At 38.6% G+C, this 72089-nt stretch overlaps 1 protein-coding gene across 7 annotated transcripts; it reads left to right on the plus strand.

Annotated features, from left to right (window-relative positions):
• Positions 1-2261: 2261 nt before the first annotated feature.
• LOC127418144 (ribosomal protein S6 kinase alpha-6) lies at positions 2262-52006 on the plus strand. Of its 7 annotated transcripts, none has more exons than XM_051658553.1 (23): positions 2262-2498; positions 12533-12596; positions 12752-12808; positions 16377-16493; positions 16846-16927; positions 19677-19757; positions 19984-20063; positions 24010-24116; positions 24508-24545; positions 31315-31457; positions 34976-35046; positions 35264-35352; positions 35475-35539; positions 36568-36670; positions 36804-36928; positions 42145-42267; positions 42349-42438; positions 42524-42682; positions 43150-43311; positions 47600-47676; positions 47779-47896; positions 48090-48230; positions 50197-52006. In XM_051658553.1, exons 3-23 carry the CDS (start codon positions 12752-12754, stop codon positions 50323-50325), a joined length of 2157 nt encoding a protein of 718 aa, XP_051514513.1. In that variant the 5' UTR covers positions 2262-2498; positions 12533-12596; the 3' UTR covers positions 50326-52006. The 7 variants fall into 7 exon arrangements, with proteins under 7 accessions (XP_051514513.1, XP_051514515.1, XP_051514510.1 ...); XM_051658555.1 differs by having other exon boundaries at positions 12533-12567; XM_051658550.1 differs by lacking the exon at positions 12533-12596.
• The last annotated feature ends 20083 nt before the right edge of the window (positions 52007-72089 follow it).

Here is a 72089-nt window from a genome sequence, read left to right on the forward strand (position 1 = left end):
GAAACTAATGTGCTGGTGATATTTTGGTGCGACTGATTTTAAACTGGCTTTATTAAAGTCCCCGGTCACAATGAACGCGGCCTCAGGGTGCGTGGTTTCCTGCTCACTTATACTCCCATACAGTTCCTTGAGTGCCCGGTCTGTGTCGGCTTGTGGGGGGATGTACACAGCAGTGATAATGACTGCTGTGAATTACCTCGGTAGCCAGAATAGTCGACATAGAAGCATGAGAAATTCCAGATCAGGAGAGCAGAAAGACTTGATAGAATGTACATTCCTCTGATCACACCAGGATTTGTTGATCATAAAACATACTCCACCACCTCTACTTTTACCTGAGAGGTCTTTCGCTCTGTCCGCTCGGTGCATGGAGAACCCCGTGGGTTCAATGGCTGAGTCTGGAATCTCCGCAGACATCCAAGTTTCCGTAAGGCAGATAATGCAGCAGTCCCTCGTCTCTCGTTGGAAAGAGATCCGCGCTTTCAGCTCGCAGAGCTTGTTATCCAGAGACAGAACATTTGCCAGTAGAATAGTGGGTAGTGGGTAGTGGGGGTCGATTTGCGTGGCGTCTTACTCTGATGAGAACGCCGGCTCTGTTTCCCCTTTTCCTCCTGCGTTTCCACGGCCGGGCTGCCCAGACAAAGGGCTCCGCTTGCGTGTTTGTAAACAGCGGGTTGGCATTGAGGAATCTGAAGTCCGGTTTACGGTGTGAAATTGCTGAACCAATGTCCAAAAGTGTTTGTCTGTCGTAGACAATAAGGCAGACAACATCCAAGACAAAAAACATAAGAATTGTGAACAAAACAAACAAAACATTACTATGTTGTGTCGGAGCTCGCAACGCAGCAGCCATACTCGGCACCATCTTGAGTCCCATTATCCATAAATAAGGGCGCTCACGAGCAGCTCTTTTATGCTGTCAATGCACCCTTCTGTGAAGTTCACACTGATGTGGTCTACTGCTACTCTATCCTCTTGAGCAATCACAGTGGACTGGAGTTTCATGGCAGAAAAAAAGTGAGCAGAATATCACTTGCTTTTTGTGTGCATGTTATATATATTATCACATTTTGGTGTAATTGTTGAATTTTTATTTTATTTTACCCAGTTTTAACTAGTTTACCAGAGATTTATTCAGTTTTGATTTAATAGTTTTTCTTGAGAATGTTTAACAATTACTAATGTTTAAAAGTAATTTGAAACTAAACCTTTGTTATTGTTATTTAAAAGTGGATTTTAGAATTATTGTGAGTCTCTAAAATATTAAGACAGGAGACAATACCTTCCTGCACACTGTAGCTTGCAAAATTCCTGATATTTAAATAGCAACATTTGGTCTATCATCAATATTTCTGAAGAAGTGTGATTGTGCATATAAATATTATGATTTTTTTGCAATCTACGCCTGTGTGTGAGACTTGCAGTCTGTTTATTTGTTATACAATCTGCCTGCAACCATCCAGGTTGGCGAGCCGTGTATATTTGTTCAGTAAACATTTAAAAAGATGAGGTTTTGTTGTATGTGCGCTTTGTTTTTCATATTGATAAAATTTTGAAAAGATATTTTGCTGATGTGTTGTTTGGAATTCTTTAATCAAAAGTGTGTGTAGAATATGCTCTTTTATCTCAACAATGTCATGACTTCTGCTTATAATTTTTTTTTTTTTTTGTATGTATTATATGAAAAAACAAATAAAAGTGTGTCATCAGCTGATTAAAGTCTGTCCCAAATACACGGTATTTTTATTGATTTTTTTACATTTGCACCCTTACTCGGAGGAGGACCGCAAGAGTTTAGAGTGCCATCATGATTTGGTACAGATGGCTGACTGAGCATATGAGAGTGCATGTCTGCACCCAGACTGTTGACAAATACTGTATATTAAACACTGCACAAACTCTTTTCCCAACCTGCCTTCAAAATACAGCACATGGAATCACTAAAGCCTCAGGGCTGGAGAAGGGGCTTAGAGCATTCTTGTTTGGGTCAGGACAGACGGGATGAGCCATAAGCCTCTTAATTCACTTTTGCAGGAAGATTTCAGGCTGCCTGGATTTTAAAATGCTCACTGGCAACCCAGTACCAGGATTGATTTACAATAATGCGACAAAGTATTCTTTCTAGAGTTAGGTCTATGAACGTATGCGTGAATTTCGCCCTTAAGGTGTCTGTGTTGTAATTATTCTTATGCGGCGGTCAATAATCGTGCCCTCCGATGGGGAAATCCTTCACTGAATTGCGTCACAGTGACGTAAGCGCTGGCGTCTTCAGCTCGCGCGGACAGAGACGGCCATATTTGTGTGAATACGCGAGGGGAACAGCATTAGTGGTTCGTAAGGTCCGGTCAGTCGCGTCACCTGATTCTCACGCGCGTTAAACTGTCACGCATGGCGGAGAAATGCCCCGCGGAGTTCCCTTCTAGTTGAACCCTATGATATCTTTTGCCCCCGCGCAGGAGTCCTCGCTCAAAATGGAGGTGGAGAGCGTCAGCGGTGAGGTATGACGCGTTTATGAGCGCATTGATTGATCAGTATTGATTATTAGTGACGTTCACGATCAGCTTTGCGTGTTTGTGCTGATGTGCGTGTTTGCGTTTGTCGCGCGCGCGGGTGCGCGCGCAGTGTGGAGACTCGCGTTACGACAGCAGCGCTAGCACGAGCTGTTAGCATATTCATAAAGATGTCCCTTAATCGATCATGACATTAATGAATGTGACCCTTCATCACATAACGCCATCCCTGTGGTTGTGAAGAATGTAAAACACGACACATAAGTGTGAGTTGAATTTGTGCTGAGGTTGATGATGACGATGAAGGTTAGCCAGCGCTAGATTCACCATAGGACTGGTAACTGAAACAAACACACAAATATACATATTAACATGAACTATATACCGCCACTGCTCTTTGTAGTGTCATCTGTACTCTGTTGTGATATCTGTAAGTGAAAGTCACGGACTGAAACCTGTTTACTGCTGCAAGACACATTTCAATACAGCATGTTTGTCTGCTTGTCTCAATATCTAAAGGAAAAGCATTGATTCAGTGCAGAATTAAACAGTCTGTGTAAATGCACCTTTTCATGGCATCGGCCTATATTCAGCTTGTGTGCCGCTTTTGCAGTGTAAAGAGATGACACGTTATCTATCCATCCATTATAGATGTTATTAATGTTTTCTGTACTGTTATTTGGGATGTGTGTCTCTCTTATACCTCAACAGATCATGCACTTTAAACAGGGGAAGAGTCAAATATTCAGCATATTGTTTTAAAGTAGGTTACATAACTGTCATGTTGTTTGTTTATTGTGTTTCATAGTCATTATCAGCATAGAGGGATTTAACTGTACAGTTTTGTATAGTGTCCATCAGGGACTAAAAACGAAATGTTTTTCATTTCGGTTCGTTCTGAGCAAAAACATTATTTTTTTCATTCTGGTTCAGAAGTTCTGCAGCCTCCTTTCCAAAAGGTTATCGGTTAGAACAAAATAAAAGAACGGTTAATAACGTTCTTTATAAAATGACAGTACTGTGCTAAGGGATGTGTGAAATTTCAATTGCGGTGTTGCCAGATCTCACAAAATAGACGAGCAAGCTGGTGTGGAAAAACAAGCCCAAAATAAGCCAGTTGCCTCACCAAAATAAGCAATTCATATTTTTCCTGTGTGTACGATTTATCGGCATAGAAATCATAAGCAGTTAATTAACAGTTAAGTATAATTTTATTTACAGATCTGCTACTGAGTCAAAACTTGACAGCATCAAATCTGTATTAATGCATCATATCTAACAATAATTTAGTGAGGACTTGGAAATAACTGAGAAATGTACTTTTTACCTCTGTGTAATGTCTTCCTTGTATTTGTATTAGCTGTGCATGCACACAGCAATTGGCCAGTGTACATTTAACTCCACAGGTGTTAAATTTCACACTTTTCTGGTGTCTATATGAGTCCCACTTGCTTGGTGTTCAAGCAATCCTTTCAAAAGTGTTGAATATGTACACTGCAACAGTGTTAATTATTTTACACCAAGAGAGTAAAAATATACTCTAGTATGAATTATATATTACTCTGTGCAAGTGTGCATTAAACTCTAATTCAATGTTTAATTTTACACTGACGGGGTAAATATATACTCCCTAGCACTCATTACTATACTCTGAAAAAGTGTTTATTTCTCAACGTATATATTGACTTCATTTAACACCCTTATAAAAATGTAATTTCCATGCGGTTCCCTATACATTTCTCAGTATTCCTCAAAATGATTGTGTATTCAATATGTAAATAAACAACACAAGCTTCAAAAAAGAGTTTGATTTATTTTAATGCAAGGGACAAAGGCTGCAAAAATCAGTACAACTTTGTAAGAATCACAGTTTAGTATATAGGGTTTATCACATTAGAGCATTTAAACAGAGCACAAGAGCACTAAATCAAACACTGCCTTGGCTACAAGTCAGAAGATGGAGACATGTACTTGTTCTAACATGAGTGCCCCATAACATGTAACATCAGTAAATGTTCCTTCGTTAAACTCTGTGATCAGTATAGGTCTAAGCCTTTTTCAAAGTAAAATAAAATGCATAAAACGATTCAAAATCTTCCTTTCAGTTTGTCCTATCCACCATTTCATAGTTTTCACTGTGCGAACTACGGACCAAACTACTTATCTAAGTTCCCATATTAAAATGAAGAAGGCTTACCTTGGTATTTCACTTACATTCATTGGATGCCAAGCTGACCAAACTGTCCACCAGTTTTTCAAACGGAGTCCATATTGAAACGCGGAGCATGTCGACTCAATACAAGTTCCTGTATGTAAAATAAACACTGAACTGGTACTGAAACCCGCATCGTGTGTTTTCTTCAATGAAAATGTAATGTATGTTCAAGAAAGGCAGTTCCACTATGAAAAAAACTAATGTGAATCATATGAACTGTGGGTTTTGGTGAGATGTTTATTGTTTAAAACATTTTACACCAAAGCCAACCATTTTTAGTCAAATCTTAATGTCAAGCTTGTGTATGAGCTTAAAAAAAACGAGGCAGCTACTGTTAATTGAAAATTATGAGTCACACCTTGGGCTTATTATGAAAGGAACGTTTAATGTATCTGCTCACAGACACAGATTTCATAGTTGAAGTTAAACAATGGGATGGCTTAATAGTTTAATTACCATATAAAACAAAATAAAAATTGAAATCTTACCTTTTGTGTCATCATTTGCTTTCATCTCAAGTTTCCACCGAAATATCCGCCTAAAAAATGGTGGATATTTCGGTGGAAACTTGAGATGAAAGCAAATGATGACACAAAAGGTAAGATTTCAATTTTTATTTTGTTTTATATGGTAATTGAAATTTTTGAGTTGCTCATCAAATGTGGACTGTGTTGACAACTTAAAGTTCCTGTATGTAAAATAAACACTGAATGGATGTTCAGAAGCACAACACCAAAAAATCACACCGCTAGAAGGCAACATTTAACCCGAGCTGAGGTTAATTGAAGTACATGTTCACTAGGATTTTAACACTAATTCTTTAGGGGCTTTCACCGAAATTTTAACACCACAGAATTTGCTGTGTATATGTAGTAATTATGCTTAGTTGTTAAAAAAGTCTTCATTCATAGAATGCGTTATCCACAATGGGCAATTAGGCAAAGAAATGTGTGATGCAGCAGTTTCCTTCAGGATCAAATCACGTTTCATTTTTTTGGGCAATATGAGGAGGTGTAGTTCCAGAAAAATACTGTGATAAACCCTTTGGTCTTCAGTTTCATGAAAAAAATTATCGGAACAAAATTAACCGGTTAGAACCGGTTACCAGCATTGAAACTGTTATTTTAAAATCCAGAACAATTGAAAATCCCTTTGTTCCAGTTTTCGGTTACGTTCTCTAAAAATTTCATTCATTTTCTTTTTTGTTTCTTGAACCGTTTTTAGTCCTTTGTGTCCACACACAGTATTTAATGAGTAAACACAGTGCTGACATGGGCAGAACAAGCAGTCAAAAGTGATTTTGGTAACCACATAATCCTATTGGATAGAACTAAATTAGAATTCGATTCTTGTTTCACTTGATCAGAATTTTAGTTTTTGGGACTTTCAGAGTCTGATAAATTACAGGTGTTTGAATGGAAAAAAGTAAGCATTTGCTGCAAAGCTCATTTGCATGTGTAAATTAATGGGTCTCATTTATGAAATGCGCAGAATTGTTTTTTTTTGTGTAAATCATTCGTAAAGCCGTTCTAATGTAAATTTTTTGGATTCATGAAAGTTTTTGTATTTTCAAAACATTAGTTGGTTTGAACAAAATTTACACCTGCTCCCAACCACGTGTAACTCGTGCGTAAGGCATCCAAACGTGTTGTGTTCTTTCAGGCAAACTGACATGACTACGTTTTGATATAACTAAAATTAAATAAGTTATGAAAAAAATGACTAATAATTAAATTTGTGAAATTAACCTTAAAAAATAACAAACTTATTTAGAAATGTTTCTTTGCTGCTTGCATTTATTTTTTTCAAAGTAGGCTATAGTTTTTTCTCAACTCTGCTTATCGTTTTCCCAGCAGAAGTGAAATGGGATGAAAGGTTCATGGAAAGACTCTGTCGGAACACTGTCGTTTAGCTTGCAAATCTGTAAAATCTTACAGCGTTTTGGTCAAAGACCTTTTTCAGGCAATCTATAAATTTTTTAAAAGATTTTTCCTGTTGCAAGGGAAATATCACTGTTACCATCATGATTTACCAGAGAAGTTTTGCCAATGACGCTGGCGATGCGTTTAACTGAACCACAGAAGATTAATGGTGGTGGAAATTCTCCTGCCGGTGTGAACTGAAATTTTTTTTACACAAAAGCTTAATTTTAAACCATTTTTATTGACCTCTTGGACTGTTTAATTGACAACCTCATATCAGCAAAAGCATGCAAAGACTGTAAGTTCCTCACTTTCGTTTTAGAACAAACATGTGAGTGTTTGTTAAATCAATATTTTATAATGTGAATGCATTCCATTAAAAAAAAAAAAAAAAAAAACACTTTTATTACTGTTCGCATATATGTTAAAAGCTTTTTATTATCATTTACTAGCGGGTCTGAAGCTTTCCTTATATGGTGTTTCTATGAGCCTGGATTTATTTGTATAAGAGATATCATAACTTAATCGGTTAGCCAGAATTTTTGACAATATTTTTACATCTAGTTGGATCAGGGAGATTGGACGGTAACTTTTACACTCGCTTGGATCTTTGTCCTTTTTAAGAATCAGACTGATCTGGGCTTGTGTCATGGTTGGAGGAAGCTTTCCATTCTTTAATGATTCAGTATAAACTTCTAACAAAAGTGGAGCCAGTTCTGTAGCACAGAATCTAAAAAATTCTGCGGCAAAACCATCTGGCCCCGGAGCCTTGCCAGTAGGTAGGGACTTAATTACCTTGTCAAGCTCCTCCAAGGTTATCTCAGAATCAAGAGAGTTTTTTTGCTCAATCGTCAGTTTAGGAAGTTCTAATGGTTCCACAAAGTTTCTAATATCTTCATCAGTAGACGAAGATGTGGAACTATAAAGATCAATATAGAACTCTTTAAAGGCATTATTAATATCAGTGGCTGAGGTAAAAATTTCACCACCAGCAGATTTCACTGAGGGAATGATAGAAAAAGATTCTCTCTGCTTTATATATCTAGCCAAAAGCTTTCCTGCTTTGTCACCTGACTCAAAGTATGACTGTCTTGCCCTGAATAACCAAAACTCCACTTTCCGCGACAAAATAGTATTAAATCTATATTTCAATTGGGTCAATTCTCTGAGGCCATCAGCTGATATACGGCGCTTCAGCTCTGCCTCTGCACTTTTAATATTTCCTTCCAACTCCACAAGTTCTCATGCTTTGGATTTTTTGATGAATGAGGCATACTGTATGATCCGACCCCTAAGAACCGCCTTAAGTGCCTCCCAAGCCACGCCCACAGAGGATACTGAGGACCAGTTGGTCTCCATATAAACATTGATTTCAGTCTTTAACATTTGTTGGAAATCAGGAGACAAAAGGGACACATTAAGGCGCCAACTATATGATTTCTTTTTCTCTGTATATGGCAACAGCTCTAAACTCTCCAGGGCATGATCTGAGACTAAGATATTTCCAATTGAGCAATCAACAACAGATGAAATGAGGAATTTGGATATAAAAAAATAAAAAATCTACTCTAGAATAAATCTTATGGACTGATGAAAAATATGTATAGTCCCTACCAGATGGGTTCAAAAGTCTCCAAATATCCGTAAGACCAAGATTTTTACACATCCTGTGAAGCGTCAATGTTGCTCTAGGGGGTTTACACACTTTTGCTTCACTGTGATCAAGGACATAGTCCATCAAAAGATTAAAGTCTCCTCCCAATATTCTATCATGAGGGATGCCAGCAGCTTGCAGCATCCCTTCAAGATCTATAAAAAAGCCCTGATCATCAGCGTTAGTTGCGTAAATATTAGCCAAAATCAAACTTTGCCCTTGAATTTCAGCTAACACAATAACGACTCTTCCTAATTTATCTTTAGTCTGTTTGAGACATTTGAATTGTAGATGTTTATTAATCAATATAATGACTCCCTTGCTCTTACTTGAGCCAACACTAAAGAAAACATGTCCACCCCATATCTTCCCAAATTTTTCAGCTTCCTACGATGAAAGATGCGTTTCTTGAAGAAACACTATATCATATTTCTTACGTTTAAGAAAAGTAATAACCTTCCTTCTTTTTATGGGGTGCCCCAACCCATTCACATTCCATGTGGAGAGAGATAGTACACTCATATTAACATTTGACATTTTGATATAATAGAAAAAATTGTGTGTGAAAAACAAAATTATACAGACCACATTCCCCATTAGTGAAACAATCAAACCCCGAACTTCCCCCCAAACAAAACAAACAGAAAAAAGAAAAACGTTCGCATTAACCCCACGCACGAAAGCGCCAACCGGCGACAATCCCTCTAAACCCAAAATGTCCATGAACGCACACGAGCCCCCACGACAACTTTGGCATCTGATTGCTCAGTTTTGCCTCACAAATTTGTGAGGCAAAATTACATAACAGAAAATACTTTGTAAAATAAACCCAGCAAATAGGAAGAATGAACACAAAGAATGTGTAGATTCATTCACAGAACTGTCTCAAAGATGTGATCTTCCACAAAACAAATTCCAGCCGATATAAACTGTTCAGATTCCTCAGACAGACAAACGAATGTTCCGTGAGCCAGCTGTCATGAGTTCAGCGGATGACGCAATCACTCCAATGTCCCATAAAAAAACTAAAAACAAACTACAGCCAGCAGGAGGAATAAGCACGAAGAACGAGTAGATTAGTCCACAGCTGTTCCAAAGGAGTGTTATTCAATAGAACAAGCTCCAGCCACTAGGCGGAACCAATACAAAAAGAAACAAAACCGGCATCCCGGTTTCCCGGATGATCGAGTCAATTCACTCGGAGCCGCATAAAAGTATATACCATGACTTACACAATCCGTCAACTATATAAAAGACATCCTTTGTGTGAGCATGTAGATATTTTGCAGTCATCCATAGTGACCACTCTCAAACTGGATGGGAACTTCCATGCAAAAGTAATCTTTCATCAATGCAAAAGTTTCTTTAAGGAAAAGTGTTATTCACAAAACAAGCTCCAGCCGCACGGCGGAGCCAACGCAAAAAACCCAAAATGTCGCCCAGCTTCCTCAAGAGTAAGTACAGCGAGTCAGACCCACTCACATGAGAAACATCCAATGGTTTACTCATCCATTGATTCAATAAAAAATACATTGCTTGATTGGGACATATAAATACTTTGCGACTGACCTTCGTTTCTGTTCTCAGTTTGACTGGAAACATCAGAGCAAACGAGATCTTTTTCTGATGTAAGTGTTCCTTACATTCCTTGAACCGATTGCGTTTCTCTCTTGTCGAACTCGCAAAGTCCGGGAACAAGAAAATATGGTTCTTCCAAGAAAGCCTCCCTTTGCTCCTCGCCTGGCGCAACACAAGATCTTTATCGGATGATCTCAGAAATCTGGCCAGAATCGGTCAGGGCCTTTCTCCTTCAGCAAATCTGTGAGCTGGGACTCTGTGAGTTTGCTCAATTTCCAGCTTGTGGCCTGTTATGTCGAGCAGACTCGGGAAAAACTTGTCTAGGAATTTCACCATATCTCTGCCCTCCTCATGCTCTGGAATTCCAACAATTCGAACATTATTCCTGCGGCTTCTATTCTCAAGATCTTCAAGCTTTTCAAGGAGATGTTCCAAATCAACTTTGGTCGCGGGCGGATTAGTGGTTAATTCCCTCTCTGAAGATTCCAAAAAATCGATTCGTTTCTCAACATCAGTCACTCTTGTAACTAGCTCAGAGAATTTTTTGTAATCGATCGACGTATTACAGCGAGGTCCTCCAAGTCAGCAAGAATCTTCGTCAACATCACCGACATGTTGGACAACTGACGCTGGATCACCTCTCCCGCCGCGCCATCTAAATCGAGTCCCCGGTCTGTAGGCCTGTCGGGGCTTTCATCCTGAACACGTACGTGTCTTTTAATGTCTCCAGAGCCCGAGGATTTTGACTTCTTTGCCATGTTTTGCCTCAAAGAGCAAATGTGTAACTGGGTGTATTAAAATTCACCAGATTATAACATGAGAATAATTAAAGTGTGCAGAGCTCGTCGCTCACACGTCTGCTCCTTGCATGGCATCACGTGACCTCGAGTGTTGCCATGACGTGATTTTAATCTGTGCGCTGAATGTTGGTATCGGTTTTTGGTATCGGAGCATTTTTACGAGTACAAATACATGAGGGTGGTATTGGACTTGATTCCGATACCGGTACCGGTATGTTTGTATAACATTAATTCCGGCTCATAAAGCATATTAAAAACACATCCATGTATACACATTTTGGTATGCACCTGTGCGTGCGCACACACACACACACGCACATACACACACACACACACACACACACACGCACCTCGGAGCTATTGATGGAGTTTATGTATCCATGCAGAGATTGCTTATCCTCCAGCATGGGTTGGTTATGTTTTAGATGAGCTTTTAGGTTAGTTGTAGCTAATATCGGCCGATATTAGCCTTTCACTGATATATTGGTATTGCCGTATATTTTACCGATATGCGCCGCTATGAAAACTTTTTTTCAGAACGTATAATGCAGAAAACTGCTTTAGAATTGGTGTCATAGTGTAGTTTGTCCAGCAGAGCTCGAGCCGACTCCATTGTTTACAGAGCTGACTCTGAACAGTACTACTGATGTTTATTTCGCTATTTATTTATTTTTTATTTTTATTTATACTTTATTTTAATGGTCAGCCATTGACTGATACTAAACAGTACTGATGTTAAGCTATTTATTTTATTTTTATTTATTTTTTATTTTAATGGTCAGCATTTGACTGATACTAAACATACAGTACTAATTTTTATTTTATTTTATTTATTCTTTATTTTAATGGTCAGCAATTGACATATACTAACAGTACTGATGTTTATTAAGCTATTTATTGTATTTTTATTTATTCTTTATTTTCTCAGTGTTCATTTCTACAATTTGTTGACATTGTATAATAATAATGTCAAATGTTCTTTGATAAAATATTTGTTTAAGAAAGCAGCCTTCTGAGTACATTTGCATAGTCATATCGGTTCAAAATTAGTGTACAATCCACATAGAAAAGGTCTGTTTTCATTCCAGCTCAAAAATTAGCTGTATCGGTCACCTTATCGTTAATTGGTGAATTTTCCCTCTCTAAAATCGGTATCGGTCTCAAAAATCCCATATCGGTCGGGCTCTAGTTAGTTGTATTGCCACTGTTTAAAAACAAAGTCGGCTCATTCACGTTAATGGGCTCTCCTCTCTCATTCGGCTTCAAGGAATAGTTCACCCAAAAATGAAAATTAGCTGATGATTTACTCACCCTCAGGCCATCCAAGATGTATCTGAGTTTCTTTCTTCATCAAAACAGAATTTAAGATTTTTAGCCTCCTCCTTCAAACAATGCAAGTGAATGTACTCCATTTTTTTTGATGGTCCAAAATGCATATTTAGGGTGCATCAAAATAATCCACACGACTCCAGTCAATAAATAAAGTTCTTCTGAATCCAAACAATTGATTATTTTTAGAAACAAAACAATACTTATATACTTTTTCGCTTCCGTACATCTCTGTGACACGCGATCATGAGAGGGATGACGTAAGCTCGTTGGTAAGGTCACGTGCCACGTGGAGGAGGAGTCAGGAAGCACGCTAAAAAAAGATAAAATGTTGGTGACATTCATTCTTATGTAAACAAACATGCATACAAACACAATGGGCAATATTGAGGTCAGTAAAAATTATCAAGGTCATGTCCATATATCGTACAATAAGTCGATAACGTAATTATCGTGACAGGCCTACAGCCATCCCATCTGATGTTCATTCATGTTTTGTTTCTCTTGTTGTAATTTGTAATTAGGAGCAGCGCTGATTGGAGGAGAGCCCGTTTGAACGGTTTGCTTCCGATTGAATTGACAGCTGAAGTGATTTCACACAACACATTAAAGCACATAAAAACAACATTTCTAGTTTTAATTTCATGATAACATTGACGTAAGTAGAAAGCTGAGACTTTGTTTAATTAAAAACAGTCAAAAATCACATTTTTCACACAGTGAATGTTTTGACTGTGTTTCAGATGAATGGGCATCAGATGATGGATGAGCCGATGGAGGAGGAGTCCTACACACACTGTGTGAGTAAGAGTGTGTGTGTGTGTGTGTGTCTGACACCTCAATGTTCATATACATCCATAGCACACTCACTGTGACTAAAAAAATGAGGGTTGTCATCAGGGGCGGTACTAGGGTCAGTGGACATTCGGGGCTTAGCCCAGACCTCTGTGGATATGTGGCAATACTTTGATGGAATATAATACACTTTATAATAAAAATCTGAATACATCTGTGTCATTTATATAGTAAACTGAAGTCTCACTAACTTTTCTCTCAGCCTTAGATATGCTCGAAGATCGTTTTAACACCTATACTTTAAAAAGTGATTTAAAAAAAACAACACTATTTTGTCCATTTTGGCTTTCCGTATTTTTACACACATTGTGTATGGCTGTATACAGTTTTCATTGATTCGTCCGGTGCTTAAGTTAATGTACAAGAAAGCAGGTTGTAAATAGGCTTAATAGGTACTAGCAGGGGTGGGCGATATGACCAAAATCCTATATCACGATATAGTTACATTTTTCTGAAAAATCTATAAAATTGTATTATATATTAAGCCATGTCGCAGTGTGTAATTTTGAGTAATCCTGTCAGTGAATTAAATACTTTATAAATTATAACTTCATCTTGTATAATGTTCTCTTTATTTTGTACTTGACAAACATAAAGTAAAATAATAATAATAATAAATGCCACATTTCAGTCTGATGATGTGCACCAATTTTCTTATTTTTCTTTTTATTATTATTATTGTTGTTGTTGTTATAATTATTGTTATAACTATCCTCAAGAAACGTAACATCTCAAAAACAATGCAAAAAGTAAAATAACATAAAACAAAATCCATAAATAAAACACTTAATTAGGCTGTTAGTGTTTTTAGTAATCTCTATATAAAGAACATATAAAATATCTGATAGAAAATATGGCTGGTTTGTTTCCTGGTATCAAACATCATTGGAACAGAATTTTAGAAAGGGTTTTGATGTGTATTTTAAAAACCCACTTGGCATCGAGAGAAACCAGAATGAGTAACGGGTGTGATCTGCACTTTTTCTGTCACAGGAGCACAAATGAAGACTAGCACGCACTTGCGTGTTTCAGACTGCGTGCGCAACACTCGCACAAAACACAGCTGCACGTGTTTGGATGGGAGGCATGTTTGCAGCGCGGGATGAATCTCATTGAATTTGCTTTGACGGTGGCTCAAGCGAAATTTCATGCTGCAGAAGCAGGTTCTGTGTCATTTTTTCTCGCGTTCTAGACAAGCTTTTCATCTAATGACACGTGCAGCTGTCAATGAAAAACTATGTTTCATTATTTATCAGTCTCACGTGAAGCCCTGACCACTGATACTGATTTATACATATCGACATACACAATGTACAAACCTTGCAAATTGCTGTTTTCTGCACTATCACGTTTTCTAAAGCCAAACCAATTCCACACCACGGAGGACACAATTTTTCCTTCATAATCTCCTCTTATCTTCTCATTCAAATGAATTTGAGGAATGAGCAGTTGCTCCGCCTTCCTCCATTTATCCAACAGAGTGTGTAAAGTGTTTGTGTTATGTGCTGTACACATTTCTCGTGTGGCAATTTTGCATTACCGCGAAAGAGATGATAATCCAAAATATATAGCCTACCAGTTGGCAAATTTCTACCGGTTTATCATGTCTACCAGTATATCGCCCACCACTAGGTATTAGAGATGAAAAATAATAGCTAGATCGCCTAAAGTTTGCTATATTTTTTGCATCGTGTCTTAATAAAGAATTTTGCTAAACACACAAATGTCCTGGCTCGTGACTTTAAAGTTAGCAAATTCCTCGAGTACATCTGTATATATTACTCCTTGTTTTCAGGGTTATACATCTAAATATTTGGTACTTACTGCATCTGGATGGACCAACTCAACACAGTTTCCAAGACACAGCCGCAATCGCATGCTGCAAGCTCTCTTCTTGCATGCGCACACAAAGGTTAAATGAGAGCTGGAATGCAGCTGCCAACAAGACAGCTCGTGGGTACTGAATTGAGTCTGTATTTGGTGTTATCAATACTGTAGAAAGACAGGAATCATTCATTTATATACAGTATATTACCCTAACTTTAAAATGTAATGTTAAAATAATAAAATGTAATATGTTTTCATATCAACGTGATACCCAAGCACTGGTACTTAAGATGTCACTACAAAAAGATGATCAAAACATTCGGGGCTTAAGCCCTGGTAGCCCAGCCCTGGATCTGCCCATGGTTGTCATGATGATACCAAACTTTAGTATTCTGACTACTAGATAAACAATGTGTCTTTAAAGGCTTAGTTCACCCAAAAATTAAAATGACCTCATCATTTTCTCACCCTCATGCCATTCCAGATGTGTATGACTTTCTTTCTTCTGCAGAACACAAATGAAGATTTTTAGACAAATATTTCTGCTCTGTAGGTCCATACAGTGCAACTGGATGGTGATCAGCACTTTAAAGCTCCAAAAAGAACAGACGGTCGTAGTAAAAGTAATTCATACGACTCCATTGGTTAAATTAAAGGTGCACTCAGTAACTTTTTATGTATGTTGTATTGGCCTCACACTGACACTTAGAGGCCTGGATGCAGCATCATTCAAACACAACAGATTTCAGTTACTGATGTCATTGTAAAAGTTCACTAGTCAAAGTCAGCCATAATTAATATCATCCATGAGTGAAAGTGTTTAATACAGAGCGGTTACAGCTGGTCATGTGATCCTAACATGGCAGCCCCTGTGAGTGGACCCTCTCCATGTAGAATAAAATAGCTTTTATAAGGTTACTGATATGACTGGAGTCTTCTTATACTTACGTTTTAAAATTATTATCAATTTCTTTAGGAGTAAATCTCTTTAATGAGTAAAATATTACTTAGTGCACCTTTAATGCCTTCTAAAGTGATACGATCACTTTGGGTGAGAATCAGATCAATATTTAAGTCATTTTCACTATAATTTTTTGTTTCCACTCGCTGTCCAGTGCGTGCCAATGAGGGGAATCAGTTCACGCTGCCGTCAATTCATTTTTATTTGTGTAGCGCTTTTTACAACACACATCGTTTCAAAGCAGCTTTACAGAAAATCAAGTTTTAACAGAAAATGAAACTGTAATATCTATAAAGTCTTAGAATCATCATTGTGTAGTAAGCACACTGGCATGTTAACGCGAGAACCGACACGATACAACCGATTTGCAGCTCGATTTATTTACAAAAGAAGGTTGTTCACAAGCTTCATTGGATTTGCTTTCATTTGAACATGCCAATGCACTTGTGTCACGCGAGAGCAATTGCGTTTTCTCACGGACTGGTCTCACAGATGCGGCACAGAATATTTTGCTGCAAAACACCAAATGTCTCAGTGATTAAACTAGTTTAAAACCATATTAAACAGCACTGATAAAGAAAACAGGAGTATACGCTGCCACACACAGACATAAAGTAGAAGGCTTTTCAATCCACACATCACAAAAGAAAATTAACCAGTTATCAGGATGTGTTTGTTCAGTTTTGTGCATTAATGTGTATGTGTGTGTGTTTGTATGTGTGCAGGATGAGGGGCCTTATAAAGAGATCCCCATCACTCATCATGTGAAGGAGGGCTGTGAGAAGGCTGAGCCCAGCCAGTTTGAGCTGCTCAAGGTTTTGGGGCAAGGCTCCTTTGGGAAGGTCTCCGATTCTTTTGCCTTTGTTTAAATTCATTTGAGAAATCTACACAAGTTTGCTGCTATTTTTTTTTTTTACTTTTATTCATCCTCTTTTTCAGTCTTAGTACTTCGCTACTGGCTGATGTCACAAGAAAATATGAACAAGAACACAGATTGAAATGTGGATGTCATATTATTAATTTATGATATTCATTCAACAAGAAATGGGCTCTTATGCACCCGATGATCTGATTCAGTTTCTTGTACATTTTTCAATATTGTGTGAACTATCACGTTCCGTGTTCATATACTGTGATATTGGGGGCATGAAGTATGTAGAGTGAGAGGTGACCTGTGACCTGTCTTGACCTCAGGTGTTTCTGGTGCGGAAGTTAATGGGTCCAGACGCTGGTCAGCTGTATGCAATGAAAGTGCTCAAAAAGGCATCTTTAAAAGGTGAGTGTTCAGCGCCTTTCACAATGACAGTAATTTGATCTCTGGAGCTAGTTGCTGTTCCGTTGGCCGCTAATAAGCATTCATGCTTATTACTGCTGCATGCTGGAGCATTATTGGTGGCCTGGACAACTGCCTATAGCTCTGTCATTGTAATTTTACAAAGGAATTGGTTTTCATGCTGACGAAAATGAACTTTCTTGAGGGAAAAATGGTTGAATATAAAGTGCAGCAGTCATAAACAAAACAAATGATTATTCATGCATGAATCAAACTCAGAATGCTGACAATTTCTGACACTGTTCTTTATCTCTTTGACTGATTATTTGAGATAACTACGATTTATTGTGTGCTTCAAATGAATTTTACTGTCCAAATAAAGGGAACACCACATTTTTTTCATGTCAAATTTTCCAGCGTTTTTGCATTGAGCACTTCAAATGAACTCTTAGCGTGATATGTTATTGGTCATTGCCGGTTCACATACACAACAGTGTCATGGTTTTTCCTGCATTGAGAATTTTTAGGCGACTGCCCAAGCTAAAGAAAGTATAATGATATTCATCTTGCGTTCTGCGCTTTACACGCTAAATATGCTTCTCATTGAAGTGGTTCGCCCTGCTCTATCCTATGGACACAGTTTTCCTGCTGTGTCATATACTCTACAGTTTGTTCTGTTTGCGTGATGTTTAATATTAGGAAATAATCTGGCCTTTTTTGCCTTCAGATATTCCTTAAAACTGATCATAGAGCCTGATGAAAGGAAAACAATATCTGTTATGGAGAAGTGGTCTACTCATGTGTACCTTCAGAATATTATAACTTGTCCTATAGAAAAAGATGTTAATTAAATCATGTTTATTTGGAATTCACAAAGCATCTTAAAGGAATAGTTCACCCAAAAAATGTAAATGCTCTCATTTACTCACCCTTATGCCATCCTAGATGTGTATGACTCTCGCTCTTCTGCAGAACACAAATGAAGATTTTTAGAAGAGTATTTAAGCTCTGTAGGTCCATACAATGCGAGTGAATGATGACTAGAAATTTGAAGCTCCACAAAGGCAACATAAAAGCAATCCATATGACTGCAGTGGTTTAATCAGTGTCTTCAGAAGTGATCAAGTTGGTTTTGAGTGAGAACAGTCCAAAATAAAACTCCTTTTTCACTGTGTATCATGCCATTGCAGTCTCTAGACACGATCATGATTTCAAGCTCGATTACACTTCCTAGTGCTTGACGCATGCACAGAGCATTAGATGGCACTATAAGAAGTGTAATCGAGCTTGAAATCACGATCACCAAGGAGACTGCTGTCAAGACTTGTAGTGAAAAGGAAGTTATATTTTGGTCCGATTGGTTCACATCAGAAGACATAGATTAAACCACTGGAGTCATATGGAGTACATTTAAGCAGCCTTTGTGCTTTTTGGGGTTTTGGTCACCATTCACTTGCATTGTGATGACCAGCAGAGCAGAAATATTCGTCTAAAAATCTACATTTGTGTTCTGAAGAAGAAAGAAAGTAATATACATCTGGGATGGAATGAGGGTGAGTAAATGATGAGAATTAAAATTTTTGGGTGAACTATCCCTTTAAAGTAGTGTGTCAAATTTGAAAGGTTCCAGATGCTCAGGTGATGAAAAATAACTCTTATTCAATGTAAACATAAAATGCAATTAAGCAATTGTTGATTAATAAAAAATAATTGCATTAGTAAGCTAACTTTGATGCGCATGTGGAAGACCATATACAGGAAAAAGCCCTGAGTGTTAATGACACACTATTAATGACTGTTGCTGTGGAGATGTGAAAACATATTAAAAACATGAATTGAATGAAAGCATACATTAAGTATACACAGAATCTCAAAGTTCTTTCCTGAAAGTGAAGAATTTAAAACAGAAATATATTGCTATTGCAGATAATAATGTCATATAATTGAATGTAAAAATTAAAGATTCTAAAAACAACAGTCTAAATTTAAAGTTGAACAAAAAAAGATATATAATATATATATAAGTATATTTTCACGTATTTTTCATGCCATTGTATCCATGTGCAATATCTTCCACATTTTACAGCCTTAAAGTGTGATTGCAAGTTCAATATGAATAAATGACTTCTAAAGGTGCAAGTGCATTAAGTGCACAAATAGTACACTTTAAAGCTCAAGTATGTAATTCTTTCTGTGTTAAAATACTTTCTCCTATCCCAGCTTAATATGCAGAGAAAACTGCAAGCACTCGGTCTCTATAGTGCTCTGTTTGTTTTGAGCGACCCGTCTATACAAACACAATTACATTGACTCAACCAGTGGCACGATTTGAGGGCGGGACCATCTCTTTGTTTGACCGACGGCAGATGGGGGGCATGTTCAGAAAGCTGTTTTGAAAACAAAGTTTATTTTTGCAATATTTTTTTATTTTTTATTTTATTTTTTTATAAAATTATCATATGGACATATTTCCTACCTTTGTGTTAGCAGCGACGGATCATATACAGACTGGGTAACTGTCCACTGTCCATATGATTGTCTATAGACAATATATGTTTATGTTACTGTTTTTTATTGTGAAGCGTCCTTGAGCTCTGGAAAGGCGCTATATAAATTAAACGTATTAAATAGAACAGTGAAATCGCTCACAGTTACCTCTCCATCTTGCTGACACTCAATCTCTTGCTGTAGACTTGTGCTCCACTTTGCTGCTGTCCGGTGTGATGAGTTGCATGTTTACACTGTGTTGCAGTGAGGGACAGAGTTCGCACGAAGATGGAAAGAGATATTCTGGTGGAGGTCAATCATCCTTTCATTGTGAAGTTGCACTATGGTAAGACTCGTGTGAACAGCCTGAGCTCATTCATCCATCTCTACCTCAGGGACACGACAGGAGAATAAGCTGTTTGTTTTTTATTCCTGTCCCTGTGTACTGAGCTTTTATTGACACGGAATGTTTGACCTGATGTAGGTTTTTGTCGGTTTGTAAAGTGGATTCAGCCTATAATATGAGTGACATCGATGTGTGTGTCTAAAATAGTTTTTCCACTTATTTGCAGCCTTTCAGACAGAAGGGAAACTCTATTTAATTCTGGATTTTCTCAGGGGTGGGGATGTATTTACGCGTTTATCCAAAGAGGTAAGCATTTCTAGCTTGTTCTGCTTGAACTTTAAAAGCTTTCTCTGCCTGATTTAATATATCCAAGACTCAAACTAAACTCCACATATGACTGCTTTGTGGTATCTTTTTTTCTTTCTCCAGATCATAATATATCAAACAATTGATGGCTTTTAATGAATGTCCATATGTATTGTAACAAAGTCTAATGACCGCTGCCCCTCATTGATATTGTTCAGTTATAAACGTGAGGCCTATTCACATGATGAGCAATGTGACAGAAAGGCACTGTTGAATGCTTAATTCTGATTGGTTGACAGTTATTCCTTACTTAAATCACAGATTTATTTGCACCAAAAATATTCGGACTGATGTGAATGTTCACATACCTGAAGAAAAGCGATGCACGCTCCAGTTATTCACATACTTTTATACAAAATACAGACCATCGCTAACATAGGGCTGGGCGATATGGCAAAAAAATAAAATCAAAATTTTGATCAAACTTATGGACGATTCACGATTAGATTTTTTTCAGCTTTTAAATGTACTCCAACATGATTCAAATTGTAAACTCAGCAAAAAAGAAACGTCCTCTCACTTTCAACTGCTTTTATTTTCAGTAAACTTAACGTGTATAAATATTTGTATGACCATAAAAAGATTCAACAACTAAGACATAAACTGAACAAGTTTCACAGACATGTGACTAACAGAAATGGAATAATGTGTCCCTGAACAAAGGGGGGGGTCAAAATCAAAAGTAACAGTCAGTATCTGGTGTGGCCACCAGCTGCATTAAGTACTGCAGTGCATCTCTTCCTCATGGACTGCACCAGATTTGCCAGTTCTTGCAGTGAAATGTTACCCCACTCTTCCACCAAGGCACTTGCAAATTTCCGGACATTTCTTGGGGGAATGGCCCTAGCCCTCAGGATGAGCCTGCAGGAAGGGTACTACATGAGGGAGGAGGATGTCTTCCCTGTAACGCACAGTGTTGAGATTGCCTGCAGTGACAACAAGCTCAGTCCGATGATGCTGTGACACACCACCCCAGACCATGACGGACCCTCCACCTCCAAATCAATCCAGCTCCAGAGTACAGGCCTCAGTGTAATGCTCATTCCTTTGATGATAAACGTGAGTCCAACCATCACCCCTGGTGAGACAATACCGCGACTCGTCAGTGAAGAGCACTTTTTGCCAGTCCTGTCTGGTCCAGCGAAGGTGGGTTTGCGCCCATAGGCGACGTTGTTGCCGGTGATGTCTGGTAAGGACCTGCCTTACCACAGGCCGACAAGCCCTCAGTCCAGCCTCTCTCAGCCTATTATGGACAGTCCCACTGATGGAGGGATTGTGCATTCCTGGTGTAACTCGGGCAGTTGTTGTTGCCATCCTGTACCTGTCCCGCAGGTGTGATATTCGGATGTACCGATCCTGTGCAGGTGTTGTTTCGCTTGGTCTGCCACTGCAAGGACGATCAGCTATCCTTCCTGTCTCCCTGTAGCGCTGTCTTAGGAGTCTCACAGTACGAACATTGCAATTTATTGCCCTGGCCACATCTGCAGTCCTCATGCCTCCATGCAGCATGCCTAAGGCAGGTTCACGCAGATGAGCAGGGACCCTGTGCATCTTTCTTTTGGTGTTTTTCAGAGTCAGTAGAAAGGTCTCTTTAGTGTCCTAAGTTTTTATAACTGTGACCTTAATTGCCTGCTGTCTGTAAGCTGTTAGTGTCTTAACGACCGTTCCACAGGTGCATGTTCATTAATTGTTTATGGTTGATTGAACAAGCATGGAAAACATTGTTTAAACCCTTTACAATAAAGATCTGTAAAGTTATTTGGATTTTTACAAAATTATCTTTAAAATACAGTGTCCTGAAAAAGGTACGTTTCTTTTTTTCCTGAGTTTGTTCTTTATTAGAATGCATGTTAAACTGGTCAGAGAAATCCAAGTTCTTTTCATTATAGCAAACAAAGGTGTGAAAGAAAAATTTACAAATGCACCACAGGGGGAAGGTGTCAACAGTGTAAATGTAAAATAAATTAAAATCTAATAAACCCAGTGTTCAGAAATAATGGAATAATAAAACTGTAAAATAATTATTAGCCAGTGTAGGTATTTGATCTAAACCAAGTCTATCTAGAAAGTTATCTAGAAATCAATATAAATTATCAAGTTCATCTAGAAAGCACTCATTGTATATCAAACAATTTGTGTGTATATTCATAAACCCCTGCAGATAGAGACGCGCCCTCTAGCGGTTCACATTGAGCAGCGCACAATATGAAATAATTTATCATTACAATTCAGCTAGCAAAGTTTGTCAAAATGATCGCTTGCCAAATGTTGGCTATAGATGCAGTACACTTTAAACACATCACATAACAAAGCAATAATTAGTGATCTATCTGAATCATCATGGCAAAAGGAGCGGTGGATGTTTGATTCTCCCATATATAGCCTCTCCATGATTTGAAATGAAGCGCCCATAACTGTCACGTAACTAACACTTTATTTTATAGGTAAAAAGAAAAGAAAGGAGACCATTCATCAACATGCGCACGCCAAGGCCAGTTGTGGTCTTAAGCCGGTGTATACCTGCATGATGGACGAAGCTGAGCTACAATCACACTGTGTACAGTCGTACTGGGAATATTAATGCTTTCTTTTATATCGGTCTCCATGTTGATAACCTGTCACGTTCATTTGGAGCGCACCACATATGTGCAGCTGATCAGATCGGGAGCAGCATTAAGACAAGCGCTATGAATTATTTTTCTCTTCCTTATTCAGCCTTTGGTGGATTTACAACGTATCTAACTATAGCGTTTGTAATATTTTTTGCAAAATCTCGATTTAAAAATAAAATAAAAAATCTTATCAAAATGCAAATTTGAATTAATCGGAAAAATCAGAAAACCACCCAGCCCTATGCTAACATAGAACTGAATGTTGGAATAGACCAGCGAAAATAAAATAGTGTGATATAGTCATGTACTCAGGATACAGTGTATAATCAGTAATATATAATGTCAAGAATATTAACAGTAATAGTGGGGTAATGTTAGTAATAAAAATTTTACAGCTGTTGTAATATGTATTCAGCATGTCACATTACCATTTTGTCATCAATTGTTTTTCACTTGTTGTTTTATGTTCTCGTACTCGGAGACCAACAGTATCAACAGCTCTGTAATACAGATTCCAGGCACGTCACCCAAAAGTGAATTGTTTTGTCCAGTTTTTAACAAGTGAACAACAAAATTGCTCAATGCAGTGGTAAAAAGATGTAGCTTCATTCCAGTGTGAATTTTAGTTGTGTTTTGTTTTAACATCTTTTCACTGCAAAAATTCATGCCACGTGTGAATAGGCCGTCAGTTTGTGCTAACCTTCTTCATCGGCAGCGCTGTTTTTGATCTTAAAGCAATTTTCTGTATATTATGTTTGTAGATTTCTTGTTGTTTTTACTTATTCTGAATGTTGTAAGCAGGTTTGGGAAACATTACTTTTAAAAATACATTATCGTGTTACTCCCAATGAAAGCAACTAAGTATGTTACATCATTACATTTTATGGAAAGCAATGCGTTACTTCTGCATGAAAAAGATGTGTGGGTGGGCAATTTCTGGTGTTTACACAGATGTTTTAATACTTAAAGACATCTTTAGTCAGCCTCTGTATTTACTCGTAATGTGTTACACCCAACACTGATTGTGAACATGCCGTCAGACATCAAACAAAAAGTCTAAACGTCACTTTGCTAACCCTTCTTATTTTTTATTTTATTTATTCTTTTTGGTCATTAAATTAGTCCAAAAATCATCAGCTTGACTAATTCACATTTTAGTGCAAACATCATAATTTTATTACATTTGGCTTCTTTATTTTTCTTTGTGGTTCTGATGCTGTGCATTGTTTTGTGTGATCTTTGATGAGAGAGTAAATTTGTCCAGTTCTTACTAGGTTATGTTTACAGAGGAGGATGTGAAATTCTACCTTGCAGAGCTGGCCCTTGCATTGGATCACCTACATAACCTAGGCATTGTTTACAGAGACCTGAAGCCTGAAAAGTAAAGTATCCCCCTTCACCTCCTACCTCATTTCTTTTCTCTCTCTCTTCAGTTGTACAAGTCTGTAGATAACAGTACATTTGGAGTATGTAACAGTAAGTTAATTCCTAAGTGGATTTGTCCTTTGACAGAGTGAAACTATTTAAAGTAGAAACCAGAGATCTCTCTCTCTCTCTCTCTCTCTCACACACACACACACACACACACACACACACACACACACCGTTCACCCATCCTCTAACTTTGATCTTTTATGAAATAAAGATGGACATATCTTACAGAACTTATGTTCAAGATTATAATAAAGAGGACTTTTGAATACTCCCTCTTATTATGTTACTGTTGTTGTATTTTTGTATATGGATTGGAGAAATGTGGTCTTAATTTTCAGCATTTTGCTTGATGAAGCTGGACATATCAAATTAACAGGTACGTACTGTTGTGTCACCTTATTATATCACCTCTCTGCCTGTTGAATTTGTGCATGTAGATATCAAGGCAAAGTTGATGTGTATTATATCTACCATTAGGTCCAAAACATAATCTACCCAAGTATGTGAATGCATCGCTTGTACTGTGTGACACAAGCTCGATTTTTCACACGTTATGTTCTGATATGCGGCACGCTTTGACTAACTCTATATAGTGCAACAGTGCCCACTCACTTTTTCAGCCATCTTGGTTCCAAACATATTTGGTATATTTCCCATATTTTTTTTCCTTTGGGATTTCATAAAATCCTACATAAAAGTATTCAAAGCCTAGTACCAAACCAGCCAGCACCGAGGTGAATCACAGCAAAAAACAAACTTCAAAAATAGTGATGGTACCACAGAGTTTTTCATAAATTAGAGTTGTCAACGATAGTAATATTCCCAGGTAGTGTACACATATATTTGAAGTCAGAAGTTTACATACACTTTAGCCAAAATACATTTAAACTCAGTTTTTCAAAATTACTGACATTTAATCTTAGAAAACATTCCCTGTCTTAGGTCAGTTAGGATCACTACTTTATTTTAAGAATGTGAAATGTCAGAATAATAGTAGAGAGAATTATTTATTTCAGCTTTTATTTCTTTCATCACATTCCCAGTGGGTCAGAAGTTTACATACACTTTGATATTATTTGGTAGCATTGCCTCTAAATAGTTTAACTTGGGTCAAACATTTTGGGTAGCCTTCCACAAGCTCCTCACAATATGTTGATGGAATTTTGGCCCATTCCTCCAGACAGAACTGTTGTAACTGTGTCAGGTTTGTAGGCCTCCTTGCTCACACATGCTTTTTAAGTTATGCCCACAAATTTTCTATCGGATTGAGGTCAGGGCTTTGTGATGGCTACTTCAATGCTTTTTTTTTATCCCCTTTTCTCCCAATTTGATATGCCCAATTCCCACTACTTAGTAGGTCCTCGAGGTGGCGCAGTTACTTACCTCAATCCGGGTGGTGGAGAACAAGTCTCAGTTGCCTCCGCTTCTGAGACCGTCAATCCGCGCATCTTATCACATGGCTCGTTGTGCATGGCCCATGCGGAGACTGCATGTGGAGGCTCATGCTACCCTCCGCAATCCACGGACAACTTACCACGCGCCCCATTGAGAGCGAGAATCACTAATCACGATCATGAGGAGGTTACCCCATGTGACTACCTTCCCTAGCAACCGGGCCAACTTGGTTGCTTAGGAGACCTATACCTTGACTTTGTTGTCCTTAAGCCATTTTGCCACAATTTTGGAGGTATGCTTGGGGCCATTGACCATTTGGAAGACCCATTTGCGACCAAGCTTTAACTTCCTGACTGATGTCTTGAGACATCGATCAATATATCCGCATAATTTTCTTTCCTAATCATGCCATCTATTTTGTGAAGTGCACCAGTCCCTCCTGCAGCAAAGCACCCCCACAAGATGCTGCCACCCCCATGCTTCATGGTTGGGATGGTGTTCTTCTGTTGGCAAGCCTCACTCTTTTTCCTCCAAACATAACGATGGTCATTGTAGCCAAACAGTATATTTTTTCATATTTGTTTCATCAGACCAGAGGACATTTCTCCAAAAAGTAAGATCTTTGTCCCCATGTGCTCTTGCAAACTGTAGTCTGGCTTTTTTACGGTAGTTTTGGAGCAGTGGCTTCTTCCTTGCTGAGCAGCCTTTCAGGTTATGTCGATATAGGACTCGTTTTACTGTGGATATAGATACTTGTCTACCTGTTTTTTCCAGCATCTTCACAAAATCCTTTGTTGTTGTTCTGGGATTGAGTCGCACTTTTCGCACCAAACTACGTTCATCTCTAGGAGACAGAATGCGTCTCCTTCCTGAGCGGTATGATGGCTGTGTGGTCCCATGGTATTTATACTTGCGCACTGTTGTTTGTACAGATGAATGTGGTGCCTTCAGGCATTTGGAAATTGTTCCCAAGGATGAACCAGACTTGTAGAGGTCCACAGTTTTTTTTTTTTTTTTTTTCTCTGAGTTCTGAGGCTGATTTCTTTTGATTTTCCCATGATGTCAAGCAAAGAGGCACTGAGTTTGAAGGTAGGCCTTAAAATACATCCACAGGTACACCTCCAATTGACTCCAATTAGCCTATCAGAAGCTAATTGGCTAATTGCCTAAAGGCTTGACATCATTTTCTGGAATTTTCCAAGCTGCTTAAAGGCACAGTTAACTTAGTGTATGTAAACTTTTGACCCACTGGAATTGTGATTATAGTCAATTAAAAGTAAAACAATCTGTCTGAAAACAATTGTTGAAAAAATTACTCATGTCATGCACAAAGTAGATGTCCTAAACGACTTGCCAAAACTATAGTTTGCTAATATGAAATCTGTCGAGTGGTTAAAAAAATAAGTTTTAATGACTTCAGCCTAAGTAGATGTAAACTTCTGACTTAACTGTAGTTGTGGTGTTCAGTTAAACTCATTTGTGAAGCGGCATTTGCAGCATAGACTCTGATGTAATGGCGTTTCTGAGCCTAGTGCTGCAATGGGCTATTCAAACAGGAAGCTAGACGGAGCACGACAGAAACACTGCTTTTTGATTTTGAACTCCTTTCAACTTGACACAGCGTTTTAAAATACATTGCTTAGGGGTCGTTGAGACTGCTTAGCTTGATGCAGCGGAACAAATATAACAGAGTGCAGGTGTCTTGAGACGTATTTTTAAAAGTTGACTTTCTTTTTACCCTACACAGCATCTAAAAACCATGGTGATGCTGTGCGAGATGCTGGCAAAATAGCTGGACAGGCGCATCTGTCAAAGACATTTGTCTAGCTAATGTTTACATAGAAAAACAAGTCATTATCAGTGCTTGGCACACATCTAAATTTGAATACTCAGTTTTTGCCTTCGAATGTGCATTTTCCTTTTAAATTCATCAAACATTTACATTTTAAGTTGACAGCTTGAAACGTGAATTACTATTAGAATTAAAAAGGATTGGTTGAAGTTATTGATTATATAAGTATAGAAACTTCATTTTAAGTTTATTGCTAAATATTCAGATATATACAAATATATTAGAAGTTTGAGAGTGTAGGGAGAGCATCTCAAGTGCGATTGCATCACGGGAGTTGGCAGTTGCTGCAGAGCTCTTTGGCACGCTTTGCTGTGATTGTTGGATATTTCTCTTCAGGAACTTTAGTGTAGAGCTTCATCAGGAATTTCGCTATTTCGCTAACACTGTTTTTATTTTTTAATGAAGTTGAAATGGCTTCAACAGAAGCATATACAGTGGTGTGAAAAAGTGTTTGCCCCCTTCCTGATTTCTTATTTTTTTGCATGTTTGTCACACTTAAATGTTTCAGATCATCAAACAAGTTTAAATATTAGTCAAAGATAACACAAGTAAACACAAAATGCAGTTTTTAAATGAAGGTTGTTATTATTAAGGGAAAACAAAATCCAAACCTACATGGCGCTGTGTGAAAAAGTGATTGCCCCCTAAACCTAATAACTGGTTGGGCCACCCTTAGCAGCAACAACTGCAATCAAGCGTTTGCAATAACTTGCGATGAGTCTTTTACAGCGCTGTGGAGGAATTTTGGCCCACTCATCTTTGCAGAATTGTTGTAATTCAGCCACATTGGAGGGTTTTCGAGCATGAACTGCCTTTTTAAGGTCATGCCACAGCATCTCAATAGGATTCAGGTCAGGACTTTGACTAGGCCACTCCAAAGTCTTCATTTTGTTTTTCTTCAGCCATTCAGAGGTGGACTTGCTGGTTTGTTTTGGATCATTGTCCTGCTGCAGAACCCAAGTTCGCTTCAGCTTGAGGTCACGAACAGATGGCCGGACATTCTCCTTCAGGATTTTTTGGTAGACAGCAGAATTCATGGTTCCATATATCACAGCATGTCTTCCAGGTCCTGAAGCAGCAAAACAGCCCCAGACCATCACACTACCACCACCATATTTTACTGTTGGTATGATGTTCTTTTTCTGAAATGCGGTGTTACTTTTACGCCAGATGTAAGGGGACACACACCTTCCAAAAAGTTCAACTTTTGTCTCGTCAGTCCACAGAGTATTTTCCCAAAAGTCTTGGGGATCATCAAGATGTTTTCTGGCAAAAATGAGACGAGCCTTAATGTTCTTTTTGCTCAGCAGTGGTTTTCGTCTTGGAACTCTGCCATGCAGGCCATTTTTGCCCAGTCTCTTTCTTATGGTGGAGTCATGAACACTGATCTTAACTGAGGCAAGTGAGGCCTGCAGTTCTTTGGATGTTGCTGTGGGGTCTCTTGTGACCTCTTGGATGAGTCGTCGCTGCGCTCTTGGGGTAATTTTGGTCGGCCGGCCACTCCTGGGAAGGTTCACCACTGTTCCATGTTTTCGCCATTTGTGGATAATGGCTCTCACTGTGGTTCTCTGGAGTCCCAAAGCTTTAGAAATGGCTTTATAACCTTTTCCAGACTGATAGATCTCAATTACTTTCTTTCTCATTTGTTCCTGAATTTCTTTGGATCTCGGCATGATGTCTAGCTTTTGAAGATCTTTTGGTCTACTTCACTTTGTCAGGCAGGTCCTATTTAAGTGATTTCTTGATTGAGAACAGGTGTGGCAGTAATCAGGCCTGGGTGTGGCTAGAGAAATTGAACTCAGGTGTGATAAACCACAGTTAAGTTATGTTTTAACAGGTGGGGCAAACACTTTTTCACACAGGGCCATGTAGGTTTGGATTTTGTTTTCCCTTAATAATAACAACCTTCATTTAAAAACTGCATTTTGTGTTTACTTGTGTTATCTTTGACTAATATTTAAACTTGTTTGATGATCTGAAACATTTAAGTGTGACAAACATGCAAAAAAATAAGAAATCAGGAAGGGGGCAAACATTTTTTCACACCACTGTACCATCGATCAACAAACTCAGAGCTCAGGGTACGTCTGTCTTTAAAGGTTTATAAGTTATTGTTAAAAAACAATTCGCCATTGTAGAAAATGAATGGAATCTTTTCTTCTGGAACCAGACTGTTGCGCTCTATTACCTTTGTGAATACTGATATCTCTTTTCTCCACTGTAATGCAAGAATGTATGTTAAGCACGTATAGCAGGACTGCACGCTTGGCAACATGTTGGCCAAGCATTTGCATTTCATTCCTGTACTTGTGTAGAGTATATTTCAGATAGTGGCTGACCGATATATCGGCTGATATTCTGAATTTTTTCATTATCGCATCGGCCGATACATTTTCCCATTTGGACAATTTGTTTCTTGAGGGCGCTGAGAACTGCCTGCTTGCATGTGAAGCGACTGAGACATGTAAATGTCCAGTCACAGTTTGTTTTGTTGTACCGTGCCATTGTGTTACTGCAATAAAAGACCGATGTGCAACACAGTCTCATTTTAACAGTCTGCTTATCAGTGCTGCGGCAGATGCGTTTGAGCTCATAATGTTAAAGTGCTCACCTGTTTCATTCTGCCGCTACTCAACAGTTCCCTGTAATTTTTTTTTTTTTTTTCTACCCAATTTGGAATGCCCAATTCCCACTACTTAGTAGGTCCTCTTGGTGGCACGGTTACCTCAGTCCGGGTGGCGGAGGATAAGTCTCAGTTGCCTCCAGTTCTGAGACCGTCAGTCCGTGCATCTTATCACGTGGCTCGTTGTGCAAAACACTGCGGAGACTCCCAGCATGTGGAGGCTCATGCTACTTACCACAATCCATTACCAACCTTACACAACTTCATCGGATCCAGCATCATGTGGAGCGCTCATAAATCTTCCTCTAAAGCACGTATTCTAACAGTTCCTCCTTATCAGTTTCCTGTAACTTTTCAAATGATAAAAGGCATATATCAATAAAACTTCTATTATATACCATCTGCAAATATGCAGATATCTCGTTTAACCAGATATAATTCACGAACCTCAAGAAAATTTAGCATTTTCTTCCTGTCAAGCGTTCATCTAATATCTTTCTCTGAAGTGCATATTCCATAAGCCAGAATCAAAAACTTCAGGGTCAGGATCAAAAGTTCCTCTGATTCCGAAGCCGTTTAAACTGTCAGGAGATTGCTGCTTGCGCTGGATCCGCATGAGCGTGAGTGCAACTTCAAAGTAAAAGCACTTCACGTGTGCTATAAGTAAATGTCTTCTTCACTATGCACTGTATGTGCAATTGGTTTGATTCAGTATTTTTGGTGAAAATGTGATTGCTAACGTGGACAAGCCATCCATGGTTGCTGGAATACTGTGTGTACGGTTATTTCCTCCTTCCTAATATATTAACAATTTCTTCATGTGCAAGTAAATTACTAAAATTTGATGACTAAACATAAATCAGAGGAAACTGCTATCTACCATTTAAAATCAAAATAATTTTTTTAGATTCTTTTTTACAAAGTTAAAGTTTAGTGTGAAATTGATTAAATATAATGCTAAATAAGAGTTTATAATTTTTTTTTTTTAGCAATTTTATGTTTGTTATTTACTATGTTAAGTTGTGTGATATATTGGCATTGTATCAGCCTATCGGCCACCCTGCTCTCTGGATATCGGCATCGGCCATTAAAAAACCCATATTGGTCGATCACTAGTTTCAAACTTCAGTGTTTTATTCAGACTGCTTAAATGTATCTTCCAAAATGATTGAGTCATATACAGTTGTCATCTTTGATGTGCCCTAATGGGGTTATTTATTTAGAGCTTTGTTACTTTATGCAAATATGACTAATGTGACATTGTGTTTTTTACAGACTTTGGGCTCAGTAAAGAATCCGTAGATCAGGACAAAAAAGCATACTCTTTTTGTGGCACTGTGGAATATATGGCCCCTGAGGTGGTCAACAGAAGAGGTCACACACAGAGTGCTGATTGGTGGTCTCTGGGCGTACTGATGGTAGGAGCCCATCACACACTGACCTTTTGCGATTTTTATCCTGTAGTCCTGTAAACGATATGATGTTTGGATTGGAAATGTGTGCTGTTACATGTCTCTCTGGGGTACCCTCAGTCCCCTTGCATACTAAATCATACTTTGAGATATATTGAATATTAATGATATAATTGAGATAATTTTGCTGATGATGTAAAATTGACCTATATCGTGAATATCGCTATGATTTTAATGTACTTTCATTTGGGCATTAAGTTTCATAAAGAGCGCATGAGTAAACTAATTTCACGATCCTTCAGGGCTGCACAGTTAAACAGAATAACATCAAAATGGCAAATTGGTCATATGTGATTATTAATCCACAAAAGGCTTTGATTTAAAGACAGATAAACATGGTCTGTGTGTGATTCAGAACAAACCAGTGACGTGCTGATCTGGGCATTGTGAAAAAGTAATGCAGGTTCAAGCATTCACACAATTCCAAACATTAGTAACAGTTATAAATTATACAAATCTATAAACACGGCACAGAATAACAGAAAAGGAGGAGATTACAGCATTTCAGGAAATGTGTAACATTGTAAACTGTCAAATACACATTGCCTTTTCTGTTTCTAAATAAAAGCTCCTTGTGAAGTTGAAGTAAATACGACAGCACTTTTGGTGTCAAAATAAAAGCCCCCAGGTCAAGTAAACAGGACAGAAATGTATTACTTTTATATAACACAAATATAATAATGATAATTCATCATTACATTATAGTCAACCTGACGTGTCCCACAGTAATAATTTAGTATTATGCAGTGTTCAGCTGGGGTTTCAAAAATAAGTCAGTGAAGCAGCTTTGCGCAGTAAAACATTTGAAGGTAAATAATGCTTTATATTAAGCTACTATGTATCATTGTGTATGAAATATAAATATAAAGTGCATATCAATTTCATTCTCCCTTGTGTTTATTTAATGGAAAACTAGTTATTAGATTTTTATTTAATGTCTTAAATATTTTATATACTTGGCTACAATGGCTGTTTGGATGAAATGATGGTTCCTCTGATAAAAAAACAAACAAAAAACGAGCCATTATTAAGCAAATACATAATTATCGAGATATATATCAAATCATCAATAGGCTGAAAAATATCGAGCTATGTTTTAAATTATTGCCCAGCCCTACTCCTGAGGGAGCATAATGATTTGTCAAAGAGAGAAACAGTGAGGAAGTATGCAATTTGAATTCTTCCATCTTTTCTCTTGGGCACTCCATTCAGGGCACAAATGTTTTTAAGCCATAAATATTCAATGGAGAAGAAAAAAATGCTTTTTGGTAGTAGAATAGTATGGTACATGCTTACAGTAATACCATGCTCCCTTCAAAGTACTATCTTTCTGCTCATCATCTTTCCAAAATGTAATTAAATTTTCAAAACAGAATTCAGAAAAAAATTTAACCGAAAACACAGAGGGGCAGATTCACTAAATAGTTGCACTACTTTTGCGTGTGGTATTTCAGTGCTAAAACCTGCGTCCTATTCATGAACCATTTTAGCAGGTGCAATCAGCACTGAAATCGCACTGCTTCTTGAGTATTTAAATGAGGTCATTGTCATTCCTTTCCACGCAAACTTGCCTCCTTTCTATGTAAAGTAGGCTCATTGTAGATTGCGCTTCTTTCACAAAAATTGTCTGATGCAATTTAGGTTGCACTATTACCGCCAAATCAAAGTAGGTGTAAGAGATGATTGTGAAAATTTTCAATTTATCATATTAGCAGTAATTAATCAAATAATGATCAAATGATGGAGAAGCGCGTTATAACCTGGTATATATCCAGATGCTGTGTTGTCAGGTGCATGTTCTGCAAGTTTAAGAGATGATGCTGGTATCTGGATCAAAGTGATGCTGTACAGTCCCGGCAGGGTGTGTCAAATACGGTGGTCTGCGGCATCCTCCGCTATATAGCCCTCAGAATCGGACCGTAAGATCTGAATTGGCTGTGCAAACTGCTTTTAGCAGCAATTTTGTGGGTGCGTTTGTGCCGTTGTTGATCTGCATAATTTCATTAGTGAATTGGGTGCAAAACCAGCACAGGGGAAGGCAAAAATCCCACTAACCTAGTGAATTTCCGAATCAGAGGTGGTGTGGACTAGTCCATGTGCAAGTTCTTAGCTGATCATTCGTACAGGACAATAAACTGCCCTACTACTTACTTTTGCTCTTCAGACAAACTGTGATCCTCTTTGTTAAGGACTCATCATCTTCACCCATTACTGCCATGAGGCATTAATTGTGATTAACAATGAAAAACAGAGTACAAGGACTCCATCTTGCACACCACCTTGAGACAATCCATCTGCTCTGCCCAGCTAGCACCGGGCTCTAATGCCATGTCAGTCTCTAGTAAAGTAAAGAGTAATACTGTGAATAACCAGTGGGCATAGAGAGCAAAGGGCCAGTTTATTCCAACACAGTCTGCTCAAGAATCTCCTCGACATGACACTTGTTGTACGAGCGTTGACCATCTGAGCTGGCGATAAATTGCACAAACTGCATCAAGGCTCTGTGGGCATGTATCATACCAAAGCAGACTGAGCGTGCTTCATGATTATTTTTATCATAAAGAGTCAAGCCCAAAGTATACTTCCTTTTTGATGTGAAGGCTTAGCATCTGCGTAAAGTTGAACCTTTCAAACTATACTTGACTATGGGAGCATGTGTGCTATGAGACACTGGACTATTACTCTTCAGGAGTTAGACCCATAAAGATGTCTTTATATTCCTCCAGACTCAAGTTATACAAATGCAGGTATCCCCTGACCCCCTCGAACACATGCTCCTGACATTCATCTCTTGTTTAGCGGTGATTACATCTTCTAGTGCTTCTTCGTGACAGCAACCGCTCAACTGTGTTACAACATTGTTGACCCACTAAGCAGTGCAAATATTTCCAGATGCATGCTGCTCGTTCAGAGTATGCTCTGTTACAAAACATTGTGGTGCACATGTTCAGTGCTTGAGCACTCTTCTGGTGATAAAATTTGTGTCACGCATCCTGTACGCAGACGCCTAGTGTTTGCGTTTGACAGAAGTATACTTTGGGCTTGAACAACGAGGTGAAGTTGCCCCTAGCCCCTCTTAAACCCGGCCATGCTTTTCTTCCTCCTTAATCAATTAACCAACAAGACCTAGAAAGAAATGGTTCCAATTTAGGATATTGGTTACCTAACCGAAAAGGAATCAACAGCTGAGTTGAACACTTGCACTATGGCTAGCCTGAACAGAGCTAATCTGTATGCTAGCTCTATCTAATGTTTGTCAAAAGCATAGGAAGTAAATGTTTGTTGATGGTAAATGTGGTATTTATTGACCAGTTGTGGCATGCCTACATTACCATTGTCATTTGCCAACCACTAGTAGGTGTGAAATCTCGTGCAATCTGCAATGCTGTGATCATTCACCCAGGTAAATGCAACTGGCCATTGCATTTAATGGTTATTTCTTTCTCCCCCCCCACCCCCCCCAGTTTGAAATGCTGACCGGAACATTACCATTTCAAGGAAAAGACAGGAACGAGACAATGAACATGATTCTCAAGTAAGTGTAGCTGTTCAAACATTCCTGTGATGCTTAATTTGTCAAATGTTTTATAAGGGTGCCAAATTGAAAAAGTGAATTGACTGGTAAACTGACGAACCAAAATGGAATTTTACCACTCAAGCAAAGATAATTTGTTTGATGGCCATGATGACCATCCAGATAAAATTCTGGTAACATTGCTTTTATTTTTATTTTTTGCCCTTTTTTACATCAGAGCAAAGCTGGGAATGCCACAGTTTTTAAGTTTGGAAGCACAAAGTCTTTTACGAATGCTCTTCAAAAGAAATCCATCAAATCGTTTAGGTAAGTCACCTGCATTCCATCATATCAAAAGACCAAGGCTTGTAGAACTTGGAAACATTTCATTTGATATAAGTGATACAACCATTAGTCATCATCGTAAGCTGACTTTTGGTGTGTTTCAGGGGCAGGTCCTGACGGAGTGGAGGAGATTAAACGACATGCATTTTTCTCTAACATAGACTGGAATGTAAGGATCAGTTATCCCGCCGTTACATAAGCTAAACTGCACTTATGCTAATGCCCCATTCTCCATCGCTTCAGTGTGTGTGTGTGTGTGGCAGACGGCCAGGCAGAGTGCCAGATCTTGCTGTGTTTGTCTAATGACCACAGTGAGCTGCATCTTGAAAGACCAGCAGTGTTCCATTGACCTTGAAGGGGAGAAGAGACCCTTCCTAGAGAGAGTGTCATCCAGTTCACCTCAATTTCAGATTACATTTAAAATCAACATGAACAAAATTTGTACCTTAATTGCTTTCTTAATGCACTTCTGTTCTTATTGTGCATGATTCGTCAGTGCATATTATTTCAGAGAAAACATTTTTGTGGGGCCTGGGTAGCTCAGTGGTAAAATACACTGACTACCACCCCTGGAGTTGGCTAGTTCTCGCTAGTTCGAATCCCAGGGCGTGCTGAGTGACTCCAGCCAGGTCTCCTAAGCAACCAAATTGGCCCGGTTGCTAGGGAGGGTAGAGTCACATAGGGTAACCTCCTCGTGGTCGCTATAATGTGGTTTGTTCTCAGTGGGGCGCGTGGTGCGTTGAGCGTGGTTGCCGCGGTGGATGGCGTGAAGCCTCCACACGTGCTATGTCTCCGTGGCAACGCGCTCAACAAGCCACGTGATAAGATGCGCGGGTTGACTGTCTCAGACGTGGAGGCAACTGGGATTCGTCCTCCGCCACCCGGACTGACGCGAATCACTACGCCACCACGAGGACTTAGAGCGCATTGGGAATTGGGCATTCCAAATTGGGAGAAAAAGGGGAAAAATCCCCCCCCCCAAAAAAAAAAAAAGAAAGAAAAACATTTTTGTTTACCCTAACCTTATTTTAATGTTCAGTTAGTGTATTATATGTTGAATGTCCTGTTTCACTCAGAAATACTAAAATTGGTATTAAAAAATTTTAAATTAAATAATTTCAGGCTTTACCTCTAGATGGGTAGAACATGTTTTCTTGTAGGTGTTTATTGTGCCTGTGTGTGGTTTTTGTTTTACAGAAATTGTACCGGAGAGAACTTCAGCCTCCGTTCAAACCTGCCGCAGGGAAACCAGACGACACATTCTGCTTTGACCCAGAATTCACTGCCAAAACTCCCAAAGGTACCAACTCCCAAATGATGATGACATTATCAGCTGTTGCATGCCCTGCCACAGACGAGATGATTCTGCTCAGTTTCTTCACTGACACTTGTGTTTTGTGTGTGTGTGTGTGTGTGTGTGTTTCTATGAACAGACTCACCAGGCATTCCTCCCAGTGCTAATGCTCACCAGCTCTTCAAAGGCTTCAGTTTTGTAGCTCCAGCATCATTGGATGAAAGCAAAAATGCCCCTCTAGTCAGCATCCTCCCCATAGTTCAGGTAAACCACTAACCTTGGTACAACTATGATAATATTTCATTTATAGGCTTATATACAGTACACTACCAGTCAAAAGGATGGGCACACCTACTCATTCGTATCATCATTGTTGTTGCTCAGGGATGCAAACTGCTCACCTTTCGGCGAAATTCCCGGTTTGTAACCAAAATGGGTCACCTTAATGGAAATAAAATCTAAATTGCGATTATCAAAACGCGAGGGCTTGATTTATTAAAAAATAAATAAATAGTTCTGAATGCTAAGTGCATGTAAACAGGAGACAGTGTATTTCACATACTCTAAGCTAATGATGTCAAAAGCACCGGTACTTCAGTACCAAGTCGATGCTAAAATAAAAATGCTGTAGCAATACCAGTGTTTCTGCAGTACCGTTAGTACTGAGTGTTATAAACCACCTGGCTCAAGGTAGAGTAACATGAAAGGGGAGACCACTCGTGGATAAGATTTAAGCAAAATATATAATTAAAAAAAATAAAATCTGACTAACATAGTGTGTAGCTCAGTGAGTATTGATGCTGACTACCACCCCTGGAGTCGCGAGTTCAAATCCATGGTGTGCTGAGTGACTCCAGCCAGGTCTCCTAAGCAACCAAATTGGTCCGGGTGCTAGGGAGGGTAGAGTCACATGGGGTAACCTCCTCGCGGTCACGATTAGTGGTTCTTGCTCTCAGTGGGGCGCATGGTAAGTTGTGCGTGGATTGCGGAGAGTAGCATGAGCCTCCACATGCTGTGAGTCTCCGCGGCGTCATGCACAACGAGCCACGTGATGAGATGCATGGATTGACTGTCTCAGAAGCGGAGGCAACTGAGACTTGTCCTCCGCCACCCGGATTGAGGTGAGTAACCGCACCACCACGAGGACTTACCGAGTTTGGTTCAGAGTACTAATGTGTGCTGAACACTCCAGATTAACTTTAATTGCAAATTTGCGTAATTCAACCTATGTTTGGCCACTACAAGATACTACAGTGGTAGTAAATATGAGCAAAGAAGGCTGTGAATTTTTTTTTGCATTGTTTATCCTTTTGATAAACAAGTTTGCCACAATTATTGGCACCCCTAGAAATTTTTATGAGTAAAATATATCTGAAGTATATTTCCATTCATATCCCATCTACATCACCACAAGTTTTTTGGGAGGGTTTCAAGAAAAAAGCCTCTGCTCTCATCCAACAACAAACTCAAGCACCCAATGCCCACGGTTAAATATGGTGCTGGATCTTTAATGTTGTGGGGCTGTTTTTCTGCCAGAGGTCCTGGACATCTTGTTCGGATACACGGCATCATGGACTCTATCAAATACCAACAGATGAAAAATAAAAGCTAGAAATCTTACCCTGGTTGACTCTTCCAGCAGGACAATGATCCAAAACAAACATCAAAATCAACACAAAAATGGTTCACTGACCACAAAGTCAATGTTCTGCCATGGCCATCTGCCAGTCCCCTGACCTGAACCCCATAGAAAACCTGTGGGGTGAACTGAAGAAGAGAGTCCACCAGCATGGACCTCTGAATTTGAAGGATCTGGAGAGATTCTGTATGGATGAATGGTCTCGGATCCCTTGCCATATGTTCTCCAACCTCATTAGACATTATAAAAGAAGACTCAGAACTGTTATCTTGGCAAAGGGAGGTTGCAAAAAGTATTGAATAAAAGGGTGCCGATAATTATGGCCAATGCGTTTTGGAGAAAAATATTTATTTGATAATAAGATATTTCCCCTCTTTCAATTGTTTTACTTCAGTTAAAGGTTAGATTTTTGTGAATTTTTTAAATGAATGATGAAAAGGATAAACAATGCAGATTTGTTTTCACAGCCTTCTTTACTCGTATTTACCAAGGGTGGCAATATTTTTGGCCAAAACTGTATGCATAACAATGCCATATGCAAGTTAAAAAATTATCACAGAAATACCGTACATTACTAATGAATAATAATAATTGTAAAATAAAGTGTTTTCTGCCCATCTGGAGGTAAAGCCTGATAATATTTCTTTTAAACATTTCTATTACCAATTTTAGTATTTCTGAGTGAAACAGGAAATTCAACATGAAATACACTAACTAAACATTTAAAATAAGGTTAGGGTAAACAAACAAAACAAACTTAATACTAAGATTTAAGGTATTATAGAAAACAGTTCTTTTTTTCGTCCAAATCATTCAGCTCTATATAAAGGTGTAAAAGTGTCATTACAATGACATAAGGATGTTACTGAAACTCATAATTGTACGGCTGGCACCAGAATGTCTATGCCCAAAAGGCGCTATTTCCGGTAAAAGTCAAAGGCTCTGTGAGAGCCAATGTCATAAAACTCTCATACAGAAGAGCATCTCCACCTGAGACAACGCACCCTACTGATTAAGGACCATAAAATGCAAATATCACTCACATCTGCCCCCTCTCTCAATTTCGGGTCACCAAAAACTAAGTTATGAATTATCCTGTCTTGTAATGTAAAAGGTTTTCTGATCGTACATGTTTGGTATCATTCAAGAGGTCTCAGTGCAACTGGTCTCATTCCCCTTCAGCAAGGTCAAATCACAAGTAAGATTTAAGAACTTACTGTATTCTATCAGGGGCATGCCCCTCCCAGGTCTCTCACAGGAACCATATGCTGTATGCAGATTAGGTGCATTCTTTGTAAACATCAAACGACCTACTCAATCACAAGTTTCAAAGGTCTACCTTCAAACCCCTTAATTGTAAACCAAATCCTGAATAACATCAAACACACACATCTGAAATAACAATAGAATCGTTTGGTACTTAAGGAGAGATGGCAAAGGAGCTCTGGGAATCCATAGTCAGATCTCCCGCACAATTGATGTGTGTAGTTTCTCTACCAGATATGCAATTCTTATTGATAAATGTTTAAATTTGACTTATTATTGTCTAATTGGAATTGATGAATATATTATTTTACCTGGTAAATAAATTGTTACATTTGAGTTTATTCTAATTTACTCTGAAATTATTGTCTTTAGTAGATTACGTTAAGTCCATGTTTCCGCAAATCTACGACCAGGTTAGTAGCGGACTAAAGCTCAGTTCTGAGTGGAGCATGGGGCACACCGTCTAAGACTTTAGAGTTCCGCCTAACAAATTGGCATTAGTCCAAGTATACTTAGAATGTACAGGCTCGATATGGAATATCCGTTTAGGACAACATGAAGTTGTCGACCAAGCCTAAATAGGGTGAAGTCTAAACCTCTGGTTATTGTAATATTTTCTTGCTAAGTGTACATAGGAAACTATGGCATGATTATATAAAGCTATTTTAACTTAGGTAATGTTGGTCATGACCTCTGGGTAGAAAGAATGTTACTCTAATTAAGTGTTTACTATCTAAGAGCAAGCATGAGCAGCCACATAATTAGTATTTAGTCAATTACTGTTTTAATGACCAATACTGGCATATTTGTGACCGTGAGATCTGCATACACGGCTGGCGCGAGACTCTCTAAGCGACAGGAATCCGAATGAATGAGTACAATATAAAATAGAGTTAAATACAATGATCAAATGTTAAACCAAATTTAATAATAATAATTAAGATTGGAACATTAATATATCCTTGGAAACTTTTATAATTGGAGTCAGATAAAATAAACGGGGATCATAAAATGAGTAATATAGTTATTTAATTGGAACGAAATAACTTTTTTGCCATTGGATACCGTCCTTGGGCCATTGGCTGGCCTCCCCCTTACATAATGATTATTATTAGACTATTATTGCTTTTTTTTTTTTTTTTTTTTTGTCAATGTGAGGCTCAGAAGTTAGGAGGAAAATGATAGATCAGATTTGTTTTATACTGCTTGAACACTCCAATAATGTGTCTTGGTAGATTTGTTGACAGGAATAAATAAAAAGGACAAGCTTGTTTTCGGTTGTTTCAGTTGAAAGACTCAGTGTTTTAACATTCATTTGAATTAGAATGATTAAGTTACTCACTCAAAGCACATAAGACACTCATTTGTCTCCACCTGCTGGCATCTCCAGAAATGGTCACTGAATGAAACGGTACATGAATCTGAAAGAATCTTGGTGAACAATTTCAAAAGACTTGAGGCAAAAATCCCACTAATAAAAGATACTGTACACACAAGCAGATATAAAAGATAAAATTGTACACATTTGTCATTATTGTAATTGATTAAATGTTTCTTTTTTTAAAAGACTAGCTTGTGCTCTGTCTTTTGTATTTATGTGTGAAACAGAAGCAAGATGCCCTTTATTTTTACAGCTAATTCTGTAAAACTGTGCAGTTAATTTGCCATACTTGATCATTAAAACTCCCTTGATATGGGTGTTTTAAGGTTATTCAGTTTAAAAAAAAAAACCTTCATGGACCTGTGATCATCTCACTTTTTTGCCCCTCATGAGTTTGCATCCCTGATTGCTTAACAATAAAGTTTTCCACATTTTATAATAATAGCAAAGTGGTCAAAGCTATAAGTATTTAGTGAAAAAAAAAATGTCTATCTGTCTTATACTTCAGTATGTTAAGGGATAATGTACAGCTGGTCTGAATATTTCATTGATCACATACGTTTACATGTTAATTTTCATACCTCTAAATAAAGAGTTTTTTTTTTTTTCCTCTCAATTTGGAATGCCCAATTCCCAATGTGCTTTTAAGTCCTTGTGGTCACGTAGTGATTCGCCTCAGTCTGGGTGGCAGAGGACGAATCCCAGTTGCCTCCGCGTCTGAGATCGTCAACCCGCACATCTTGTCACGTGGCTTGTTGAGCGTGTTGCTTCACGCCATCCACCACGCTCAACTCACCACGCGCCCCACCGAGAACGAACCACATTATAGCGATCACGAGGAGGTTACCCCATGTGACTCTACCCTCCCTAGCAACCAGGCCAATTTGGTTGCTTAGGAGACCTGGCTGGAGTCACTCAGCACGCCCCCTGGGATTCGAACTAGTGAACTCCAGGGGTGGTAGCCAGCGTCTTTACCACTGAGCTACCTAGGCCCCCCCTAAATATTTTTTTTTTTTTTTTGAAAATATATATTATATTTTGTTTTGCAATAAAATAGTATAAATATGTGTATATGCCCAAGAATTCAGTACACTTTTAGTTTTTTTTTTCTTTTTTTTTTTTTCTGTTTTTGGATCATTTTTTAAATTTTGGATTGAAGAAAGCTGTGTGTAAGTCAGTTGTTTGTTGAGTCAGATGCATAGCGGCTCAGCTCAGTTCTCTGATGTGTACGAGTTGAAGGAGGATATCGGTGTGGGCTCATACTCCATCTGCAAACGCTGCATTCACAGAGTGACTGCCATGGAGTTCGCTGTCAAGGTGAGACACACGGCAACCCACGGCAGTCATTTCTCCTGTTCCAGAAGAGTCTGTACGTTTAACATAAACATGTTCTGCCAGATTATTGACAAAAGCAAGCGAGACCCGTCAGAGGAGATAGAGATACTGATGCGGTACGGACAGCATCCCAACATCATCACACTAAAGGACGTGAGTCATACACTGTCACACACACTATGCTCTGTGTTTAGACGCTGGGTTCGAGTAACTGAAGTCTCTGTTTTGTGTGATTCAGGTGTATGACGAGGGTCGTTTGGTGTATCTGGTGACGGAGCTGATGAAGGGTGGAGAGCTGCTGGATAAGATCCTCCGGCAGAAGTTCTTCTCGGAGCGAGAGGCCAGCGCTGTGCTCTACACCATCACCAAAACTGTGGACTACCTGCACTGCCAGGGGGTGAGACTAAAAATCATTGTCATGTGACCTACTGCAGCCACAGCATGTTTATTTACTGCAGCTGTAGAAGAAATTTGTCATACTGCTGCTCTCAAACGTTCAAGTTTTGTGAACTCTGACCTGCGAATCCGAATGACGAAAAGACGTGTGACCAAATGTAGAACGAAATGTCACACACTGACCGTTTGGCTCAATACATAGAATGCATATTTCAAAGCTGCGTGTTTTTATTATTCAGCAAAGTGAATAGATATATATAATATTTGTGATTCTGTTTGGTCAACTGCTGTTAAAATTTTCTCAAGATGACTGGGCTGTTTTTATTTACAGGTCCAAATATGGTTTGATTTTTGTACAGTTTGATTAAATGTATGTGTGTTATAATGTCCAATAGCACTTGTGCTCGAGCTGGTCACATGTGCAGATACTTGAGGAGTGTTGATGTTCTTTTAATGTTCCTCATGCAGGTGGTGCACAGAGACCTGAAGCCCAGTAACATCCTCTACGTGGATGATTCAGGAAACGCAGACTCCATCCGCATCTGTGACTTTGGCTTTGCTAAGCAGCTGAGAGGAGACAACGGGCTGCTGCTCACTCCCTGTTACACGGCTAACTTTGTGGCTCCTGAGGTGAGACGCCCACTGCAAAACACAGTGTTGCATAAAGGATTTTGTTTTGTTTGGGACCTCAAAATTAGTCCTAACAACTTCATTAACAATAACAATGCTGTTTTCTCCAACATGTTTTTCTTTTAATTACAATACGGTTTCACTTTTGACACTGGTTCAGATGACAGTAATTGCGCATTTATAGGTGATGCGAAGAGAGACAGCAGCTTAGGGTTGGGTGATCTTCTCCATAGTCAGATCGTCCTATCGTCAGCCTGTGAGAATGCCAATAACCGATATGATAACGGTGGTCACGTTCAAACTGACGAACACCGGTATTATTGCTGGTTGGAAGCTAGGTTGTACTATGGGGTAATTTTCGTTAAGCAGGGTTAGGGTTTAGCCTACACAATAAAGCAAGACACCTTGATTTCAAAATTTGAACTTAATTTTTTATTTATTTTAACTAAAAATTCAAATGAAACTGGAAAAACATTAAGTGCAATTGAAATGTGTGGTGTTCAGCTTTTTGAAAGATGGCTTTGCAACAGTTGTGAAGGGCAGCATCTCTTTGGCAAAGAACCTGTTTCATCTGTGCATTCTCTACCGGTCGGGTATTTTGTTGTTCTGGAAAATAGGCCAAATATTGTCTTGATATCGTCAAAGGCATCAGCTATTGGCGATCACCCTGACCATCGTCGATCCCTGAGATCATCGTCTATCGGCACAACCCTACAGCAGCATGCTCGTATCTCTCGCACTCCTGGTTCACCGCTCGCGGGTGAATTCTCCATTCTCTGTACAATAAATCCGCTCCCGTGTTTATTATGCCTGGGGTATGTGTTGCGCGCAATGAACAAGCGTGCACAGCTTCACGCAATCAGTTTCTGTGCAGTTGAGTCAAGCGAGTACCTCCTGAAAGTTTATATATGCCAGTTTTAGCCACAGAAAGTGGGAAAAAACATTAGTAAAGTTTCGACCACTGTACAAGGTTCTGGGTTTGTTCCTGTCAGGCAGCAGATGTCCTAACCCGCCCCCACCCTAATCTGAGCCTGTAAGGCTTAGTAGCTTACTAGGAACAACTCAGGACACCTTTCTCCGATCACGTGACGTTTCGGGAAGTAAAAAAGAAACGGACACTGCATTAATTGTGTTATTTAACAAAACATTTTAACAAAAAATTTAAATTACAGAAATTAATGCATTAAATTTCCAAGCCCTAATTTAATGCATTAATTAATGAATTTTTTTATTATCATTTTTTATTTGTATCCAGGACTCCATTTACACCTGGTATTAAGATGTGATCAGATCACATGTGGTCAGCGTTAAATACAGTTGTAAATGGGGTCTAAAACGTTTTGTGATCGGATCATACGAATGTGGTCAAAAATGCATGTGACCGCATCGTATTTGAGGTGTAAACTCTAATCCGTCCTGAATGCGTCCCTGACAGCAGTGAAGCACAACCCTTCACCTGTCAATTAACCGCTGTGCTTAAATAAGAGTTTAAACGTTGCCAGTTACGAGCGCTTTTAAAAAGGAATAACCGTCCGATTGAAACAAAAAAAAAAATCTTCATGGATCTTCTTAAGTGTGTCTAAAATCAACATGCAGGGACACTTATAATTATAAGTTAATTTATCACACATTTGCACATATACAGTGAAATTCTTTTTTTCACATATCCCAGCTAAGCTGGAGTCAGAGTGCAGAGTCAGCCATGATATGGCGCCCCTGGAGCAGATAGGGACAAGGGCCTTGCTCAAGGGCCCAACAGTGGCATCTTGGCAGTGCTGGGGCTTGAACCCCGAACCTTCTGATCAGTAACTCAGAGCCTTAACCGCTGAGCCACCACTGCACGAAATTAGAAGCATGAGCATCTGCAGCTCAGGTTAATACAGATAATCCATTAAAATAATGGACATTTCTGCTCGAAATGTTGATTTTGCGCTTAGATTAAATTTCAGATGCATCTGGGAGAAAAGCGTGCCATTTTTTTGCACTTTCTTTGCCTTTTCTGTCTTTGTTGCGGTTTATTATTGTGCAGGAACACACTGATAAATGGACTGATGTACTGTATGTCATCATGAAATAGAGTCCCTCCCCTCTAAATCCAAACACAAGTGGTCACAGGAGACGCATTTAAGCGACCAGGTGTAAACAGTTGCTTGAGGTCTCACCTGACCACATGTGATCAGATCACCAGAGATGCATCTTAAAACCAGGTGGAAATGGGGTCTAGTAGCACCTACTAAACATGCAAAAAAAAAAAAAAAAAAAGAATCTAGAGCAAATAGTTTTCCTAAAAATGTATGTCCTCATATGGGGACAGCTGGAATAAGTTGTGAAATGTTAAATAATACCAAGCTATAGAAAGTATTTTTTTGATCAAATTGTTTCCAGGAGTGTTGGTTATTCATGTTTTTGAGACGTTACAGACGTTACAGCTGATTTTCTGTAAAGGTGCTTTTGAACAATGTGTATTAGAAAAAGCACAAATAAAAAAAAAAACTATACATACAAATAATTTGATTAGATTTGACTTTTATATTACTATAAGATTTTGTTGCCAATGTAGTAAAAAAACAATGTTCTCTCTTTGCACTGTCAAACAAACAAGTGGTAGCCAGTGCTGAAGCATTTTACCAATCAGAAATTAGCATAATTAATTCTGGTCACACAATGTCTGCGGAGGAGGATGCAGGGTTGCATGAGGTTTAACCTAGATAATTAATATCTTAACATATTAACTTTGACAGCCCTAAAAATTATTATTGCAACCCTCTACAGACATGTTGGAGAAGGAATCCCCACTGGCTAGTAAATTTTTGTTTTTACTTGCCAGACTTTTGACAACATGTAAGCGTAATGAAACTGAAATCTAAAAACGATATTAAGCAAATTAAGAAGGGGCATCTTCACATATCTATAGTATTCATATATAAGACTTCGAAACAATGTAGTAAGTGGGATTGTACTGTACATTTTATTTTATATGACACTTTACAACATTTTAATCAATTTTTTTTTAAATGATACATTTAATATTCTATCAGTACATATGTCATGATATTGCATTTTTAAATAATGATACAAGCTGTTAACTCTGTTTGAAATTTCATACACATTTTTTAACAAAATATTCACAAGGTTGGAACCTAATAATGAACATGCAATTACACATATAATGATTATATTCTAAACAATTATAATTTAAGTGCTACTATATCAAAACTACTATGCCAAAAAAAAAAAAAAAAAAACCCCTTGCATAGATGTGGCACAAGCCTATATGTTAAATTATTTAATATGTACAGTGTTTTCAGAAGTTAAACTATTTCATAATGTATGATTGTGCCTTTTAAATATTTATGTATTTACACATTTATTACACTTACTACATTACTACATTTTGTTGAATTTTTTTAAATGCACTTTACATTGAGTTTACATTGATATGAATAACAAGCGCAAAAGCAGGAGCGTTAGATATGCTGTAAAACGGAGCATGTTGTGAAAACATTCCAGGGAAAAGTTCAACCAAATAAGGTCAATTTCCTTCAGTGCGCACTCACGAGACACAACACGCTGTTAAAGACGAGGCTGAATCCAGCTTCTTAATCGCCAGTTTCTTATTCAGAAAAAGGATGTCGGTGCTTTGCCACAAGACAACTCAATCACTGGTGAGTGAAATCTGAATATTTAGTAGCCAGTGGCACTAAATAAAAATAACACATATTTTAGTTGCATAGAACAAAATTTTGTCACACATGCAAGTGATTTACTTAGTGTAGAGGGATATATTGTAATGTTTTTTTTTCCGCATTTTCCGCAGAACACCTAACACCCCCTTGTGTCCAACCCCCCCCCCCCCCCAGATTTGTTTCACTGACCAAACAGTTCAGCATTTTTAACATTGTTTTTGAAAACTAGACATGACACAGTAAAGTTTTTTGTATCGTTTTAAGCTAGATGTCATAACCTGCATTTCAGTTTGCAAGTGAGTTGTGACTGATTCTTTAAAAAGAAGTGCACCAATCAAGTGATTTAACAACCCTCTACACACACATTGGATAAACAATTGCCATTGGCTAGGAATTTTTTGGTTTTACCTGCCAGACTTTTGACATAGCTGAAGTGTGTAATTTCTGTGTCAATAGTGCCACCAAACGGATTTGCAAAAATACACTTTTTTTACTTTGATTAATTGTGTTGATTACAATGCGTTGACCTGTCTTGAATGTAATGTATAGTCCATCATACATGAATATGCACTCTCTGTAGTCTAATGCTTGCTATTTTGTAGGTACTTATGCGGCAGGGTTATGACGCCGCCTGTGATATCTGGAGTCTGGGCGTTCTCCTCTACACCATGTTGGCAGGGTCAGTATCACATTAATGATGAGACTTTACATTGTTTATATGTGTGATTGAAAATATCTTTGAGTGACAGAATAAGTCATTGATTCATTCATGTTTGTGTAGGTACACACCATTCGCCAACGGACCCAATGACACGCCAGAGGAGATTCTGTTACGCATCGGCAGTGGAAAATTCTCTCTTAATGGAGGAAACTGGGATTCAGTGTCAGATTCCTCAAAGGTAGCAGAGTCTTATGAGTTTGGAATGACATGATGATCTTTTTGTGTGGAGTGAATGGTTTGTCATTCAAATATGTCTTTTCATGAGCACACCAAACACATTTTTAAGAAACACCAATTAAAACCCATTGTTTGTCCAAAAGCTCAGTGCTTTCAAAGCAAATGATTGTGAGAATATATGTGTTTGTTTGCAGGATCTGTTGTCTCATATGCTGCATGTGGACCCTCATCAGAGATACTCCGCAGAACAGGTACTGAAACACTCGTGGATCTCCTGCCGGGAGCAGAACCCTCACTTTCAGCTCACCCGCCATGAAGCGCCGCATTTAGTCAAGGTACAGCACATGTCTATTGAATTTGATCAGGGGTGTCCAACTCCTTTTAAGCTGCCATGTCCTAACCAGCGAAGAGTGCTTTCTTCCATGTTAATCTGAGTTGTTGTCCTAACCGACCACGATAGGACATGTTATCAGTGGCTTTGTTTTTATTTCTGTGGCCACAATGAAATCTCATGGCTCCAAGATCCCGCTCCACTTCAATACAGTGAAGTTAAGTGTTTCACAGCAGTAAAATTTCAGTAGCTGATAGCAGTACCAGTGAAAATTCATGATCCCCAACCGATTTTGATATCACAGCAAAAATGAACACTGATTTCTTCATTAAGGAAACATTGTTTTAATTTCTACAGCAATTATACAAGACAAGTAGTAAATTAAAAACAATGAAACAAATTGCGAGCAATGAAACAAATAAAGGCAACAGAACAAACATACGTCAAGCAGCTAGTATTAAAGCTAGCGGTACTGCAGAAACACTTTATAATTGTAGTATTGACGAAGTGCAGAGGTAATGGTGCTTTTGACATCCCTGCTGTAGATTAAATCTCACATATCTTCTGATTGGCTGATTGAAGAGAAACACTCTCTGCTGTTGGCTGGATAACTTAAAGCTACAGCTTATTTTAATGACAGGCATGCTTTCATCAAACTCGATAGCATTGCGATAAATGTTTCTTAAACTCATTTCAGTGGAGACTTGGCATCTTTTGTGAAATGTTTTCCTTGTATTTGTCCATATTGTAGTCATTGCCATGAGAGACTTGCAGTACAAACCTCACAGTGTGAAAATGAGTTTTGGGAAAGTTGTTACCTTCAGATGCAGTTTCAGATGAAAAGATCTTTATTTTGTAATTTTGGGCCTCATTCCTGAAACTTTCAGAAATATTTAAGTAAATTAGGAATAATTTGCTTGCAAATGGACCTTGCTGAATCTTTCCACCAGATTCACAAAACACTGCAAATACCGAATGTTGTGTATATGTTAGTGAATTCCTTGCGTTCTTTGACAATGATCATAATCCACGCTGTAAGCAGGGCATCAGACTCGCTAGTAAATGAGAACAGTAATGAAAGGCCTTTTAAAAAATAGTGCATTCAAATAGTAAAATTTCGATTTAGCTGGTGTGTCCGGTCTCGAAGAAAGTGAGGAACTGACTGTCATTGCAGGTTCTTTTAATGAATCAAACAGCCCAAGAGGTCAATAAAACAGGTTTGACAAGAAGCTTGAGTGTAAAACAATGTGAAGGAGGTCCGCCACCATATCTGGTTCAGTTGAGCCCATCACCACAATCATGGGTGAAACGTCTTGGATAAATCTTGATGATAACAGTGATAATACCATTGCAATTGGAAGATTGTTGAGGAAAGTCTAAAGAAGTAAAAATAAAGAAGGTCTTTGTAATCTAATAAAGATTTGTGGGACTTTTTCTGTTTGATTTGTTTTTTTCAGTGTATTGTGTACGAACCTGCCCACAACATATTTATTTTATGACTTCAACAGCATTAACATTGACCACTGAACGTGATTTATCGATGTCCATACTGATTTACTGAAACCAAGCACTTCTGCTGGAAAAGCAAGACAAAATGTGTGGTGTAGAGGGCATAAACTACTTTGGAGAAGTAAACTTTAAGCATCAATGAAACAAGTTCATTTAAGAATAACTTAAAAAAAACACTTTTATTTTCTCTCTCTCTCTCTAATTTGTGCCTTTAATTAAGGTTAATTCATAAAAATCTCATTCAATTAATAGTTTTCTTCATGAGTTCAAACTTTTTCAGATGCATTTTACCCACAATTTACATAGGAGCAGGTGAAAATGTAGAAAATACAAAAACGTTGCATCAATAAGAAAATTTCTTTGGGAAAGGCTTTACGAACAATTCACATGAAAAGTCATTCTGCTGGTGTTTCATGAATAAGGCCCACTGCACAGAGTACTCATTGTGACATATCTCATAGGGAGCGATGGCTGCCACATACTCTGCGCTAAACCACAAGACCTGTAAACCAGTTCTGGAACCTGTGGCGGCCTCGAGTCTGGCTCAGCGCAGGAACATGAAGAAGCTGACATCTACAGACATGTCCTGAACAGAGACGTGTCAAGATCACTGTGTCCCCCTCCATATGTCCCCTCACTGAGCAGTTCCTCTCAGAGTCCTCACACACAATGCTGCAGGGAGGAAACAGTCTCTCTATAACAGCACCAGCTCTTCTGTCATTTCACAACTGCTGGATCTGAAGTGTCACTGAGCAGGTTTAATGTTTTTTCTTCTTTTTGGAATTCTCCTGTTTCCTGAGAATTCATCTCTATTTGGGTGAATCTCGTGAAAACTTGCAGGTCATATTTCACCCCACAGTTGAAATAATAATGAAAATAAATCACATTTTCTATTGTGCATAAAGGATTTTTTTTTTCATTGTGACATTTACATAAAATTACTGTAATGCAAGAATAAAAAAACTATTTTTGCTATAATACAGTCATTATAGTGATCCTGTTCAGACACATTAAAATCAGGAAAACAATTATGTGCAACAAACACCACCATGATGTATAAAACTTTTTCATAATAAATAAAAATAAAAATGTAGATAGGATTCTATTACAAAAATGAAAAATGATTTTTGTCGAATAGGAGGGTTTGAATGTGCTTAATTGTAATGGAATTATTGTCACAATGTAAAAAAATAATTATATTTCTTTTTGTGCAAAATATAAATATACATCTGAAAAAATTAGTTTATTTTTGGGGTGCGATATTTTGTATTTTTTATTTTATTTTTTAACCCCCTTTTCTCCCAATTTGGAATGCCTAATTCCCACTACTTAGTAGGTCCTCGTGGTGGTGCGGTTACTCGCCTCTATCCGGGTGGCGGAGGACAAGTCTCAGTTGCCTCCACTTCTGAGACCGTCAATCCGCGCATCTTATCACCTGGCTCTTTGTGCATGACACCGCGGAGACTCCGCATGTGGAGGCTCATGCTACTCTCTGTGATCCACGCACAACTTACCACATGCCCCATTGAGAGCAAGAACCACTAATCACGACCACGAGGAGGTTACCCCATGTGACTCTACCCTCCCTAGCAACCGGGCCAATTTGGTTGCTTAGTAGACTTGGCTGGAGTTACTCAGCACACCCTGGATTCGAACTCGCAACTCCAGGGGTTGTAGTCAGCGGCAGTACTCGCTTAAGTTACCCAGGCCCCCTGGGGTGCGATATTCTTGACCGTTTTTGTGTGATTTACCCATTTTGGATGGATTAACCACTTTGTGTCCTGTCAGAGGTATCATGTTAGTGTTGTTGGGCGGACGCCTGATGTGTGAATCACGTGACGTTACCTCAAGCAACCAGTGTTACACGTTTCTTTAGCTTGATGTGTATAAAGTGTCATTCGTCATGATCATGTTTGTGTGTATCCTTGAGCACATTTGCACTGAAGCTCGGCAAGTCGTCGCTTATGCGAGATGTTTCCTCTCCCTCCATCTGCTCCTCTGTCTCAGACCGCTCTCTGCCTTTTGTTGAATGAGATGTACATGAGCAAAAGGTGAAGAAATAATTCTATATTTATAAATCTGAAGAGGTGAATGAATCCATGAAGAGAGCTGGGTGGGGAGTGATCTCACTACTCCAGATGGAGGAAAATATTTAGTAAACCTCTTTAAAGACATTGTGGAAATTGTATCATTGTATTTATTTCGTTTATTTTTAAAATCACATTTTTTCTTTCAGGTTATGTACATATTGACATTAAAGAACATTATTGACATGATTTCTCGTGTGATTTAATTTTAAGCTTTAATAAATGAAACAATATCATTATCAAACTGGTATGATCAAGTGAGGGTTTTCACAAATAATTCCTGTAGGCCTGTAGTGAAACATTACCCCAGGAGATGGCGCTGTTTCACAACATTATTGGCCCGTGTACTCCATGTAAAATGATTTTAAATAGCAGTTTAAACAACATTTTGTAATTTGTATAATTACTGTACATGCCGGTTTCATGACCTTATGTTAATTGAGATTACATGGAATAATTGTACATTTAAGAAGCAATTTATCACACCGCAGGACTATTTAAAGGGATGGTTCACCCAAAAATGAAAATTCTCGTATTAGTTACCCTCATGATATCTCAGGTGTGTATGACTTACTTTCTTCACCAGAACACATTTGAAGAAAAATAGAAAAATATCTCAGCTCAGTAGGTCCTTAAAATGCAAGTGAATGGAGATTCCTCTTTTGTTTCTCCCAAAATCACAGACAGTCAGCATAAACGTCATTCATACGATACCAGCAGGGCCATAGCTAGTGGGGTGAAAGGTGTTAATGATTCTAGGGGCCCAAAGGTCCAGGGGGCCCCACAACAAATTCTGAACTGTATTTTTTAATAGGAAAGGGGCCCAGAGCAAAAAACAGTCAAGGGTCTCAGGTTACCTCGCTATGGCCTTTGATACCAATTGTTAAATTAATGTCTTCCAAAGCAACACGATCGCTTTTGGTGTGAAAAAGATCAATATTTAAGTACTTTTTAATTATAATCCAACATTTCACTGGAGGGTGGAGTCAAAGTGGTGACATATTTGCATTGCCATTTCTGGGATTTTTTTAGATTTATTTGCTACATAAATTTGAAACATTTTAAATGTTAACAAAACCTCAAAATCAACCTTTAGATATTGCGATGACTGCATGGAACAGGAAAATACTGCAGTCCATAGTGACAAACAGGTGTTTAGGAAAGTGCTGTGGTTAACTGGGGGCCCTTCAGCCCCATGCTACCCAGCAAGTCAGTTTTAGGAGAGAAGAGGTTCAGGTATTACTGTAAGCAGTAAACGGCCAAAAGGCTCTTATTTGCCAGAAATAAAGGGGCCATAATAACGTGCCCTATAAAGAGGCTTGGGATAAAAGTAGCCCAGACAGTGACTGCTTTTAGCCATGGGCCTCCCAGGGCTGGAAAATATGTCCAAAAAGAATGGTAAGCCTATTCAAGCATTGTTTTTTAAAATTTTTTATAAAGGCGCACAGCTGCGTAAAGAAATGGCGAGGGCTGATGAGGGCACTGTTTCTGTCCCTGCCCTCACTTCTGAGGAAAAGAAGGTGCTCTCCATTATTGGCGTCACTGCTTTGGAGAGCATCCAGGGAGGGATTGACCGTTGTGGTAATGAGCTTCCTATGATGGGTGAGGATGAAGACGTCCAAAATTATTATGAGCAGCCTGGCCCCTCTCAGCCTACCCCTTCCCAGTCCTCAGATAGTTTCCAGACTGTGGCTCAACTTTCTTGTTCCAGCTAGGGCCCAAGATGGAGGGGGTCAAACCTTTGTGCTTATAGTAAACTTGACAGAGAGAGGGAGAAGCTGCAGCTCCTCTAGGAGCTAAAGGATAGAAGACAGCGACACCATGAAGAAATAATGGAGGTCAAAATGGCCAAGCTGAAAATTTCCAAACAGCAGCTGGACCTGGCGCAAATGCAGTTTGAGCAGTCTTTCATAAGTGTGCCCATAATACCTCCTTAACAAGGTTAAAATTAACATTACCAACATTTAGTGATGTCATCTTTCCATTATGAAGTGCAATACTTTAATCGTTTAATTTCTTTTCTTGCAGAACCACCTCTGGGAAGGTGGTTAAACTAACCAATATTCACCAACTATATGTTGAATTTCACTCTTTTAACACAGTGTAGAAATCAGTATACATGTTTAAGTAGAAGGGAAACTATTCAAACTTGTGAGGGACATCCCAGTGTATATGTTGTGCAAACATCCATAAATGTGCACATAAACTTAACATGCTATTGTTTGAATAAAATGTAGCTCTGAATATTAAAGTACCATTACTTGAAGTCACAGTCATTTTTAATGGACTTATAAAAGTCTAATGTTAAAGTTTTGTAAGCATTCATTTATTGATACCTCAAAAGGCTATAGGAGCCCATGCACTCAATTCGACACAATGAAGCTTTCATGCCTGAGGTCCGTGTTATTGTACTATGCAACCGGGAGCTTCTTGCAGGTAGCCTACATTTCTACTTATTGTGATAATATGTTCACATGACAACATTACAGAGAATGCATCATCAACTACCATACCATTACTGTATAACAACCATATGCTTTCTTTGCCGGTCATTTCTGAAGGCAGCATGTAGCATCTTTATCTCGCTCAGTGCATGCAGTAATCTCCCTGTTATTGCAAGAGGTGGAAAACATGCTTCAGATGCATTCATGAGTCCTCTGGAGGACTACGGTTTGCCCCTTCCAAGTGCTGTGCAGTTATAGTTGTAACTGCCATGTTATTCAACATTGCACTGCAGGCTAGGGCAGACCTGGACCCCCCTCTGGAGAAAGACAAAGAGGAGTGTGAACAGGAGCAGGGCAATGAGGATGTTGCAGAAGTGAGGTACCGGCAGTATAATGCTGGTTTTGAAGCCAGACAGAACCTCATTTTTAGCACAACTTTTATTTAGTCCATGTAAATTCATATTTCAGTTCCATTTGATGTTTACATAATTGTCAGGCAAAACACATACATCTGATATATCACAATGTATGTAAAACTATATATGTTCATGTTTGGTTTTCACTGAAAAGTCACATACGTGTGCATGTATGCCTCAGACAATTTTTGTAATATTTTAAAATCTATGTTGTGTTCAAATATGCAACATATATATTTTCCCAAATCAAAGTGGAATTTGAATATGTATGACCAAATATATGAACTGTATGTGCATGGCCATTAATCAGATTTCGGTATAGGAAGGGACATGGAATACCTTTTAACTTGCACCATTTGCAAGCACACAGTACTATTATTTTTGGATGATCATATTAACAGACTTGAGATTATTAAACCAAGTCAAATGAAAAGCTTATTTTTATACACTGGCGGCCAAAAGTTTGGAATAATGTACAGATTTTGCTCTTATGGAAAGTAATTGGTACTTTTATTCACCAAAGTGCCATTCAACTGATCACAATGTATAGTCAGGACATTAATAATGTGAAAAATTACTATTACAATTTGAAAAAAAATTTCAGAACTTCTTAAACTGCTTCAAAGAGTTCTCATCAAAAAATCCTCCACGTGCAGCAATGACAGCTTTGCAGATCCTTAGCATTCTAGCTGTCCGTTTGTCCAGATACTCAGGTGACATTTCACCCCACGCTTCCTGTAGCACTTGCCATAGATGTGGCTGTCTTGTCAGGCACTTCTCATGCACCTTACAGTCTAGCTGATCCCACAAAAGCACAATGGGGTTAAGATCCATAACACACTTTTCCAATTATCTGTTGTCCGATGTCTGTTTCTTTGCCCACTCTAACCTTTTCTTTTTGTTTTCAAAAGTGGCTTTTTCTTTGCAATTCTTCCCATAAGGCCTGCACCCCTGAGTCTTCTCTTTACTGTTGTACATGAAACTGGTGTTGAGTGGGTAGAATTCAATGAAGCTGTCAGCTGAGGACATGTGAGGCATCTATTTCTCAAACTAGAGACTCTGATGTACTTATCCTCTTGTTTATTTATACATCTGGCCTTCCACATCTCATTCTGTCCTTGTTAGAGCCAGTTGTCCTTTGTCTTCGAAGACTGTAATGTACACCTTTGTATGAAATCTTCAGTTTTTTTTTTTGGCAATTTCAAGCATTGTATAGCCTTCATTCCTCAAAACAATGATTGACTGACTAGTTTCTAGAGAAAGCTGTTTCTTTTTTGCCATTTATGACCTAATATTGACCTTAAGACATGCCAGTCTATTGCATACTGTGGCAACTCAAAAACAAACAAAGACAATGTTAAGCTTCATTTAATGAACCAAATATCTTTCAGCTGTGTTTGATATAATGGCAAGTGATTTTCTAGTACCAAATTAGCAATTTAGCTTGATTACTCAAGAAAAAGGTGTTGGAGTGATGGCTACTGGAAATGGGGCCTGTCTAGATTTGATCAAAAATAACTTTTTTCAAATAGTGGTGGTGCTGTTTTTTAAAATCAGTAGTGTCCTGACTTTGTGATAAGATGAATGTCACTTTGGTGAATTAAAGTACCAATTTACTTCCAAAACAGCAAAATCTGTACATTATTCCAAACTTTTGGCCGCGAGTGTACGTTCTAATATATATATATATATATATATATATATATGTGTGTGTTTTTTTTTTTTTACATTGCTTCAAAAATAATACTTGCAATTATACAGCAATAAGCACATTTCAAGCATCTATTAATGATCGACCGATATGAGTTTTTTAATGGCCGATGCCGATATCCAGAGAGCAGGGTGGCCGATAGGCCGAATCAATGCCGATATATCAAGCAGTTTAATATAATAAATAACATAAACATAAAATTGCTAAAAAATGAATAAACTCTTATTTAGCACTATATTTACTCAATTTCACACTAAACTTTAACTTTGTAAAAAAGATTCTGAAAAAAATAATATTTTATTTTAAATGGTAGATAGCAGTTTCTTCTGATTTCTGTTTAGTCATCAAATTTTAGTAATTTACTTGCAAATGAAGAAATTGTTAATATATTAGGAAGAAGGAAATAACAGTACACACAGTAGCCCAGCAACCATGGATAGCATGTTCATGTTAGCAATCGCATTTTCTCAAAAAATACTGAATCAAACCAATTGTACATACAGTGCATAGTGAATATGACATTTACTTATAGCACACGTGAAGCACTTTGAAATTGCACTCACGCGTTCGTGCAGATCCAGCAAAGCAGCATTCTCCTCACAGTTTAAACAGCTTCAGAATCAGAAGAAATTTTGATTCTGATCCTGAAGTTTTTGATTCTGGCTGATGGAATATGCGCTTCAGAGGAAGATATTAGATGAGCGCTTGACAGGAAGAAAATGCTGGATTTTCGTGAGGTCCGTGAATTACTTCTGTTTAAATGATATATCTGCATATTTGCAGATGGTATATAATAGAAGTTTTATTGATATCATTAGAAAAGTTACAGGGAACTGTTGAGGAGAGACTATTAGAATACGTGCTTTAGAGGAAGATTTATGAGCATTCCACAGGATGCTGGATCCGCTGAAGTTGTGTGAGGTTGGTTTATTACATCTGTTTAAACAAGATATGTGCATATTTGCAGATGGTATATGATATTAGTTTTATTTATATTTGCCTTTATATCATTAGACAAGACAGTTAAAAGTTACAGGGAACGGTTGAGGAGAGAGAGGGAGAATGAAACAGGCGAGCACTTTAATATTATGAGCTCAAATGCATCTGCTGCACCTTCGGTATTCAGACCGTTTAAATGACATTGTGTTGCACACGGTCTATTATTGTAGTAACATGATGGCACATATCAACAGAACAACCCAAGACTGGTCGTTTGCATGTCTCAGTCGCTTCACATGCAAGCAGGCGATTCTCAGTGCCCTCAAGAAACAAATCGGCCAAAGGGGAAAATTTATCGTCCGATGCCGGTAATGAAAAAATTCAGAATATCGGCCAATTTATCGGCCTCTGCGATATACAAAATATACTGCGATTATACTGTGTGGTTGGTAGATCACTAGTATCTGTTACTATCAACTGTTTGGCTATTATTTTTAATGGTCACCTTATTTTCAGACCATTTACTCCTCTGTAAGAAGCACAGGTGTCATGATGGCATGGAGGTGCACTTTTAAATGAACAGAAGTGCTCACTAAAAACTAAAAGCACACTCAGAGCGGTCACATGCATTGTGCAAAGTTCTGCAGATTAACACATTACTGCAATTGTTAAAGTTATTATACAAATCTTAAAACGTGACTCAGTATCACAGAAAAGAAGAGATGAGTGTCTCACCAGATTTGAAATGAGGAACAATATGGAAACTGTTTAATAAACTTTGTGCTTTCCATCAAAATAAAGGCTCCAGGTGAAGGTGAAATAAATACGATACAAATATATTACTATTATATAAAATAAATCTAATCCTCAAAATAATAATAATTCAGCATTAAATTATAATAAACTTGAATGGTACCCACAATGATAATCTTATTATGAATATAGCCTAATATTGATAATTTAATGAAATTATATTAAGTTGTTCTGTAGTTTGTGCACATTCAGTTAATTAACAAAAAATGTCTTCGTAAAAAGAAATGTAGGTAAACACTACCTTTTATTTGGCCTATTGTATTGCTGTACTGATGCAAAAGTAATAAACATTATTAAAAATAATTAATCCTTGTGCTTAAAAACTGCAGAATACATGCCTTTGATATTTTTAAATAGATTTATATTTAATGAATTTTGTTGAAATGATGGTTCCTCTGATCACTTTTGTGCCATTTCTGAGCAAATACCACACAAGTTGTAGTTAGTGAAACCAAGTGCGAGAGTGTTTACTGAGATTCACAGGATTTATAGGGTTTACGCAGTGAGATCAATGGTACAGGTGATATCACACAGAAGAGATGCTTCACAAACTGAAAAAGAGGTATCTGGCAAAACAGCAGGGTAAGCACTAAACAGATATCAACGAAGATCAAGAGAAGGACAGGTAAATAAACACTGTAAGTCCTTTGTGTGAGACTTGACAGTAAAGTGGCATGAAGGTGAGTTATTTATGCAGGCAGTGTTGAGCGAGTGAATTGAGTGCAGGTGCGGTGAATTAGAAACCGGGCGATGAGGAACGGAGCGCTGAGGGAGGTGCAGAGCCCGAGAGAGGCGTGACAATGACAAAGTTTTCACACATACCTGAGTTTGCTGGAAAAACAGCACGGGCACAGCCGATGAATTCAGATATCGACCCTTTGTTTTTTTCAATGGTCTGAAATCCTCAGGGGTAAAATGTTCACTGTACACCCACCAATGTTGGAGAGAATGTAGGGGTTTACTGATATCCAGTTTCAGCGCGATAAGCCAGAGCTTCAATCGCTCATGATCATGTACAGTTGTACTCAAAAGTTTGCATACCCTGGCAGAAATTGTGAAATTTTGGCAATGATTTTGAAAATATGACTGATCATGCAAAAAAACTGTCTTTTATTTAAGGATAGTGATCATATGAAGCCATTTATTATCAGATAGTTGTTTGGCTCCTTTTTAAATCATAATGATAACAGAAATCACCCAAATGGCCCTGATCAAAAGTTTACATACCCTTGAATGTTTGGCCTTGTTACAGACACACAAGGTGACACACACAGGTTTAAATGGCAATTAAAGGTTAATTCCCACACCTTGAATTTTAATTAGTGTCTGTGTATAAATAGTTAATGAGTTAGCTCTCACGTGGATGCACTGAGCAGGCTAGATACTGAGCCATGGGGAGCAGAAAAGAACTGTCAAAGACCTGCGTAACAAGGTAATGGAACTTTATAAAGATGGAAAAGGATATAAAAAGATATCCAAAGCCTTGAAAATGCCAGTCAGTGTTGTTCAATCACTTACTAAGAAGTGGAACATTCGGGGATCTGTTGATACCAAGCCAAGATTTCAGCCACAACTGCCAGAAGAATTGTTTGGGATACAAAGAAAAACCCACAGATAACCTCAGGAGAAATACAGGCTGCTCAGGAAAAAGACGGTGTGGTTGTTTCAAGGAGCACGATACGACGATACTTGAACAAAAATGAGCTGCATGGTCGAGTTGCCAGAAAGAAGCCTTTACTGCGCCAATGCCACAAAAAAGTCCGGTTACAATATGCCCGACAACACCTTGACACGCCTCACAGCTTCTGGCACACTGTAATTTGGAGTGACGAGACCAAAATAGAGCTTTATGGTCATAATCATAAGCACTATGTTTGGTGAGGGGTCAACAAGGCCTATAGTGAAAAGAATACCATCCCCACTGTGAAGCATGGTGGTGGCTCACTGATATTTTGGGGGTGTGTGAGCTCTAAAGGCACGGGGAATCTTGTGAAAATTGATGGTAATATGAATGCAGCATGCTGTCAGAAAATACTGGCAGACAATTTGCATTCTTCTGCACAAAAGCTGCACATGGGATGCACTTGGACTTCCCAGCACGACAATGACCCTAAGCACAAGGCCAAGTTGACCCTCTAGTGGTTACAGCAGAAAAAGGTGAAGGTTCTGGAGTGGCCATCACAGTCTCCTGGCCTTAATATCATCGAGCCACTCTAGGGAGATCTCAAACGTGCGGCTCATGCAAGACGACCAAAGACTGCATGACCTGGAGGCATTTTGCCAAGACGAATGGGCAGCTATACCACCTGCAAGAATTTGGGGCCTCATAGACAACTATTACAAAAGACTGCACGCTGTCATTGATGCTAAAGGGGGCAATACACAGTATTAAGAACTAAGGGTATGCAGACTTTTGAACAGGGGTCATTTCATTTGTTTCTTTGTTGCAATGTTTTGTTTTATGATTGTGCCATTCTGTTATAACCTACAGTTGAATATGAATCCCATAAGAAATAAAAGAAATGTGTTTTGCCTGCTAACTCATGTTTTCTTTAAAAATGGTACATATATTACCAATTCTCCAAGGGTATGCAAACTTTTGAGCACAACTGTATATAAACTTCTGACTTCAACTGTATATACCGCGATGATTGGCTTGAATTCATGACAGTTCCCCCCGAACACCCCTACCCGACACAAACACTCACCCCAGTGGTCATAAATATAAAAAATTTAAAAAAAAACATGCACACACAATAAATAAATAAAAGCATATTTTCAAAAAAACAAAAACAAAACAAAAATCAAATTGCACACACATATTTAAACCTAAAGATCACTCTCCACTACCCCTCCTTAAAAGCCTTCCAAAAACGCCAAATATCTGCCCCATTTCCTATCAAATAACCCCAGATTTCCCAGCCTTCTATAGATCCCTTCCTCAAAGGCCGCAACCCTCCCCATCTCCAAGCACCACTCATGAAATGAGGGCACTCCAACCGAACTCCGACCCCTTAAAATAACCTGTCTGGCGATCATGACGCTCGTTAAGACCCAACTCTTTATGTGCCGATTCTCAACGTTGATGACCACCCCATCGCCCAAAATACAGAGTCTGGGGCAAAGTGAAAGCCGGGTGCACAATACATCACATATAAGACTCTGAACTTTCAACCAAAGTTGTGCCACTCCCAAAAACAGTGCAGAGTAGGTGGCGCAGCTGAAAATACCTATAAAACTGAGATCTGGGAATGCCAAAATGTTGAACCAAATTTTCAAAAGGTCTCAATACTCCACTCTCATATAGGTCACCAAGTGTATTAACCCCCCTCACAATCCAATCTGACCAACAGAAAGGGGACTTATCAATACATAGTTTAGGGTTCAGCCATATGCTTGAGGCTACGTTTACATAAATATCAGAATTAAACACTCTGGACACTTTTGTCCATATCGAGTGCAAATGCAAAATAACGGGGTGCGACTTAACCTCTCCGGCTAGTTTAATCGTAAGGCTTTGCAGTGGCGAGATAGGGGCAAGAAATTCCTTTTCAATACATAACCAGGGAGGGGCTCTCTCAGGTGGAAGTGACCAATGAGCCAAATATCTAAGACTGAATGCATAATAATAAAACAAAATCTTGGGTAGGCCTAATAACCCACTTATGTCAATTGGCCTATGTAACTTATTGAATTTTAACCTGGGATGCTTATCATTCCAAATGAAGGACTTTGCTATGCTATCAAATTGCTTGAAATAAGAGAGGGGGACATCTATAGGGAGAGACTGTAGTAAGTAATTGAATTTTGGAATACAATAATAACATTAACCTTCCCAATCATAGATAAATGTAATGAAGCCCACCTGCCCACATCGCTCGAAAACTGTTTTATTAAGGGGTCAAAATTAACTAACTAAATCACACAAATTTGCTGGAAATAAAATACCCAAATACTTAATGCCCTGTTTGGGCCACTGGAAAGCACCCGGCTGGAAAGCCGTTACTGGACAGTACGCTGTCAGAGCCAAAGCTTCAGATTTAGACCAGTTGACTCTATATCCTGAAAACTTAGAAAAGGAGTTAATAATTCTGTGGAGGCAAGGCATAGATCTACTGGAGTCAGAGACAAATAATAAAATATGATCTTCGTAAAGCAGAAGCTTATGCGCCACACCTCCCGCCACCACCCCTGGAAAATCATCCTCCTTTCTTATCGTGGCTGCTAATGGTTCCAGGGCAAGACAGAACAATAATGGGGAAAGAGGGCAGCCCTGCCGAGTGCCCCTATCCAGAGTAAAATAATCTGAAATTAATCCATTTGTTTGTACCGCTGCTACTGTGTGTCTATAAAGTAACTTAATCCATCCAATAAACGTACTCCCAAACCCGTATATTTCCAAAACCTTAAAAAGATAATCCCATTCTACCATATCAAATGCCTTTTCGGCTTCAAGTGAGATGGCAGCGACCGGAGATTGATCATTCGCTACTGACCACATGATATTGATGAGACCCCTAATGTTATCAGAAGAGCTACGGCCTCGAATAAACCCCACCTGATCTATATGTATAAGAGATGTCATAACTTTATTTAATCGATTAGCCAGAATTTTTGACAAAATATTTACATCTAACTGGATCAGGGAAATTGGACGGTAACTTTTACACACTTGGATCTTTGTCCTTTTTAAGAATCAGACTGATCCAGGCTTGTGTCATGGTTGGCGGAAGCTTTCCATTCTTTAATGATTCAGTATAAACTTCTAACAAAAGTGGAGCCAGTTCTGTAGCATACGATTTGAAAAACTCAGCAGCAAAGCTGTCAGGAGCCAAGCTCCTCCAAGGTTATCTCAGAATCAAGATAATTTTTTTGCTCAGTCGTCAGTTTAGGAAGATCTAATGGTTCCACAAAGTTTCTAATATCTTCATCAATAGACGAAGACGTGGAACTATAAAGATCAAGATAGAATTCTTTAAAAGCTTTATTAATATCAATGGCCGAGGTAAATATTTCACCACCAGCAGATTTCACTGAGGGAATGGTAGAAAAAGACTCTCTCTGCTTTACATATCTAGCCAAAAGTTTTCCTGCTTTGTCCCCCGACTCAAAGTATGACTGTCTTGCCCTGAATAACCAAAACTCCACTTTCCGTGACAAAATAGTATTATATCTGTATTTCAATCGAGTCAATTCTCTGAGGCCATCAGACGACATTTGGCGCTTCAGCTCTGCTTCGGCATTTTTTATATTTCCTTCCAACTCCACGAGTTCTCGTACTTTGGATTTTTTGATGAATGAGGCGTACTGTATGATTCTACCCCTAAGAACCGCTTTAAGTGCCTCCCAAGCCACGCCCACAGTGGATACTGAGGACCAATTGGTCTCCATATAAACATTGATTTCAGTCTTTAACATTTGTTGGAATTCAGGATTTTGCAAAAGGGATACATTAAGGTGCCAACTATATGATTTATTTTTCTCTGTATGTGGCAACACCTCTAAACTCACCAGGGCGTGATCTGAGACTAAGATGTTTCCAATTGAGCAATCAACAACAGATGAAATGAGGGATTTGGATATCAAAAAAAATCTATTCTAGAATAAATCTTATGGACTGATGAAAAAAATGTATAGTCCCTATCAGATAGGTTTAAAAGTCTCCAAATATCTATAAGACCAAGATTTTTACACATCCTGTGAAGCGTCAGTGTTGGGGGCTTACACACTTTTGCTTCACTGTGATCAAGGACTGAGTCCATCAAAAGATTAAAGTCTCCTCCCAATATTATATCATGAGCGGTGCCAGCTGCTTGCAACATCCCTTCAAGATCTATAAAAAAGCCCTGATTATCAACGTTAGGTGTATGAATATTAGCTATAATCAACCTTTGCCCTTGAATTTCAGCTAAAACAATAATTACTCTTCCTAATTTATCTTTAATCTGTTTGAGACATTTGAATTGTAGATATTTATTTACCAATATAATGACTCCCTTGCTCTTACTTGAGCCAACACTAAAAAAAAAGGTCTACCCCATATCTTCCCAAATTTTTCCGCTTCCTGCGGAGAAAGGTGTGTTTCTTGAAGAAACAGTATATCATATTTCTTATGTTTAAGAAAAGTAATAACCTTCCTTCTATTTATGGGGTGCCCCAACCCATTTACATTCCATGTGGAGAGAGATAGTACACTCATATTAACAACTGACATATTGATATGATAAAAATAAATAAACTGTGTGTCAAAAACAAAATTATACAGACCACATTCCCCATTAGTGAAACAATCAAACCCCGAACTTCCCCCCCCCCCGAAAAAAAGAAAAAAAGAAAAACGTGCACATTAACCCCGCACACGAAAGCGCCAACCGGCGACAAACCCTCTAAACTCAAAAGGTCCATGAACGCCTACGAGAGCCCACGACAACTTTGCCATAAGATTGCTCAATTTTGCCTCACAAATTTGTGAGGCAAAATTATATAACAGAAAATACTTTGTAAAATAACCCCCAGCCAATAGGAAGAATGAACACAGAACATGTAGATTAATTCACAGAACTGTTTTAAAGGTGTGATCCTCCACAAAATAAATTTCAGCTGATATAAAACCATTCAGTTTCACGGATAGACAAATGAATGTTCAGTGAGCCAGCTGTTATGAGTTCAGCGGACGACGTAACCATTCCAATGTCCCATAAACGGAACAAGCTCCAGCCGCTAGGTGGAGCCAACACAAAAAGAAACAAAACCAACATCCCGGTTCCCCGGATGGTCAAGTCAATTCACTCGGAGGCCGCATAAAACTATATATACCATGACTTACTCAATCCGTCAGCTTTGTAAAAGACATCCTTTGTGTGAGCATAAAGATATATTGCAGTCATCCATAGTGTCCACTCTCAAACTGCCCAGGAACTTCCATGCAAAAGTAATCTTCCGTCAATGCAAAAGCTTCTTTAAGGAAAGTGTTATTCACAAAACATGCTCCAGCCGCTAGGCGGAGCCAATGCAAAAAGAAACCAAAATGTCACCCAGCTTCCTAAAGAGTAAGTACAGCAAGTCGACCCACTCACATGAGAAACATCCAATGGTTTACTCATCCATTGATTCAATAAAAGACATTGCTTGATTAGGACATGTAAATACTTTGCGACCGTCCTTCGTTTCTATTCTCAGTTTGGCTAAAAACATCAGAGCAAACGAGATCCTTCACCATTGTAAGAGTTTCTTACATTCCTTGAACCGTTCACGTTTCTCTCTTGTCAAACTCACAAAGTTACCTTTGCTCCTCGCCTGGCGCAACACGAGATCTTTATCGGATGACCTCAGAAATTTGGCCAGAATCGATCAGGGCCTATTTCCCTCAGCAGATCTGCGAGCAGGGACTCTGTGAGCTCGCTCAATTTCCAGCTTGTGGCCTATGTCGAGCAGACTCGGGAAGAACCCGTCTAGGAATTTCACCATATCTCTGCCCTCCTCATGCTCAGGAATTCCAACAATTCTGACGTTATTCCTGCGGCTTCTATTCTCAAGATCTTCAAGCTTTTCAAGGAGATGTTCCAAATCAACATTGGTCGCGGGCGGATTAGCGGTTAATTCCCTCACTCTCCAGATAATCGATTTGTTTCTCAGCATCCGGCACTCTTGTAACTAACTCAGAGAATTTTATTTCCATCGCCGTAATCGATTGACGTATTACAGCGAGATCCTCCAACTCAGCAAGAACCTTCGTCATCATCACCGATATGTTTGTAGGGCTTTACTGGTTGTTTAGATCAGTGTTACTATCAGAAATAATTAATAATTATTTCTGTAGTTATTAATTAATATTTAAATTAATCAATTGAATCTAACTCATTAAAACCTCATATGGGGCTCCAGTAAATGTAGTGTGCCACGTTTAGGAGCAAGTTTGGTTATTAGCAATAATTAATAATTATCAAAGATAATTATTAATTATTAAAATCAATAGAACATTGATGAGAATCAATGTTAGCTTTTCTAATCCTTTAAATCAACAATTATCAAAGATAATCGTTAATTGTTAACATCGATGGAACATTAATATAAATTAACACTAGCTTATTGATCTTTCAAATTCAACAATCATCAAAGATAATTATCAATTATCAAAAATCAATAGAATATTAATAAGGATTAACATTGACGGGGCACCACCCTGAAATCAGGGACTAATAACCAGATAGTAAAACAGTCTCGATATTAGATTGTTTTCTTAGGAAAATCGACATCCGAAGAATATCGATTTTCGGGAAAAAAACAATGAATGAAGGTTTGAATCCGAGTACTGACATCCCGTCAGCATGACACAGGCGTATGCAAAACAAACCCAAAACACTTCTCTTTGTAATATAAACAAAGTTTATTTATGCAGTAAAATCAATTAATAATTAATACAATGCAGTCAATAAACTTCCGACTTACAACTACAAACTAAACAGTGATATGATTAGATATGGAAAAAAAAATAATCCTATAACACATAAGGTGTTTGTGTGACAGTGTGTGTGTGTGTGTGTAAGGAGGGACGCGCACAAAATGGCGGACGTGACTCTCGTGGAGAATATGTCACGCGAGACTTCCGGCCAGGGAATATGACCGCGAATGGGGCGGAGAGAAACCAGTCAATGGCGACTGGCGTCTACCAGTTACCGCGTGTATCCGCTTTTACGATAGCTTAGGGACAAAGCTGGGCTTTAGCATTTAAGCTATCTACGAGCCAAAATGTGTGCCAGAATGTTTGTGAGGGGTCGTGTGCGTGCGTGCATGCGTGTGTGTGTGTGTGTGTGGTTAGTACTAGAGAAAGAGAGAGAGGTGACAGCCCTAAAGCCGATTTCGCGATCGTGGGAGAGAAAGCCGCGTACTTTGACTATTTAATGGATGAACTCAGTTTACCTGTCTCATCCGCGATGCGAAATTGCACAATAGTCCAATTTCGTTGGACCACAATACAGCAAAACAAATTCATGATAATTAATACCCTGAGTATTAATAATGAGCGGACATTGCGGTCCGTAAACTGTACAAGCAAAAACCTTGAAACACAAGAATAGCACACTATAATATTCTATCTCTGCCCAGATGTAAACCTCTTACTTGAATCACATGAGGACAAAGGTAGAATGTGTTTTCCTCCGTCCTTTAACTCTGACCTGGTTCCTTGAGGCTCGGGTGATGACGGGAGGCCGTTTCCTCGCTCTGTCGGCGGGCGGTACGGTTGTTGATTCTCGGCGGGCTGGCGGAGAACTCAGAAATGTCGACTTGATTGAAGATGGAAGAGAAATCTTTAATCTCTTCACTTCTGTAGGCCAACGGATGAAGATGCGAATCGCTCGGCGGTCTCCTTCGGCTCTATTAGAGTGTTCGGTTGAACACAGAGTAATCTCAACTTGTCCAGCGAGATGGAGATTGTATGGCCAGAGTTTCAAGTCGGACGTTACTTCCTTGTGCCACGAGGTTGCACCTGAGAGCAGCGAAGAGCTGCATCCACACGCTGCAAACAAAGTTGCTGGAAACAAATCCCGAAAGCATTTCAGAGGTATTTCAACTCTTGATGATGTCATGGTTTGAGGTGCGTTCTGTTGTGTGCCTCATCCAATAAGAGTTGAGAGTTCGATCCTTTAGTGAGCAAGGCTTCATGGGATTTGTAGTCTGTTTTGGACTCCCTTTGTTGGATTTTGGCACGATTTTTATCAGTATAATTTACGACTTGGAATGTGGGGGCTTGAGTTAGGTTTTTATGACTGTGTTAGGCCTGCCTTTGTCTTCTATATGAATACATGAGGCCCAACATGTTGGACAACTGATGCTGGATTCCTTCTCCCGCCGCGCCATCCAAATCGAGTCCCCGGTCTATAGGTCTGTGGAGGCTTTCATCCTGAACATGTAAGTGTCTTTTAATGTCTCCAGAGCCTGATGATTTTGACTTCTTTGCCATGTTTTACCTCAAAGAGCAAATGTGTAACTGGGTGTATCGAGTTTCACCAGATTATAACATAAGAATAATAAAAATTTGTGCAAAGTGCGCAGAGCTCGTCGTTCACATGTCTGCTTCTTGCATGGCGTCACATGACCTCCATTATTTGGAAATTATTAATTTTTATTATTTTATATTGTTTTGAAATTGTTTTGGACTGTTTTGGTTTGTGAATGGCGCTTGGTCTGTACAAGTTTCTCTTGTAAACAATGATGCGCTTCCTGACTCCTCCACGTGACGCGTAACCTTACCAACGAGCTTACGTCAACCCTCTCATGAGCGCGCATCACAAAGATGTACGGAAGTGAACATTTGTAGTTAAAAAGTATATAAGTATTGTTTTGTTTCTAAAAATAATTAATCGTTTGGGTTCAAAAGAACTTTATTTGTCGACTGGAGGCATGTGGATTATTTTGATGCACACTAAATATGCATTTTGGACCGTCAAAAAATGGAGTACATTCATTTGCATTGTTTAAAGGAAGAGGTCTGAAATGAAATCCTAAAAATCTTAAATTCTGTTTTGATGAAGAAAGAAACTCAGATACATCTTGGATGGCCTGAGGGTGAGTAAATTATCAGCAAAATTTCATTTTTGGGTGAACTATTCTTTTAACTTTCTTCATTTGAGTTTGAAATGAAATATTGATTTTATTCCTTGCTGTATGTCAATGCATCCAGAAAAGACCACATTTCCAAGAGCATCTTTCAAAACAACCTCACAGGTGTCAAGAGTAAACATCATGGGTTTTGGATGACACCATGCAAGGAGCAGACGTGTGAGTGACGAGCTCTGCGCACTTTGCTGAATTTTCGATTATTCTCATGTTATAATCTGGTGAAATTTGATACACCCAGTTACACATTTGTCCTTTGTTGCAAAACATGGCAAAGAAGTCAAAATCCTCGGGCTCTGGAGATATTAAAAGACACTTACGTGTTCAGGATGAAAGCCCCGACAGGCCTACAGACCGGGGACTCGATTTGGATGGCGGGAGAGGAGATCCGGTGTCAGTTGTCCAACATGTCGGTGATGTTGACGAAGATTCTTGCTGACTTGGAGGATCTCGCTGTAATACGTTGATCGATTACGGCGATGGAAATAAAATTCTCTGAGATAGGTACAAGAGTGACTGATGTTGAAAAACGAATCGATTTTCTGGAATCTTCAGAGAGGGAATTAACCGCTAATCCACCTGTGACCAAAGTTGATTTGGAACATCTCCTTGGAAATCTTGAAGATCTTGAGAATAGAAGCCGCAGGAATAACGTTCGAATTGTTGGAATTCCTGAGCATGAGGAGGGCAGAGATATGGTGAAATTCCTAGATGAGCTTTTCCCAAGTCTGCTCCACATAACAGGCCACAAGCTGGAAATCGAGCGAGCTCACAGAGTGCCGGCTCACAGATTTGCTGAGGGAGAAAGGCCCCGACCGATTCTGGCCAGATTTCTGAGATCATCCGATAAAGATCTTGTGTTGCGCCAGGCGAGGAGCAAAGGGAAGCTTTCTTGGAAGAACCATAATGTTTTCTTGTTCCCAGACTTTGCGAGTTTGACAAGAGAGAAACACGATCAGTTCAAGGAATGTAAGAAACTCTTACATCAGAAAAAGATCTCATTTGCTCTGATGTTTCCAGCCAAACTGAGAATAGAAATGAAAAAATGGTCACAAAATATTCACATGTCCAAATCTGGCAATATCTTTTATAGAATCAATGTCTGAGTAAACCATTGGATGTTTCTCATGTGAGTGGGCCTGACTCGCTGTACTTACTCTTGAGGAAGCTGGGCGACATTTTAGGTTTTTTGCGTTGGCTCCGCCGAGTGGCTGGAGCTTGTTTTGTGAATAACACTTTTCCTTAAAGAAACTTTTGCATTGATGGAAAATTACATTTGCATTGAAGTTCCCGGCCAGTTTGAGAGTGGACACTACGGATGACCGCAAAATATCTACATGCTTACACAAAGGATGTCTTTTATAAAGCTGACGGATTGTGTAAGTCATGGTATATAATTTTATGCAGCCTCCGAGTGAATTGACTCGATCATCTGGGGAACCGGGATGCCGGTTTTGTTTCTTTTTGTATTGGTTTCGCCTAGTGGCTGGAGCTTGTTCTGTTGAATAACATTCCTTTGGAACAGCTGTGGATTAATCTGTTCATTCTCCATGCTTATTTCTCCTGCTGGCTGTAGTTTGTTTTGTTGAGTTTTTTTTATGGGACATTGGAATGATTACGTCATCCGCTGAACTCATAACAGCTGGCTCACTGAACATTCGTTTGTCTGTCCGAGGAATCTGATCGGTTTTATATCAGCTGGAATTTGTTTTGTGGAAGATCACATCCTTGAGACAGTTTTGTGAATGAATCTACACATTTTTTGTGTTCATTCTTCCTATTAACTGGGTTTATTTCACAAAGTATTTTCTGTTATGTAATTTTGTGAGGCAAAATTGAGCAATCTGATGGCAAAGTTGTCGTGGGGGCTCGTGGGCGTTCATGGACCTTTTGAGTTTGGAGGGATTGTCGCTGGTTGGCGCTCTCGTGCACGGGGTTAATGCGCATGTTTTTCTTTTTTCCGTTTGTTTTGTTCCGGGGGATGTTTGGGGGTTGATTGTTTCACTAATGTGGAATGTGGTCTTCATAATTTTGTTTTTCACACACAATTTATTTTTTTTATTATATCAATATGTCAGTTGTTAATATGAGTGTACTATCTCTCTCCACATGGAATGTAAATGGATTGGGGCCAGATCATAAAAGAAGGAAGGTTATTTCTTTTCTTAAACGTAAGAAATATGATATAGTGTTTCTTCAAGAAACACATCTCTCCCCGCAGGAAGCTGAAAAATTTGGGAAGATATGGACATGTTTTCTTTAGTGTTGGCTCAAGTAAGAGCAAGGGAGTCATTATATTGATTAATAAACATCTACAATTCAAATGTCTCAAACAGACTAAAAATAAATTAGGAAGAGTAATTATTGTTTTAGCTGAAATTCAAGGGCAAAGTCTGATTTTGTCTAATATTTACGCACCTAACGCTGATGATCAGGGCTTTTTTATAGATCTTGAAAGGTTGCTGGAAACCACTGGCACCCCTCATGATATAATTTTGGGAGGAGACTTTAATCTTTTGATGGATTCAGTCCTTGATCATAGTAAAGCAAAAGTGTGTAAACCCCCTAGAGCAACACTGACGCTTCACAGGATGTGTAAAAATCTTGGTATTTTGGATATTTGGAGACTTTTGAACCCATCCGGTAGGGACTATAATTTTTTTTCATCAGTCCATAAGATTTATTCTAGAATAGATTTTTTTTTTTTTTTTTTTTTGATATCCAAATCCCTAATTTCATCTGTTGTTGATTGCTCAATTGGAAATATTTTAGTCTCAGATCACGCCCTGGTGAATTTAGAGGTGATGCCGCATACAGAGAAAAATAAATCATATAGTTGGCGCCTTAATGTCTCCCTTCTGCAAAATCCTGATTTCCAACAAATGTTAAAGGCTGAAATCAATGTTTATATGGAGACCAACTGGTCCTCAGTATCCTCTGTGGGTGTGGCTTGGGAGGCACTTAAAGCGGTTCTTAGGGGCCGGATCATACAGTATGCCTCATTCATCAAAAAATCCAAAGCACGAGAACTTGTGGAGTTGGAAGGAAACATTAAAAGTGCAGAGGCAGAGCTGAAGCGCCGTATGTCAGCTGATGGCCTCAGAGAATTGACCCGATTGAAATACAGATATAATACTAGTTTGTCACGGAAAGTGGAGTTTTGGTTATTCAGGGCAAGACAGTCATACTTTGAGTCGGGTGACAAAGCAGGGAAGCTTTTGGCTAGATATATAAAGCAGAGAGAGTTTTTTTCTACTATTCCCTCAGTGAAATCTGCTGGTGGTGAAATATTTACCTTGGCCATTGATATTAATAATGCCTTTAAAG

This window comes from Myxocyprinus asiaticus, chromosome 27, assembly GCF_019703515.2.
Source record: "Myxocyprinus asiaticus isolate MX2 ecotype Aquarium Trade chromosome 27, UBuf_Myxa_2, whole genome shotgun sequence".
Lineage (NCBI taxonomy): Eukaryota > Metazoa > Chordata > Actinopteri > Cypriniformes > Catostomidae > Myxocyprinus > Myxocyprinus asiaticus.

Coding starts and splice junctions, on each gene's coding strand:
- LOC127418144 (XM_051658550.1), top strand. CDS start 2,433: ATGATATCTTTTGCCCCCGCGCAGGAGTCCTCGCTCAAAATGGAGGTG. Junction 19,758..19,983: donor CATTGTGAAGTTGCACTATG/GTAAGACTCGTG, acceptor ACTTATTTGCAG/CCTTTCAGACAGAAGGGAAA. Junction 42,683..43,149: donor ACTACCTGCACTGCCAGGGG/GTGAGACTAAAA, acceptor TTCCTCATGCAG/GTGGTGCACAGAGACCTGAA.